The sequence below is a fragment of the Pinus tabuliformis genome, chromosome 1_2, assembly GCF_031772625.1.
Source record: "Pinus tabuliformis cultivar Carrire ecotype Pingquan chromosome 1_2, CPIR1, whole genome shotgun sequence".
Taxonomy (NCBI): domain Eukaryota; kingdom Viridiplantae; phylum Streptophyta; class Pinopsida; order Pinales; family Pinaceae; genus Pinus; species Pinus tabuliformis.
Genome location: NC_142298.1, coordinates 38,036,395 through 38,097,342, shown reverse-complemented (window position 1 = coordinate 38,097,342; position 60,948 = coordinate 38,036,395). Strand labels below are relative to the sequence as shown.

General features: G+C 38.3%; 1 pseudogene; it reads right to left on the bottom strand.

Annotated features, from left to right (window-relative positions):
- Positions 1-9,822: 9,822 nt before the first annotated feature.
- LOC149204294 (beta-1,3-galactosyltransferase 7 pseudogene) lies at positions 9,823-17,985 on the bottom strand (annotated as a pseudogene).
- Between the last annotated feature and the right edge of the window lie 42,963 nt (positions 17,986-60,948).

Sequence of the window (60,948 nt, the reverse complement as noted above, 5' to 3'; positions counted from 1 at the left end):
CCTTGCATGCAGCATCAACCAATGAACGAAGGAATTCCAGCGCCTGTGCACGAAGCAGCAATGAGCAAAGCCATCATTCCACGTCCGGAAACCTGCAAAGCACGTCCATGGCCACACAGGTAAGTGCCTAACCTTATTTCGTCAAATTGCATAGACTATACTATGAAAATTGCATGTCTGTGAATGGTGCGGATTGAACAAATTTGGTGGCCAGTCAACTGGCCACCCACAGTCAGTCGAATGGCCTCGTGGGATTCGAACGAGCTCGGTTACGCTCGAATCCGCCAAAGGGACGTGGAGTCGACACGTGGGAAGTGTCCAGTCGAGGAAAATCGGCGGATTTGCAGTGAAATCGGTAGATGGGCAGTGATGACGGCAGGTAATGGCAGAGATAGAAAAATGGCAGTCAGAGACACGCCAGAGAATGATGGCCGTGACATTGGCCAACGGATCGGCCTGGACACCTCACCCCCGCGCCATGAATTGCGTCGTAATTCAAAATCCTTCAGCCATAACACTCACATTAACCACTGCCATTTACTATTGCAACCGGTTCAGCAACGTACGCCTCCTCCTCCTCTGCAGTTCGTTAGCCCGAGCTTCTCGGCCCGTTTCAAACTCCTCCCGTGTCCCAGGCTTGCTCAGAAGCGTCGCGACATCTTCCAGAAGATGGCAAAGCTCTCTACAGGAAGCACAGCATAGCCTCCCGGAGCAGAGAAATCCAGATCTTCTACGTCGAAATTGGAGTTTCGAAGAGAGGTAGGCTCGAAAAACGCCATACCCATGCATGATATTTCGAGAGGTGGTAAATTAAACTGTTTGGAGTAGGGAAAGTTAAAAAAAGTCTGCCTGTGGGTCAAGAATGGTGGTCTACCTGTATGATACAAGGAATTTCTTTCAAATGATGCTGCGTCACATTCTCCTCCACGGTTCCTGTTAACGAATTCCTCCTGTAGAAACGATAAACCTCTGTAAGGATTGACCTGTGCATAAAAAATGTGACTTGTATGTGATTGGTGTGCTAATTAAGCTCTACACTCTATCTGTGAGAGCCTAATTTCCTTTTGACAGTCGAGTCTTGGGGCAGCAACAGTATTATAACCAGGGGATTGGTGAAAGGGAGATACAAACATCTGAGAAACCCTGTCCTGAACATCAAAGGAGTAAACCATACACAGAATTCCCTTTCTGATCAGAGCACAAGCCAAAACAGAGTATTTTTCACCATGCCAGGAGGGTTTATCAGAAAGGAACCCTCGGATTCCAAGAAGTTGCGAGAAACTCCTGAGGTGGTAGACCTATTTACCCGTGCAAATTGGATGACCTTCTGTGACAGAATTCAAGGTCACGATGATGAGATAACAGAGGAGTTCCTCAAGTCCCTGCAACCTAAATCAAAGACACTGGCCACTGTAAATTTCTGAGGATTGACCTTAAAAATCACCCCACAACTCATTAGTCGAGTCACTGATTTGCCATTGGGGATACCCTGGGATAAAGAGGAAAGGAAATTGGGCCAGAAGGCCAAAAAGCAATTCTTCCTACCAGAAGAACAGTTTTCAGAGTATAAAAATGGGGTCCGGAGAGCCAGCCTACATCCATTTTGGAGCGAGGTCAACCTTCAGATCATGAAATACATTACCTGTGAGGGGTGGTTCAGTATTGTATATGGTTATCACTTCCGGTTGTTAACTGAAGTCAGGCATAAGTTACCCACAGAACAAAAGTTAAGCATCCCCTACTTCCTCCTACAATCGTTGATTGAGTGTGGCACAAAACTGAAGGAAGGGACACCAGACCAGCTGGCCCATCATGGGCTTATCAATCTTCTAGTAGAAGATGCCCTCCATACTTATATTGTCCCTCTCTCCTGGGAGATTTTTCGCAATATGTCCAAGGATGATGATATCCGAATTCTGGCCGAAGAACCCACTTCATCCAGCAGTGAGGAAAGGGAGCATATTGAGGCAGAGAAGAAAACTAAGGGTAAGGAACCCCAGGACAGACCACCACAGAAAAAGCAAAAAGAGAAACAAGAGAAGGGCCAAGCTGCTGAGCCCAAAACTGTAGGTGGAATAAAGGCACAAACGCCAAGGGAGAAATGGTTGCAAATTAGGGCAGAAAGGACTGAAAAAGTCCAAGCAAGTGAGGGGACATCCAAGGAAACCACAACAGAATTGAAGGAGAAGACCCCCCAGCCAAGCAGGCCAAAACAGTGAAAACTGTTTCTACAGGAAGCCTGAAAACTGCTTCTACAGGAAGACAAAAAACAATCAGCATAAGACTTTCTATAGGAAGTCTGAAGACAGAGCAACAGAGGGAAAAATCACCGGAAATTTTAGCTAGGGAGGCAGCAGCTGTGCTGGCCACCCTAAGCACATCTCCCAAGTAGAAGGGAAAGCGAAAGAGGGAGCCTCCCCTATATTTTAAGGCAAGAAGGAGTGTGAGGATTAAGACTGGCAGACCCCAGCCACCGTCAAAAGAACCAATCACAATTGTAGACACCCCTACCACACAAAAGGAGAGGTCCCCCTCCAAGGCATCCATCACTTATGAATGGGGAAGCCCAAAGACATCCACCTAGAGGGAGAGAATGAAAATGTTGGACACAAAGGCCTCTCTACAGGATGCTGAGACTATTCTACAGGAAACACTGGCTAGGCTGAAGGAGACTGTAGAAATGGAAGGTGAGGCAGCTAACTCACCACAGAAGGAAGAAAAGGTGGAGAAAATTGTGGAACCTAGCCCCCAGCCCAGCTTGGGCTCCTACTATAACTTCTTGGAGGCCGGAAAGATCATTCCTCAAAAATTCACAGTGCCACTTTTCCTTGCACTAGAAGAAGAGAGAGTGAGGACCCACACTTCGATGAAAATCTCTAAGTCCAAGGGTGTGGCGGATATAGGTTCTCTGGAGGAACAACTCAAAGAGGCAAGGAGGGAATTGGCTATGGTACGACATGTGGAGAGCAGCCAGCGGGTCAAGCTACAGGAAGAAAATGAGCTTCTTAGACAGCAACTACAATTACAGGGGCAGAGGAAGGAAGACAGGCCTCATATCTTGGGAGAACAACAACAACAGGGGGAGCCCACAACAGCCAAAGATACCCCTGATGAACAGAAGAGAAAGGAAGGGATGCAGACTGAAATTGAGACACTGAATCGACAGCTACAGGAAAAAGAATTGGAGACATAGTCTCTGAAACAACAGGTACAAGAAAAGGAGGCCCAATTGGCCTACATGGCCAGCTGGGCAATGGAAGCTCTGCAGTGTAGGTAGCCTGCCAAATCCTATGCCCTATACCTCAAGGATCAGTGGTTATAGTTTCAGATCAATACCTTGGCTCAAAGGGGCATCACCCCATTCCAAAATTATCATCAATTTGTAGCTCTATGTGGCAGTAGTTCATCTGAGGATAGGAACAAATTATCAGAGTTCTACTTGCACAATTTCGCCCTTCTGAACATGAACGCATGGGATCCCAACACAGTGATAGGAGATGTCTAGCTTATGGCCATGGCCTCTTGGATGAGCCATGAGGAGAAGAGAGCAGCAGAGGTCCGTAGTATCATAGGCAGAGAGCTCAGTGAGCCTCTCATGATTAGAGCAGAGCCGGATGACCCATCAGCAGTGATAAGTGCCCACCAGCACTTGGCCAATAGTCCTCAGGATCTACCTGAATACATTGAGCAACAGGTTCAAGCCATTGCCCACTTTGAGGACATGGAGATACTATTGGGAGAAAATTACATGCATGCCTGCACAAGGCGGTGGAACACACTGCCTCACAGCCTGAAGATAAAAGAATACCACTCTCCCACCAAGATGAGGGAAGCCTTGGCAAGGGTACCTCTTTACAAACAGTCGATGCAGAACTTGTAGGCCAATTGGATTGGCTTGAAATTCAGTCCTCCTTTACTTTTGGGATTGCTAGAAGGAGTGAAGGAAGAGTAGGAAGGTAGACAATGGGAGGAAGTGGAAAGCAAGGCAGGATTCCATGACCGGGAAGAGGATATCACAACAGAGGCCTGGGACGTGAGGGAGGCGATCAAAGCCATAAAGGATGATGAGCTGGACTAGTTGCTCAGAGGATGAGCAACCCATTTAGCAGGGGGGTGATGATGAGCCCCGAATTGGGTAACTTATTGGGCTCATTTTGCCTAATTGTCCTTGTTCAATCCTCCATTTTTCATAGATTATGCATGTTTTTCTAGTATGTTTATGTTATTTGAACAAATAAGGGTGGTCACTCTACCAAGGAGGCTAATACGTGGTCATTTCAGGTTTTTTGGACAAATTTTGGAGCAAAACCAAGCAATTATGGCCCAGGTGACAGCCAAGCTTGAGGTGAGGATTCATAGGAAGGTTGTCTGTGGCATTAAATGGCCCTTCCTCGAAATCTCCACCCTCAACTCCGAGCTCAACAGGCCACCAAAATGAGTTCTAAAGGCAGCCAAGCAGCTTTGGGAAGAGTGACTGTCTACTAGCAGTTGGAACAGCCGAGTCCCTTGAATCTAGGAGGGTTGTTAGCCCCCTCGTATTGTATAAATAAGAAGGCCTCAACCTTCGTAGTTTACTTTTGGAACTGTTGGTATTTGCACTATAGTGCTGTCCTTTTTCAGCTCGTTTTTCTTAGCTACTGTTGTACAACTTTCTGTGATGACTATTTTGGAGTAATGAGAAGCAGCTTTACTTGGCATCAGATCTGAGTTCTTTATAGGAGCCTGCAGCTCTTGGGGTTGGGCCCAACCTGAGTGCTAAGGCCTCCTTTATGTATTGTTATTTGTTCTTTATGTATTTGCAAAATCATTTCTGTTAAGTAGATTACATCTTGCTGATTAACTAGGTCACTGTTAATGGTTAGAAAGACTTTTGATGCTCAGATTTAGTTGATAGGTTGTTAACAGGGAAAAGCTTCAAAAAAGGGCCATCAAACATCTCTGGTTTCACCTCTCCCTCAGTGGGATCAGGAGCTGGGATCAGGGTGACCTTGCTGCCCACAAAAACACTGATTTTGCTTTGCCATGCAATCACTAGTGTTTGATTTTCATTTGTAGAAGTTGGTTACAAGTTCAGACTTTTGCTTGCTTAGTTGCATGAGTTAATATACATGGTTTCATTACAGTTCAACTTCTGTTCATTCTCTTTACTGACAGCTAGATCAGATTAGGTCAACGTAACTAGGTCTTTGATTTTTTCAAGTTTTCGTTGGTTCAGTTGGAAAAACGACTTGCAGAGCACCTGTACCACTTCTCTACCTGCCCATACTCCATAAAACCCATCTGCTCCATCCCTCAGCTTAGCTTCTAGCCTTACGTTTACCATTTGCTCACATAACCCTAGTTTTTTTGTTCATCATTGCTTCAGTCCTCCTTGAACAAATCCAGCCATCTACCTCTGTCCTCAACTCCATCCACCAAGTCTTGGACCACCTCCAACCCTTATCCTACCTCCATACCCACTCCTTCACCTTTCTTCATCCATCCACCCTCCAAAATCCCATTTTTGAACATCCTGTAGAAAAATTACAGAACATCCTGTAGAAAATCACAGACATCCTGTAGAACCCCTGCAGACTTCCTGTAGAAGCTCACGAATGAGGTTTCTTGATAGCCAAACTCTGTGAAACTCTCTGGAAGGGTGTTAGGGACCCCTTAGGCCCTCTCTGAACCTTCCTGACCTCATCCAAGCATTTCCTCTCGCCAATCCACCTTTGCACAGTCAAAACAGTCAAATCGCATGCATGATAATTCTGGCAACTTATCCAAAAATACAAAAAGATGTTTTTTCAGATGTTACTGTAGAAGTAGCTTAGATACATGTATTTACCTTCGTAGAAGTCAATGGCATTTCTTTCAATAGCTTGCATCCTCTTTCTTGCATCGGTAAGGATAGCTGGTAAAATTAGGGTTTGCTATGGTTACGTTTCCTTTCATCTTTCCAGTTTCTTTATACAAGTAGATCAGCCTTCTTTGAGTTAGTTTTCGTCCATCAGTTAAAAGGATTATTCTCAGAGCTCATAGAAGTGGGCTTAAGCCCCTAGTGGACTTGTGCCAGCTGACCAAGTGACAGCTGCAGCAAGAGCTAGTACTTGTGCATACAGCACCGTCGCTTCCAAGTTTGTTACGAACTACCGGGTTGATAAAAGTAAAGAAGGGAGTCCTAGGAGTTGCAGCATTATTGCTGCAATACTGGAGCTCACGACATGTTTGGCTTCTTGCTTTCACGGAAAGTCCCCCTTGGTGCAATATGTCCCTCGGCATCTTCAAGAGTCTCCCTAAGACATGAGGGTCTCCTCTCGGAGGAGGAGGGCTCTTGAGGAGGAGGATCAATAGGATCCATAGGTTCATCAATATCCGACATTGTTTCATCTTCTTTTGCACCCTGTTTTTCGGTTTCAGCTTCTTTGTCCTTCCTTGGGATAGGAAGGTTATTGATCTTGTTGAGGGCTATATCTTCATCGAAGGTGACATCATGACTTATCTCAAATTCCCTTTGACCAACCACATAAATTCTATAAGCCTTAGAATTTTCACAATAGCCCACAAAGACTCCTTTCTTTCTAGATGCACCCAATTTACTTCTTTTCTCTTTCAGCACATGAAAATATACAGGACTTCCGAAAAGTCTAAAATCAGAGACATCGGGTTTCTTACCAGTGAACATTTCTTCAGGAGTCTTGGAGTCCAATGCTTGATGAGGGCATCAGTTTTGAACATACACGACGATATTTGCAGCTTCAACCCATAGGAACTTTGGACCCTTAATCATGAAGCAATGCATGAACAACTTCTACAATAGTATGATTCTTCCTTTCAACCACACCATTTTTCTCGAGGTTGTATGGCGTTGTAGTCTCCCTCTTAATACCGACTTCTCTACAATAATCATGGAATTCATTGGGTTCATACTCGGTCCCATTATTAGTCCTCAATATCTTGATCAATCAAGGATTTGAAGTGACGGATCCAGGTGAACACTTCATCCATCTTTTTCAAGAAGTAGATACAAGTCTTGCGAGAATAATCATCTGTAAAGGTGAGATAATATAAGTATCCTCCCAAAGAGTTTACAGGCATCATACCAGATATGTCAGAGTGGATCAATTGCAATATATCTGTGGTCTTGTTATTACTTGAGGGGACTGGTCCCCTTATAAGTTTTCCTTCGGCACATCTCGAACATACACCTTCATGCTCTACTTTGAACTCGAGCATACCTGTCACCATCTATCTCACATCGGGTAGGGTCTTATAATGAAGATGGGCAAACCTCCAGTGCCATAGTTCAGATTGTAGGGATGTGTCGCAAGACATTGATCCCAATGAACTTCCTCCAACTTGATACAAAGTGTCAACCCTAAACCCAAGAGTAAAAGCATCTTTAAAATTTATTTTCCAAACACGTACCTTTCCATTGATGATTGCCACCTTGAATCCCTTGTCTTCCATTGCCAAAATGGACACCAGGTTCTCGTTGAGATCAGGTACATATAGTACTTCTTGTAAATGAATAGTGTTACCTTGATTCAATTGAAGGGTAACATTCCCTACTCCCTTCATGGGATAGGTGGCATCATCTCCAAGGATGATATACAAGTTTGTCTCCTTTTCTATCTGATTAGAGAGAGCTTCCTTGTATCTGGTGAAGTGCCTTGAGGCATCACTATCAATTAGCCAATTCCCCAAGGTGTCTGGTGGAGAGGTAGTGGAGAGGGACAATATAAGATAGTATTCCTTTTGCTTATTGTTAACAACATTTGATTCTTCATACCTGGAGTTCCTTGCCTTCTTGGAGGGTCAACCATTTCCTTGATGTCCCACATTCCTTTTTCCCTTGCCATTGGACCTACCATTCCTTTGATCGTTGTTGTTGAAGTCGCCCCTAGAATGATTGTGAACATCATCATGTGATGTGTCCCTTCTATTTGGACAGTCCCTTGCATAGTGGCCAAACTTATTGCAAACAAAGAACCTGCCCTTCCTTTCTCCTTTAGATCCAGGGTTTCCATTGAAATGACCTTTAGACCCTGCATTATTTCTCCTTTTGGCATGAGTAGAGAATGCAGTGGGGTTGATTCTATTAGAAGGAATTTCTTTCTCCACCATTCTTATTTCTTCTTGAATGGATCTCAACATCAATTCTTCAAACCCTGGAATTCGATCATTGTTGAGGATGGTGGCTCTAAATACATACCACACCACTCAGGTGGGAGTCCTCCAAGGGTGGTGAGAGTAAGTTCCTTGTCAGGAATGATTTCTCTAATCGAGACTAGATCATTCTTGATCTCAATAATCCTCAAGAAATGGGATTGAATATCCTCATCCTTGCCCTTCTTAATATCCTTCAACTTATTCTAGAGAAATAGAATTTTATTAACATTACTAACCTTGAACATGGCGACCAACCTGTCGTAGATCTCCTTGGAGGTCTTCAATTCGGAGATGTAGGCCACCAGATGCTTGTCAATGGAATCCTTGATAATTTTCTTTGCTTTGACTTCAACCCTATTGTACTTGGTCTTCGCAACCGCCGATGCATTTGAAGAAGGCTCAGGGATTTTACCCTTCACATAATCCAAGACTTCTTTTTCTTCCAAGGTCAAATCAGGAGACATCTTCCATCCATGATAGTCATATTTTTCATGGAGCTTGTCTTCAGCCGGGAAGTGGGATGAGGAACCCATTGAGCCTTTTGTCCTTTTCCAACTGCCTTTGGTGATTGCTATTTAACTCTTGCTTGGGATTTTTCTTCACCTCAACTCTAATACCATGTTAATTTAAGGTAATAATGGTATGTTCTATGCTTTAGAGAAATTTTACTTCAATTTCTTTATTAGCCCAATATCAATATATAGCTTAGCAATCGCATCAACATGATACTAAAATGCAGATAGAACATACACATAAACAATGAAAGACAAGCCAAGACAAGAGGACACAAGATGTGGCACCAGCCAAGGACAAACCCTAATGTGGGGAAACCCTTGATCAAATCATCTTGTAGTCTTCAATAGTCCAACAGAGAGAGATAGTACAATTTACAAATCTGATAATTTATAACAGCAACAAAAGATCCCTAACTAGAAAGGTCAACGCTAGTCAATAGGGAAAAATTCCTCCTCAATTCAGCTCAGTCAAACCCAGTCAACTTTGGCCTCCAACAACAAGTCTAATCATCCTAATACAGTCCAAAAAAGTCAAGTCAAAATTGGTCAATGAAAGTCAACCCTACAGCCAACCCTAGTATATTCAATGCTGGTCAAAGTAGAGGTCATATTGCCTTGGTTTTTGTGCCCAGATCTGCGGCCTGCTAGGACAGAGATACCTCACCCAAACCGAAGTCAAAATAGGTCAACGCATCAAGTCAACGCAGTCAAACAACCTCCCTGCAGCTCTGTCAACGCAGTTAACATAAATCTATCCTCCTTTCCTTCGCACGTGTGAGAGAGAAGATTGTCTAGAAATGCGTACCCAATCACAAGAGGAGAGAGAGAGAGAGATGTGAGATAAGATGATGATAAAATTACTTGGGGTCTGCTTCTTTTTCTATGCAACGTTGAGGATGAATTGGGGGTTTGAGTGACTATTTTGCTTGCTGACCGACCTTGACAATTTGTCCATAATATAAATAAATTCATATCTTCATTTGTACATGTCAGAATCAGATGATATTTAGATCAATCCTACACCTCTCGGAGAGAGGAATCCAGGAAAAATATTATTTCTCATAAATAATATGACCCATGTGAAGTTTGGCCCTAGTTTCCAATTTTAACACATCAAAATGTGGCTAAAAGGTGAGGTTAGGCCATAAAATAATCTTCAACCAAATTCTGAATTTTTAACACCATAAAACCAAAACTCAACTAAAGAAATAATAAATAGAGCAACACATGCATTTCCATCCCGTGCTTTCTGGAGGAGTCCCACAACACATATTGCGGTCATCTATGTGCTCAACTTCCAATATAATAAATCAAGAGCCGAATGAAACATCTTCATTTGCGTACTTATGCAATATGGCATATATGTATCTAGCTAGATCCTTTGAAATTGCATAAATTTGGCAAATGGCATGTCTAAAGTATTTGTTTCCCTGTCCTCCAAACTTCCAGTGTTCTGACTCATGATATTTGACATCTTTTTCTGCAAGGATATGTCCAGTCTTCATACAACCTATGTATACTCTTGGTTTCACCCGATGTCGTGTAAGAGTGGTAGCTAATGCTCCTAGGTTCACATGCACATCATCATCAACCTTGACATAAAATTCAACATCCCATTTGGCCACTGTGGTGGCAAAACAATTTTTTTGCCTTTGCAGATGGTTCATGATAGCCTTCAACATGATCAATCATCAAGAAATATTTGTCTTGGGCATCTTCTGCTTCAATGGCTAGATCCAAGATTCCATTAGGTGTAGCACTACAAATGATGACTCTCCTTCTATGATGTTAGGGATAATAGAAACACTTTCCATTTAACCTTCGATTGAAGATAGCCACCAAATAAATGTTGAATGAAGGTTGCAGAATATGTGGTTCGATTAACTGTTTCCTCTCTGCTAGCTTCATCAAAAACTATCGATTGCATGGTATCAATCCCAAACCTTTAAAACAAGGTGCTCAAGCTCACACATGAAGCACTAGTCTTTCCTCCAACAGTCTTCTAAATGGAATACATGAAGTAAATAGGTTGCAAGAGGTCTTTTGTATGTTAGGCATTGAAGCACCACATTAGCGTAGCAATTTTTGAAGAGGTCGACAAAGGACTTGTACGTAAAGAATAACTCACTTGATTTCGCTAGACTTTCATTTATTCTTCGTACAACTTTTCCTGTTGAGTTTTTTAAAGATTTTGGATGATTTGTAGATTTTTACTTGGATCTTTTCAAACCATTGACATTGGGATGAGAACCTTCAAGTTGTACTTCAACCAATGACTAATTTATGTTAGGATATTCCGACACATAGGAAATAATTAATGATAACTTGGTCTAGTGTAGAGTTAGGTAAAGTGTGTTTCTTTACTATGTACTTTTGTAACTTATAATCCGACGGTCACGATATGTTCTAGACATGAAGTGATCCGACGACTCATTCTCTCCTCGGTATTACCGACACTTGATCTGTGGCTTAACACCCGATTGGTCCATGATCTCTATTTAAATAGCATGGAGGGTCATTTCTAAGGTGACCGTTCATGAGAGAAGCTTATGTAAATTTTCTTTCTTTTACATTAATAAATTGCCTGAAGTGGCCGTGTTGGCTCAAGCCGTGCACTGTTTCCCTCTTTGAGGGTTTTAACCACGTCAAGAATACTGGTGTATTGATCTGTGATCTGTTTGTGAGTGATGTCTCTTAGTGTTCTATCTAAGGAACTTACCCTGTAAATTCTTGCATGGTATCAGCTGCATCCTTTGGTGATCCAAATCCGAAGCCGATACAAATGCATCCAACTGTCGTTTCCTAGATCTACTATTTCTGACCGCTTTCAGGCCAAGTGGATTGCTCTACTGTGTTAGGAGCATCAATTCCAGTGAGGAACCCCTTTCGTTTCACGCGGAAAAGCCTCTGGTAGCCCTAGCTACGTCATTTTTAAGATTTGGAGATATATAGTCTATATTTGCAGTTTTGGTTATTTATCTCTCTGTTTATTTCGGTTTATTTATCTCTCTGTTTTTTATTATCGGATCTATACCTTTCATTTCTGCGTATGCTCTTTGCCTCGCGACTCTGTGCGATCTGGGCAAATTAGAAACAAAAAGGAAGGATTTTTCCCATGTGTATGCTCTTTTCTGCCGCTTCTTAGTGTGATCTCGAAAAATCAGAAACATTCAGGAAAATATTTAGTTTCCGGCGAAATATAACTTCAAGTCGTAAGGTTTGGTTTTTTTTGCATGTCTGTTTTGGGTTGTGTGGTTTTTTGTTTTGTAGGCCAAAAGGGCTTTTTCAAGTAAGCACAAACTCCAAAGCTTTAGTGACTAGCTAACAAAAAAAAACCTTCATTTTTTCCAAAAATTACTAACCTTTTAATCTAGCTCACTTGGTCCAAAGTTATTTTATGAGAATAGAAGTATTGGGTTCAAATCTTTTTTTTTGTTGAGTTACTTTTTCAAAAAGCACATGTAACTTATGTTTTAAAGTTACTTATGTAAAAGTGCTCTCACCCATTATAAAAAGTGAGTCACTTATAATTTTAAAGTCTCTTTATCTTTTATTTAAGTTACAATTTAGTGAGTAGCTTATAAAGTACCATTGTAAAAATGACATTCACTTATTTATAAAAGTGGGTCACATAATTTTATTTTATTTTAAAGTGAGCTAATTAGATTAAGTTTGGAAAGATGAGGGATTTTTTTTTTTAAATATAACATTATCATTCACTTCCGCACATTCCCGTACTTTGTTGGCATCTTCAACAATTTTTCTTAAAAAAGCCATAACTTCTTCATCCGTAGTCGTTTTCAAAGCCTTTTTTTTAATCAACCTAATTTTTCGAGATCTTTCCATTAGAACACTTAATTTCAGCATCTACAACTTCAGTTTCCGTTAAAATGGAAAGTCCATGCCAAGTTATTCTTGAAAATACCAACTACTTCCAATGGGTGTCCTACATGGAGGATTTACTTAAAAGTAAAGGTCTTTATAGAATAGCCTCAGGGCAAGAATCTAAACCTAAAGATGAAGATAAGGTAGTCAAATGGGAAAATAAACAAGAACAAGCACGTGGGTTGATAGGGATGTCTATTTCTTTAGACCTTAGATTCCATATCGTAGAACTTGATACCCCTGATGAAGTAATGAAGCAGCTCAATATAGTTTTTGGAATTAAAAATGAAATTAGAGCCCATCAACTCAAAAATTAGTTGCTTACATTGGACCCCAATATTTTTCTTCCAATGAAGATTTTTTGTCCAAGTTCAAGACCCTTAGACTTCTCTTGGAAGGTGTTAAGATTAAGAAGGAAGATGGTAGCCTTATCTATTCCATTCTTACTAAGTTAGGACCAGCCTACTCTGTGTTTGTTTCCACCTTCCATTCTACTAGAGAAGCCTTTATTTCTCAATGAAAATCCTACAAGTCCCCCTCTTTTGATGCCTTTTGTGATTATTTAATAAGAGAACAAGAAAAACTCTTACATCTTGGTCTTCTTAATACTGGAAACTCTTCTAAGAAAGCCTTAACAACCCAGCAACAAGCAAATTCAGAGAATCATAAAAAACAATATCCTAAAAAGAATGGTCATAAACCAAACAAGGGTCCTAAGCACTTTCAGTCTCAACAAAATGAAAAATCAATTCAACAAAATGATAAGGCAAATAAAAACAAAGGGAAGAAGACTAATAGACATTACAACTTTTGTAATCAAGATGGCCACTTAGAATCCAAATGCTTTAAGAAGATGGAAGCCTTGGAAGCAACAATGAAGAAGCATAACATCCATTTGGAGCACTCTTCAACTTCAACTTCATCTTTAGGAATAACACTTTCTGCATGTGGTTGTCAAACATCTTGGTCTGGTTATGCACTAAATGTACTTCTTCTTCTCATTCTCATGAGTGGCTCATTGATTCTAGAGCTTCTTATCACATGGAAAAAAGCAAAGCCATGTTTTCTTCTTTAAATGATTGTAACACCAAAAATATATATGTTGGTGATTATACATCTCTTAGTGTTGTAGGGACTTGAACTATTCATCTAGACAATGGTCAATTTAATGATGTACTATGTGTTCCAACCTTATCCTGTAACCTTCTATTTGTATATTAGATAACTCATTTAGGTGAAGGTAAAACCGTTGAATTTTCACCTCAAGATGTTGTAATTAAGGACCCAAGAGATCCTAGACAGATTTTAGTTACTAGAATTGTTGATGATTCTACAAAGTTGTATAAGTTTAACAACTTTGGGTCATCAACTATTCCCTCGGTATTTGTTGCTCATAATGATGAAGTGAACAAACTTTGGCATGCGTGATTTGGTCACTTAAACTATCGCTCCCTTCAAAATCTATGTAAAGAAAATATGGTGACAGGTCTTCCTATGGTATCTTGTGGAGATGGTGCATTAGGGGAGTTTTGAGGTCTAAAATGGGCCTCCTAAGAAAAATGTATGACCAAAATAAACTTTATAAGAACCAATATGATTTAAGATGATGATGTCAACCATGGGGGATGATTCACCATTTTTGGAGTAAAAAACTAAAAAGATTAAAAATTAATAAAATAATAAAACTACTTTTTCAACTTATCTCCCTGATATTTTACTCAAATTTCGAGTGGGAGCACTCATTGAATGCCAAATTTAATTCCTCATCCAAAGAGTACCCATGTTGCATGCTTTCGATGGACCGTGTTACACGAAAAATGAGAAATACATGAAAAAACGTGATTTCAATCATGTTTTTCATATATTTCTCATTTTTCATGTAGCAAGGTCCATCAAAAGTATGAAACATGGGTACTCCTTAGATGGGGAATCAAATTATGCATCCAACAAGTGTTTCCACTCGATATTTGAGTAAACATATAGGGAGATAAGTTGAAAATATGACTTCAAAAAATAGTTTTTTCTTTTTTCCTCTAAAATTTGATGATGTAATCTAATATTATTTTATTATTTCCACTATTATTTTATAATTTCCTTAGGAGGCCCATTTTAGACCTCAAAACTCCACTATTGCTCCCTTCAAAATCTATGTAAAGAAAGTATGGTGACAAGTCTTCCTATTATATCTTGCAGAGATGGTGTTTGTTCTGAATGTGTACTCGGAAAACATCATCGAGATAGTTTTGAAAAACATGCCTCTTGGCACGCCTCAACCCATTTACAGCTTGTGCATAGTGATTTATGTGGTCCACTTCAAGTTGTTTCATTCTCTGGCTACAAGTATTTCTTAACTTTTATTGATGATTTCTCCAGACGCACTTGAGTATACTTCTTAAAACTGAAGAGTGAAGTATTTAACATGTTCTTGCCTTTAAGGCCAGTTTGTTGAGAAACAATCAAATATCAAATTCTTAAGCTAAGATCCGATAATGACGGAGAATATGTTAACAACAAATTCATCAACTTTTGCACTGAGCATGGAATTCAAATACAACATATTGTTCCATATACTCCACAACAAAATGGTATAGCTGAAAGGAAAAATCACACCTTAAAGGAAATGGCTAATTGTATGCTTCAATGTAAAGGACTTAGTCTTAACTTTTGGGAAAAAGTAATTAACTGTGTAAATTACATAGTAAATCACACTCCTATGAAGGTTTTAAAGAATATCACTCTAGAAGAAGCATGGAGCTCAATTAAACCAGATGTAAGTCACTTTCTTGTTTTTGGAAGTGAAGCATGGGCCCATATTCTAGATGAGAAACATAAAGCCTTATAACCTAAGAGTGAAAAATGTATTGTTGTTGGATATTCTGAAGATGTCAAAGGATATATACTTCTTCGACCTAAATCCAAAAATGTTACCACTAGAAGAGATGTAAAGTTTGTTGAAAATATATCGGCCTACGAGCCTAGTTCAGTGGATGTGCCACCTCTCTCTATCCCTTCTACTTCTGAAAACATCTCTTCTTCAGATGATGACAACGAGGATGAAAATCCTCCCCTACCTTCTTGGGATCCTCCTTCAGCTCCTCAGCTTCCAAAATGGGTCTATGCTACTCGGGATGCAACAGGTGCTCTTGCAAGTGATCCTACAGATCAATGACGTACACGTTCTCAGTTCGATAGAGCCTTTTCTTTATTGTCTCAAGGTTCATCGAATTATGATTCTAACACCTTTGTAGAAGCTTCAGGCCATCCAGATTGGGACACAACTATGAATGAAGAATACCTTTCATTATTGGTAAATGATACATGGGATCTTGTTCCTCTTCCAAAGGGACGAAAAATTGTTAGATGCAAATGGGTTTACAGAACTAAGTTTGGACCAGATGGAAAATTTGATAAACATAAAGCTCTTCTTGTTGCTAAGGGTTTTCCACAAGTTGAAGGCATTGACTATACTGAAACCTTCTCCATTGTTGCCAAAATGAACTCTATCCGCTTTGTTCTTTCCCTTTTTGCCTCTTTCAGATGGGAAGTCCATCAGATGGATGTTAAATCTACCTTCTTGTTTGGGGACTTCCATGAAGAAATCTATATGGAACAACCTCCTAGCTTTATACAAATAGACTCCAGCCTTTTATGCCGGCTTAAGAAATTCCTTTATGGTCTCAAGCAAGCCCCTCAGGCTTGGTATGCCAAAATGGATAGCTTTCTTTTAGATACTGTCTTTTCTAGGTGTCATTCTAACAATATTGTCTACACCATGAAAGTGAGTAAGTCTCTTATAATTCTTGTTCTTTATGTTGATGATCTTATCCTTACTGGTAGTGATCCCAGCCTTATAAACCATGTGAATTCTAGCCTTAAAAATAATTTTGAAATGACAAACTTAGGACACTTACATTATTTTCTTGGTCTTGAAGTCTTGCAATCCAAGGAAGGTATTTCTCTTTCCCAGTGCAAGTATGTTTGTGATCTTCTACACCACTTTCACATGGAAGGCTGTAAGCCATCCCCTTCTCCCTTTCAGTTTGGAGCCAAACTTTCAGTCACTTGTACTTCCCCTAAAGTTGATGATACCTTATACTGTCATCTTGTAGGAAACTTTTGTATCTGACCCATACCCATCCTAACCTTTCCTTTGTTGTTGGCCTTATTGCTCTGTTTATGCAAAACCCACATGAAAGTCATTGGAAAGAAGCTAAAAGAATACTCCGTTATGTTCGAGGTACAATTCAGTTTGGGATTCATTACAGTGCAGAAGCATCTCCTCTATTGGTTGGTTTCACTGATTCTTATTGCGCTGGTGACCTTGATGATCGAAGTTTACAACAGGTTATATGTTCACTCTTGGTTTTGGACCTATTACATGGGTTTTCAAGATAGAAAGTTCTATTTATCTTTCTTCAGCAAAAGCAGAGTATCGTGGTGTCATCAAAGCTAGTAAGGAAGCACTGTGGCTTTGTTAGACCCTGTCAGAGTTTGGCTTTTAGCAGTAGCATCCGATTACACTTTGGTGTGATAATCAAAGTGCCATTCAACTATGCAAAGATCCAGTCCAACATCAGCACAAAAAACACATTGAACTACACATGCAGTTCATCAGAAATCTCATTCATGACCATGTTATTGAAGTGCAATATTGTTCAACCGATGATCAAGTTGCAAAAATCTTTACAAAGGCTCTCATAGAGGCGAAGTTTACTAAACTTCGATTTATGGTTGGAGTTTAGGAAGTTGTGACTAAGGGGGGATAGGCTCTAATGCCTCCTTCCTTCTCCTTTGTGTCATATTTGTACATGCTTCAATCCCATCCTAAGTTGTTCTTAAGGGGGGATGTTAGGATATTCCGACACATAGGAAATAGTTAAGTATAACTTGGTCTAGTGTAGAGTTAGGTAAAGTGTGTTTCTTTACTATGTACTTTTGTAACTTACAATTCGATGGTCACGATATGTTCTAGACATGAAGTGATAAGACGGTCCATTCTCTCCTCGATATTGCCGACACTTGATCTGTGGCTTAACACCTGATTTGTCCATGATCTCTATTTAAAGAGTGTGGAGGGTCATTTGTAAGGTGACCGTTCATGAGAAAAGCTTATGTAAATTTTCTCTCTTATATTAATAAATTGTCTGAAGTGGTTGCATTGGCTCAGGTCGTGGATTGTTTCCCTCTTTGAGGGTTTTAAGCATGCCAAGAATATTGGTGTACTGATCTATGATCTGTTTGTAAGCGGTGTCCCTTAGTGTTCTATCTAAGGAACTTACCCTGTAAATTCCTACAATTTAATTATAATTTCCTTATCCTACTCAAGTTGATTGAGTCTCGTCCCTCATGGCATCCAAGTATCTCGTATAGTGTCCCGTCATTTTCTACTAATGAAGGTTGTGTTGATTCCAATCACTACAAAAACCTTTGGTTTCTCACTGGCTCCATGCTACGTGGGTTGGATAAATAATAGACCAAGGCACTTAACCTCCAGCTAGCTCTGTGGTGTAATAATCAATTATGTCAAACGTTACTTTTGCTGACCGTTGGCATCGTTGTTGTGAATTGGGCCAACAACATGCCACCCTTCAAAAATTAACCACCTTGAATTTCATTGACTTCATATTTGGCCCAATTTTTCTCCAGGAAAACATATTGTTAAATTTGGACAACTAGGTCCAAACTCCATGTTCTGATGCTCAGATTAAGAGGCTAATATTTTTGTTGGATTCCTCTTTCTGAGAGGTGTAAAATCCATATAAAAATAGTCTTAATCCGATGAGCAGAACTTATATTTTGAATTTATTATTCTTAATAAATTATATGTGCAAAGGTCAGCCAGTTTTGTAATGTAGGCTCACATGCCCAACAGATGTGTCACACACCCTCATTGATGGATATATATATACAGGAACAGTTGGAGAGAATTGGATCACAAAAACAACTCACATCTTCCTCTCTCATCCTAAAAAGTACGAGCTACCTGGAGGACGAATTTCAGCCACACGTGGGAAGGACGAAGAAGATTTTTTTGCTGCTAGGGTTTCGCAGAAGTTTGACCAGCGTTGACTTTGGTCAACGCTTGGTCCAAACAAGCTGAAAACTTGTGGGAGGTTCAATTTTTGAAGGCCATACTACCTGGCACAAAAATCGAGGTCAAAGGGTTGACCGTTTTGCTGCTGCGTTGACTTTTAGCTTGCTGCCCCTGCGTTGACTTTTCAGGACAACGTTGACTTTTGTAGAACTGACTTGGGTTGACTCATCTACTGGTTGGAGGGTTGTTGTGACACATGCTGGGCTGGCTGACCAAAGGAGACTTTGCTGGTTGAAGCATCCTGTTGACCGTTGAAACAAACACATACATTTTTCTTGTTTCTGATTTGTCTTTTGTAAGATCTGCTTATATGTTCTATCTGCATTTTGCTTATCTACTTGTATGATTGCTGTGAGAAAAGTGAAATTGCTCTTAGCATAGAACATCTACAAAACTTTACATGGTATCAGAGCTGAGGTGAAGACAAACTCTATCTATAGCAATCATCATCGAAGGAAATGGATTCCTCTAAGCTTGAATTCAGGGAGAATGACAAGCTGACTGGAAGTGATGACTTCCATGCCTGGAAGATGTTATTAGATCTCAAATTAGAAGATCATGATCTCCTAGATCATGTGACAGGGAAGATTCAAGAACCTCCATCAAATGCCTCTGCTGCTGTTAAACACAAGTATAAGAAGGGAGAAATCAGAGCAAAACTGCTGATCAGGGAATCCATAAATAAGAGTCTGGTTGCCTACATATCTGAACTAGGCACATCCAAGGAGATGTATGACAAACTGATACTTATGTTCCGAGTAAACAATGTGAACCAAGTGCTATCCCTCAAGAACAAGTTGAAGAATATGAAGAAGGGCCGAGACGAGTCTATTCAAACTTTCTTTATGAAGTTGACCGAAACCAGGAACAATCTGCTAGCTATTGGGGAGACAATAGCTGATCGTGAGATGGTTCTCACCGCACTTGGAGGACTTCCATATGAATGGCAAGTATTCACAACTACCATTCTCAACAATAATACCATCCCTAACTTTGATGAGCTTCTGTCTAGATGTATGCAAGAAGAAACAAGGATGAAGGAATTTGATAATGAAAGAAATGCTGCCTATGTTGCTCATTCCCGAAAGAAGAACTCTGGTGGTTCCAAGGACAAAGGAAGGACTAAGACTCAAAAGAAGAAGGGTAAATGTTTCACCTGCCATAGGACTGGACACTATGCTAGAGAATGCCCCTTCCAGAAGAATTCTCCCGATAGTGACGACAACAACAACAACCGAAGGAATGGGAATCAAAGAAATGACAAATCCAAAGGAAAGAGGAAGGCTCACTTTGAAGGAAACCATCCACCTTCTAAAAGGACCAGAAATACCAGGTATGAGGAGTCTAATGTTGTTGATAAAAGAAATGAGTATATTCTAATATCTGCTCTCTCAACTGCATCTCCGCCCGACACTATGGATGTCTGGCTAATCGATAGTGGTGCCTCAAGACACATCACCGGATTCAAGGAAGCACTTTCTGACATGGTTGAAAGGGATACTAATCTAGAAATTACCCTTGGGGATAATGCCACTTATCCTGTGAAAGGGACCGGGACTGTGACCCTCCACTTGTCTCAAGGACAAGTCCTCCATCTACAAGATGTACTCTATGTACCCAAATTGAAGAAGAACCTTGTGTCTGTATCTGCCATGGAAGACAAAGGATTCAATGTAACTTTCTCTGATGGAAAGGTACTCATGTGGAAGAAGAGCTTCAAGGAAGCTATCTCAATTGGTTTTAGAGTTGGTACACTCTACCAGGTTGGAGGGAGTCCGTTGGGAGCTATGACTTGTGATACTATCCGTCAAACCGAACTATGGCACCGAAGATTTGGACACCTTCATTACAAGGCTCTTCCCGAAGCAAGGAAGGTGGTGACAGGGATGCCTGATTTTGGAAATAATCATAAAGGTGTATGTAAGGGCTGTGCTGAAGGAAAACATACAAGGGGACCTTTCCCCTCAAGTGTCACAAAGACATCTGAGATATTGCAACTGGTCCATTCTGATCTTTCCGGTATGTTGCCTGTAACATCCCTGGGGGGATGTTCTTACTATATGACATTTACTGATGACTTCTCTCGCAAAACCTGGATATACTTCTTGAAGAAGAAGGATGAGGCTTTCATGTGGTTCCGTACCTTCAAAGCCTTGGTGGAAAATATGACCGGAAAGAAGATCAAGATTTTGAGGACTGACAATGGCACTGAATATGAGTCAAATGAGTTCAAAGACTTTTGCAGAGAAGCTGGCATTAAGAGGGAGACTACCACTGCATATACTCCTGAGCAGAATGGTGTTGCTGAACGCAAGAATAGGACTATTGTGGAAGCTGCCCGTGCCATGCTATGTGACCAGGGTCTTCCAAAGTTTCTGTGGGGAGAAGCTGCAAATACTGCTGTGTACATTCAAAACCGATGCCCTCATTCTGCTTTGGACTCCAAAACTCCCGAAGAGGTTTTCTCTGGTAAGAAACCTGATGTCTCACATTTTAGAATTTTTGGATGTCCTGTCTATTTTCATGTGCCGAAAGAAAAGAGAAGTAAGCTGGACGCTACTGGGAAGAAAGGAATGTTTGTGGGCTACAGTGAGACTTCTAAGGCATATAGAGTCTATGTACCTGGTCAAAGGGAAGTAGAGATAAGCCATGATGTCACTTTTGACGAAGATGCTTCCCTGAAGAAAGTAGTAGATCTTCCTAGATCTGAAGAAAACCATGAAGAAAGACCTGGAAATCTGGAAGAACCCCAGGATGAGACTATGCCTGATGTTGAAGAGCCAATGGACCCTATTGATCCTTCCCCTTCTCTAGGAAAGAGGCCATCATGGCTCAGGGACACCCTCGAAGATGCTGAGGGTCATGCTGCCCCAAGGGGAACATTTCGAGAAAGCAAGAAGCCGTGTAGATACCAAGGGTATCTAGCTGCCATGAGTACTATTATACAATCTGAACCTGGATCTTTTGAAGAAGCCATCAAGCATCAAGTCTGGAAGGATGCTATGCATGAAGAATATGAGGCTATTATGAAGAATGATGTCTGGGATGTGGTCCCGAGACCGAAGGACAAATCTGTTGTCACCGCTAAATGGCTCTACAAGATTAAACATGGATCTGATGGGAGTGCTGAAAAGTTTAAGGCAAGATTTGTTGCCCGTGGTTTCTCTCAAAAGGAAGGAATTGACTATGACGATATATTTGCACCTGTGGCTCGATATACCACCATTCGATCCATCATAGCCCTTTCTGCTATGCAAGGATGGAGTCTTCATCAGATGGATGTCAAGACTGCTTTTCTGCATGGTGCAATAAAGGAAGAGGTGTATGTAGAACAACCTCTGGGATTTGAAGTTCAAGATCGAGACACTTATGTCTGCAGGTTGAAGAAAGCCCTCTATGGGTTAAAGCAAGCACCCAGAGCTTGGTATGAGAGGATGGATAGTTACTTGATGAAGTTGGGCTTCACTCGAAGCAATGTTGATCCAAACCTTTACTTTAAGGTTGAGGAAGGAAAGCCTCTCATTCTAGTGCTGTATGTGGACGACCTCTTCCTGACAGGTGATGACCCTCTCATTCATCAATGTAAGAGGGAGCTTGCTGCTGAGTTCGAGATGAAAGACCTAGGACTGATGCACTATTTCCTAGGCCTGGAGGTCTGGCAGAGACCTGGAGAGATTTTCCTTTCTCAAGGAAAGTATATTGTGAAGCTTCTGGAAAGATTTGGGATGGTGGACTGTAAGTCCGTGTCGACACCAATGGAACTCAACTTTAAGAAGTTGAGTGGCAGCGCTGCAGGGCCTATCTTGGCCAATCCTACTGAGTATCGTCAACTCATAGGAGCTTTGATGTTCTTAGTGAACACCCATCTGGACATATGTTTTGCAGTGAATACTTTGAGTCAACAGATGGTTGAGCCTCATCATTTTCACTGGGTTGGTGCCAAGAATCTTTTGAGATATCTTCGGGGCACGATAAACCATGGGTTGAGATACACTGCCGGGAGTGTGATACTCCGGGGATATACTGATGCCGATTGGGCTGGCAGTGTGGTGGATCATAAGAGCACATCTGGATGCTGTTTCAATCTTGGTTCTGCTTCGATCTCATGGATGAGCAGGAAGCAGAAGTCGGTGGCTTTGAGCACCGTGGAGGCCGAATACATTGCTGCTAGTATGGCCTGTTGTGAAGCAGTTTGGTTGAGGAAGCTCTTTAGTGAGCTGTTCCAACATGTGCTAGATACCACTGTAATACTCTGTGATAATCAGAGTGGGATTCGTATGACTGAGAATCCTGTGTTCCACGATCGATCCAAGCATATTGATATCAGGTACCACTTTATCCGGGATATGGTACAGCGAGGCGCCGTAAGGCTCGATCATATAGGAACTGATGAGCAGGTCGCGGATATTCTCACTAAGCCCCTGGGGAAGGTCAAGTTCCTAACCTTCCGTGAGAGTCTTGGTGTCGTGGAAAGACCCTATGATGTGGGTCCTGTTGGACAATGAGCTCTGGGAGCTCTGAGGGGCTTTGGGAATAGCTTCTCGGAGCTATAAGCACTCATAATGCTTCTGCCCCACCCTTGTGATTATTGAGCTGGTTCGCCACTCATTTAATCTGTGCCCCGTATGCATCCTACCCATTGAGTTCAGGGCTCATGGGAAGTACCTCTCATTTGGCCAATGAGGTGTGGAAAAGCTAGAGACTATTAGCAAAGACTGATGGACGCATCAGAGATTGCCGTACTCTCTATCTAGGATGGCATGGTCCAACCACTTGATCTGGGATCAAGATTTGTGAGGTCTGGGACCTCTGGACTGATTATGTCAGTCGGGGAATGGTGTCTTTGTGACTGACCCACTTCTGTTCTGAAATAAAGAAGCCAGCAAAGCAAGTTTCGGCGGGATGACTCACGATGTTAATTGCACTAATAGATGGAGTTCTCCCTAGTTGAGAGGGAGTGTTAAATTTGGACAACTAGGTCCAAACTCCATGTTCTGATGCTCAGATTAAGAGGCTAATATTTTTGTTGGATTCCTCTTTCTGAGAGGTGTAAAATCCATATAAAAATAGTCTTAATCCGATGAGCAGAACTTATATTTTGAATTTATTATTCTTAATAAATTATATGTGCAAAGGTCAGCCAGTTTTGTAATGTAGGCTCACATGCCCAACAGATGTGTCACACACCCTCATTGATGGATATATATATACAGGAAAAGTTGGAGAGAATTGGATCACAAAAACAACTCACATCTTCCTCTCTCATCCTAAAAAGTACGAGCTACCTGGAGGACGAATTTCAGCCACACGTGGGAAGGACGAAGAAGATTTTTCTGCTGCTAGGGTTTCTGCTGCTAGGGTTTCGCAGAAGTTTGACCAGCGTTGACTTTGGTCAACGCTTGTTCCAAACAAGTTGAAAACTTGTGGGAGGTTCGATTTTTGAAGGCCATACTACCTGGCACAAAAATCGAGGTCAAAGGGTTGACCGTTTTGCTGCTACGTTGACTTTTAGCTTGCTGCCCCTGCGTTGACTTTTCAGGACAGCGTTGACTTTTGTAGAACTGACTTGGGTTGACTCATCTACTAGTTGGAGGGTTGTTGTGACACATGCTGGGCTGGCTGACCAAAGGAGACTTTGCTGGTTGAAGCATCCCGTTGACCGCCGAAACAAACACATACATTTTTCTTGTTTCTGATTTGTCTTCTGTAAGATCTGCTTATATGTTCTATCTGCATTTTGCTTATCTACTTGTATGATTGCTGTGAGAAAAGTGAAATTGCTCTTAGCATAGAACATCTACAAAACTTTACACATATTCTGAAAACCACATTGACCCTCGCTTTAGTGAATCAATCTTGAAATTCTTGATGTGGAATGGGCCATGTGGGAAAACCTTTGATAAAATAGTCTCCAACGCGGATCTACAACAAATCTAACCATGTTGCACCTGGAACTCTTATTCAACATGGGCTCCATTCAGTCATAATTGTGAGTTGTATGCTAGGAGTGGAAATCATAATCCCTTTTCAGAGTTAACAGTTGGAGGAATAATGTGGGGAAAATATCGTTGATTGTGGCATATGGCCATGTTTTTACGTGGCCATGCCACAAAATCACCACCAAATCTGTATTTTCTGAATTAAAAACGATCTCCCAACTGTGAATGCATCAAACTCATCAAGTATCCCTATTTCTCATGATAAATGTATCTACCATCGACCATACAACACGTCTTTGCCCTCAAATCGGATGCAATGCAACCACCATTGGTTGTTGGTTGACCATCGTCATCGGAATCGTGAATCCAAATGAAGCCTTAATTGTTCACAATATTCAATATATTCCCGGGACCAAATTGGTGCACTTAGCATTTAACACAAAACGATATCGTTGGAACTCATCCAACTATAGTCAGTATACGTCATAGAATTCATCCAACGTGAACGTATAGGATTTGCATTGAAACAAACGTTAATTTGGCATGGCATGTTGATTAAATTCTTCACCATGTCTATGCATCCCACCTTCGACCTAGGGTTTCCACCTTCCTTTGCATGATCGTGGTGTCTGATCACATGTCCTTCATGCTTACCACCTTCTCCTTCTTCCTGAATCTCTAATCGAGTAGCTGCAACATATTTCAAGCTTAACGAACATGTGCTCCATAGTGCCAAGAGGACGAGAATATGATCTGACTATTGCGGCATTTACTTCTTCGTACCTCACTTGTGATCACATAGCTATTATCCTTTTCTACTCCTCCTGATCTCAACTGCCTCTGCTAATAAAGTATGGGCAAAAATATGCCCTCCCTCTTGGAAGAAATTCAAGCCTCCTTTTAGCTCTTCGACTCATAATGACACTTGGAAAATCATGGCTCAGTTTAACCCACTAGATATGTTCCAGGTGGATGTTGGTGGCCACCCACCTATCCCATTTGGACCCCCACAACTGTCTCTTTCAGTTTTCATAATTGTAGCACACTTTACTATTTTTAGTAGCTTTTTGGGTCCTGAACTTCCGGAGCCGTTTTGAGGCCCTAAACGACGTTTTTTTAGGAAAATTGGGAGCAACATGGGTTGATGGATCAATGTTTCACTTCCCAAATTTGTAGTGCTCGGATAGATCTTTCTAACGAGCTATTGTACACGTCAAACAGAGATCGTATGCCAAAGTTACGACCCCGAGAAGTTGATGTACCAATTTACCCGAAACGGGGCCCACAGTTTGGCATTTCATCTTCTAAGGTTAGGTTTTTGGATGTTTAGGGTTTTCCATTGTTTCTCAGTAATAAATAGGCCTTCGAGCCTCATTGGAACATAGTTCAGAGGCATGTAGCCACCACATCTCTTCTCAGAGATAAGCTACCATCGCCCTAGTTGGTTTATTTCCATTTATGTTTGTAAGCATATTTTAGTGTTTTACATTAATGAAATGAAATATTATTTCTACTGCATCTTTGTGTTTATGGTTATCTCTGTAATTTGCTGCGTTCCTGTTTAAATCTGGTTCAGTGGTATCAGAGCGGTCTGCTTTTGTTTTGTTTTGTTTTGTTTTGTTTTTTTTGTTTTTTTTTTTTTTGCATGTCCCCAACGAGGTCAGGATATAAGGAGTTAGGGCTTGAACTGGTCGAACCTTTGCAAGACTAGCCTCTCAAATCCTGACAGTCTCCCATGGCGGATGAAAAGAAAGATGAGGGGGCAGGAGATCCTATCAAAATCTTGTTGAAGAAGCCCTCGAGCGACAAAGGAATGCGATGATGGACCACTTTTCCTAGATCCTTCAGCGGCTACCCAGGGGCGACGCATCGGTTTCCAACAACTACTCCGGAAATGCCACACCGTTTAAGGTACAAGTTAATTTTGAAATCCCCATATTCAAGGGTTAGATAGATGCAGATGTTGTCGATAAATGGTTAAATCTGCTAGAGGGGTATTTTTCTATTCATGAATTTTCGAGTCGGGTAAAGATTGTTTTCGCTCTTCTCAAAGCATCCCCCCATGTCAAGGATTGGTGGGAAACCTACTGCAAGCAGAAGGATGAAAGTACGGGCTCACTATTTTAAGCCACACCCACTTGGAATTCATTCCAGGATGCCATCAAGGAGCAGTACTACCCTGTCAAAAGCTATGAGGACAAATACATAAAGTGGACCACACTACGACAGGGAAGGGACCAAGATGTGCCAGAGTTCACAAACATTTTTCATACCCTTCAAACACAGTTGGGTATCAAGGATTATGAGCTACATTTGGTACTCAAATACCGCGGCTGCCTACACAGGTACATCCAGGAAGAGATGGAGTTCCTAAACATCTCCTTGCTCGGCACGACGTACCGATAAGCTGTAAAAAACGAGCAGAAATTGAAACAAAAGAAGCGAGACTTTGGATCTGCAAATCTGAAGACCAAAGGACAAAGCTAAGGCGGGGTGACCCAAGACAACCCATCAAAGCCGCAAGAAAAGAATAACACCACGAAGTCGAAGAAGGACATAGGAAAGTGGTGTGAGTTCCATAAGAGCCCCACTCACAACACAAGTGAGTGTCGGACCAAGCATTTGCTAGTGGCCGAGTTGAAGGCTTCCGAATCAGATGCATGTTCTGACCCTAAGTTAGAACCCAACAAGGGGAATGGCAAAGGGAAGAAGATCATTGACACTGAGCCCAACGCCACTGTTGCCACCACCAAGATCCAAAAGAATGAGCTCGAAGATCCAGAGGAGGGGGAACATCTTTTCCAGTCACAGATGTGGGTGAAGGGTTCATCGCTGCAATTCATGGTCAACAATGGCAGCCAAAAGAACCTCATTTCAGTAGAGGTCGTGAAGCGGTTGGGCCTACTGACTACACAACACTCGCAGTCGTACAATATCGGGTGGATTCACCAAGGACAAGATCTTCGAGTTCGCCAACAGTGCCGCCTTCCCTACAACATCAAACCCTTCACAGATGAGGTATTGTGTGATGTTACACCTCTGGATGTTTGTGATGTATTATTAGGCTAGCCATACTTGTGGAGGCAACATGATATGTATGAGTCAAGGCCTCGTGCTGTTATTATTTCTTTGGGTAATTCATTATACAGGATACTGCAAGTAGCCCCACTTGCCGCCACCTCTTTGATCACTGCTAAGAAAGGCAGCAAGCTCATCTCCCAAACTAGGAAATTCATTTTCTATCTAGTTCACTCCCAAAGTAAGGGGAAGATCGTTGTCACTTCCATGACCCCCGCGAAGGGTTCCTCCACGCAGCAACAACAACAACAGATGGATACGATCATGAAAATATATAGGAACATCTTCTCCTCACCCACAGGGGTACCAAACAAGTTTTAGGTGGGCAACAAAGTCTGGTTGCATCTGCAGAAAGAACACCTTACAAGAGCCCATCAGAATCTCCGACCACTCTGACATGGTCCTTACAACAATACCAAGGATGCGGGGAATAACACTTTGGAGCACAAAATTCCTCCATTCCTTCGCCTGCACCAATTTTTCAATGTGTATCGCCCTCGACCAGGCTTCCCAGCATTACTGGACACATCCGAGATTGCAGAACAGCTCACCAGGGGCCAAGTTCAGCAGATGGAGGAGCTCAACGCAATGGGGACCATTGCTTCCTAAGGGGGGAGGAATGATCCAGGTGGATGTTGGTGGCCACTCACCTATCCCATTTGGACTCCCATAACTGTCTCTTTCAGTTTTTCATTTTCCGTAATTGTAGCACAATTTACTATTTTTAGCAACTTTTCGGGTCCTGAACTTCCAGAACTGTTTTGAGGCCCTAAACAACGTTTTTTGGGAAATCTGGGAGCAACATGGGTCCTTGGACGACCCATGTTTCTCTTCCCAAAGTTGTAGTGCTCAGATAGATATTTCTAACGAGCTATTGTACGGGTCAAACGGAGATCGTATGCCAAAGTTACGACCTTGGGAAGTTGATGTACCAATTTACCCGAAACGAGGCCCATAGTTTGGAATTTCATCTTCTAGGGATAGGTTTTTGGATGTTTATGGTTTTCCATTGTTTCTAAACAATAAATAGGCCTTCGAGTATCATTGTGACACAGTTCAGAGGCATGTAGCCACCACATCTCTTCTCAGAGATAAGCTATCATCGCCCTCGCTGGTTTATTTCCATTTATGTTTGTAAGCATATTTCAGTATTTTACATTAATGAAATGAAGTATTATTTCCGTTGCATCTCTGTGTTTATGGTTATCTTTGTAATTTGTTGCATTCTTGTTTAAATCCGGATCAAGATAAGCGTTGAAAATATGTTCCACTGTTGTCTTGGACTGTCGTAACCACCGAAACCTACAAAATGTGGACCCAAGAAGAGTGCAACAAAATCAAATCTTTCTTGAGCCACTGTAATTTCCACAAATATAAATATCATTGCATGTTCCAGAACATGGAATCCTAAAAAAATATCGTGTTTGGACTAAAAGCCATACTAGAATTTGCCAGAATTTACTAGCTGATGATAGTCATGGTGCACTGCCTTGTCATCAGCTTCACCTGTAATTTGGAGATATTTTATTGCAGATTCATACAATTCAACTTTTATTTTCTTGGTTTAGTCAACAGAAACAAATAACAAACCTTTTACTTTTTTTCCCGAGGATATTTTTTTGATCGGGTAACTTATTTTTTGAGGTTTTAAATCATGCATGAAAACTCAATTCTGTAGAAACGTTAAGCATTTCTTACCAAACCATTTGAATGGATCCCTCTTTAACTACATTTCATCATGCTTTGTTTCCTGAATGGTCTTTGCTGGACTGAATTTTTCGGTTTTGGTAGGGTCTTGTGCAACTTTCCTCCAATATTGCTAACGAAATTTCGGATAAAGCTTCCAACATTTGTCAATCAAATGACCACTTTGATGACAATGTGTGCAACAATGTTGTGACTTCGTTTTGCCATTAACTTCCTTATGATTTGGATATTGGCACTTTTGTTGATTTTCCTTCAAAACTTTCTTGTATGAAGACATTCTCCTCCAACACTTCGAAACTTTATGATTATATAGGCCACAAAATTAACATGGAATCGTATGCCAAAATTTACAAATGACATTACCATGCTTTTTATAATAATTTTTTTGTTGTTGTTGTATAATCAGGCCTATACCTTGGATGGTCACTTTTATCGCAACACTAATGAGGTGAACCTGATGAGACAAAAGTTCCTTTCGAAACATCATTTGCTTCAATAGGTTTGGAAGTCTCTTCAACCTCTTCTTTGCCATATCCAATTCCAGCATATCGAGGGTGATCTTCAACCATAATGGGTTCTACTATATCTTGGGCATGGCTTCCCAAGCCTTTCCCTTCCTAAGCCATTTTCAATAAAAGTTTCAACCCAATTCCTCGAGTGTGCTTCTCGAAGGAACTAAAATAAACATCTTCCTGAGAGAAAACTAAATGTGTACAAGTGTTGCTTACCTCGTTTACCTTAGCATTTTGACACTTTGCTAGGGCCTCTTCTAAAGCTTGTAATTGCAACTCCATTGCTTGAAGTCTATCTTGAAGCTCTTGCTTCTCATCTTCCAATGCTTTCAACTATTTCCACAACTTATTGCTTTCTCTATCATCAACATACAACTCCTCTACCATTTTCTTCATGGTTAAGAATTATTTAAACATATTTGAATCTTGAAAAAGATTTGCAAAGAAAGGATAAAAAAAAGACTTATTTTCCGAAATCGACATTTCAAAACTTAAGAAATTACCTTCTTAAGCAGTTTCCTTCTCCTTGCTTGAATTAAACTTGACAAATGTACCCACTAAGCTAGACAATGAATTGTTTTGATACCATGTGATCTGAAAACTTGAGAGGACTTAAAAACTTATAACAAAGACCTTTTAATTGACCATATGGGATCGTAAGATTAAGTTACAATTTATTCATAAACATGTTTGTTTCATCATAAACTTACTTAAAATGCATGTAAAAGAACTTGATCAAACCATGAATAAACAAAACATGAAACATCAAGGTTGATAATGGAGTTCACCCCCTCCACTAGGCTATATCTCCGGATTCACCTCCAATAGTCGAATCTCTTTCATTGTCTTTCTAAAATGAGGAAGATGTACACTGATTTTTTACAAAAGGGTGGCCAAACCTAGAGTTGTCTTCTACACAAAGGAGTTCAAGACTTGTACATAACAAACACTTCCTTTGAAAGACGTCTTGAGCTCTCCAAGCTCTCAAAGAAATGAAGCTCTCAAAAACTCTCTCAATCTCTCTCCTCCTAAACTCTCATACCACACAAATTACATAGGAGGTTTTTATATAACTTTCCAGATCCCAAGAAAAAGGAGAAAATATGTCCTTAGATCCATACTCCAAGGAGGAAATAACTCTCTAAATCCCTTAAAAGATGCTCCATGAGATTCTTAAGGAGTAAATATCTCATATCCACCTATCAATGACCTTATCAAAAACTCAAGGGATGAGAGAAGATCCCTTAAGACTCTCAAATTCATCATGAATTTAGAAATTGACTTTGAGGAAATCCTCTGATAATTTCATTTTCTGTTTTACAATTAAAAATTTAAATATGAACACATCTTCATTCAAATTTGAAACACCACAACGTATGCTTCAATGAGTTTGTTTTAGACATGGTTCTCCTTGGAAAAAGTGTCAAGATCCTCCTGTATCAGTATCTAATAGCTTCAACAAGATGTGTGTTCTGATGGCCTATAAGAAGACCATCTGTGAGCAAGAAGTAATGAACTCATTATTTGGACAAGTTTGGGTGCACTTTAGCATACCAAAGAGCATCATTTTAGATAGGGACACAAGATTTTTCAGTGCATTTTTTTATCCAGGAGGATCCAGGATGGCTTAACATTTAAAGTCCCTAAAGTTTTACAAAAATAGCATCATGTCAAAGAGCTCAACAAGAATATATCAACGCAATTTGAATCATGTCGAACAAAGTTTGTATGAGGAAGATACGTCAGTTTGAATTTTTTGACCACTAGTAAAAAGTCAAACCTACCATGACACATGGAAACCTCTAAGGGTGCCACATGGCAGGCCGTACAGATGACACCTGGCATAGTTTGGAGTTGACACATAGAAAGCTATCAATAGTTGAATTGGAAAATGATGTGGAAATGTGTTGTTGACTAGACACCGACTAGGTGGTTGATAGGGCGAGAGGTGGACCAATCTAGTGGTTCCATGTGGCCCAACCGGAGGGTGCCACATGGCACCCCAAACACCAAAATTTTATGGTTGTTTAACAGATCAACACTGACTAGAGTTAAACCCATAACCATCGATGGGCCACGGGTGTTCGTTGAAAGGATGAATGGGAATATTGTATTTAAGGTCTTGTTATAACTTATTTCTAAAAAGGGGGAGGTTACGACTTGACCCCGCGACCTCTGTATCACAACCTTTGTATATCTGCCAAGTGCTCTGCATATCAAACAATGAGCATGTGTTTTAATATGGCTTTGGCATAAATGGCGAGTGATTATAATATATATGTGCCATATGGTTGGACAAAACAACATTGGTATAACAATACGTGGATGGATATGGTTATAACCCACATGTGCCCCACATGAATAATAAAAAAAACTTTAACATATATTTACCATATGTAACATATGGTATCACATTCTTGTCGTTGATTCAAAAACATACCATATATATATGGTATGGTTTATATATATATGGTATAGTTCATATATATATATATATATATGATTCATTTGTTAAAACAAACATGTTATTTATATATACATTGTTACAACAGTGGGCCGCAACCTCTCGGGCTCGACCCCGGGGCTACAGATCCCTAACACTATATATGTAAAATTCTTATGCCATTGCACCACAAGTGTGGGTTGTATGCTAAGGCCAAACTCTTGTTATTTGAAATGCTATTATGTATTGTGTAATACATCATAGTTAGCCCTTTTGGAGTGTAGCAAAGGGAGTGATAGGTTTGTAAGGGTTATGGTGTTGAAAGAAGGCTAAGCTCCTTTCAATTTGTAGCTTGACTATCACTAATCTTGTGATAAATCATAGGATTTATGCCCTTTTGGAGAATTTTAAAAGGAGAGTTTTTGCAAGGAGTTCTTAGAGGCTTCTTGCAAAGCTGCAGAGTAAAGAGAAAGCTATATAGATTGGTTAATTGATGTAATTGGAATTATTTTTCATCATAATCGAAGAGGCCAATCCATTGGAAGCAGACCTAGAGATGTAGCCCACACTGGGTGAACTCCATTACCAATATCATTTGTGTTCTTTTATGTTATCTGTAGTCATTTATTTATGTTACTATATCTTTTTTTTTTTTTCAGGCTTGGTTTTTGACATTCTATTTGAGCCCAATAAATTATATGCTCATGATCGAAGATCTTGATCAAGTTTTCTATCAAAGCATGTTGAGCTAGTTTGATTTGGTTTTTGAGTGTGAATGATTACCAAGTTCTTTAATGTTATCTGTAGTCATTTATTTATGTTACTATATTTTTAATAGTTTTTTTTTTTTTTTTTTTTTTTTTTTTTTTTTTTTTTTTTTTTTTTTTTTTTAAATTTAAGCTTGGTTTTTGACATTCTATTTGAGCCCAATAAATTATATGCTCATGATCGAAGATCTTGATCAAGTTTTCTATCAAAGCATGTTGAGCTAGTTTGATTCGGTTTTTGAGTGTGAATGATCACCAAGTCTAAGCTTAAGAAAGGAGAAGGTGAACTTGAAGTTTATAATCCTAAAGTTGGTTCAAGGAGCTTCACCAAAAGAGGAGAGACGACTTCACTAAGACGAGAGAATCCTTTTAAATCCGAGATGAATTTTCTCGAGGTATTCACTACATTGTAGTCAAAGGTGGAAGAGCTCTATAAAGAAAAGAACTTCGGAAAGGAGAAGGCACCAATCAAGTAAATAATGAGGGTGATCAACCCCCTCTTCCTTCATTTTATCCTCCTCCTTCAAGAACTTTGTCTCCTCCTCATTAGTCACCTTCTTCTCCATCTTTGCCACCATCTACTCATAAGAATATTGCTTCAAAGAAGCCATTGTTGAAGTTGGATGTTGAGTTCATCGAGCTTAATGCAAAATGATTGGATAATTGGATTTGACAAATAGTTTATTGTTGTATTCAACAAATTGTTGAAGATGAGATAAAGATTTAGTTGGCCTCTCTTCATCTTGAAGGTAAAATGTTGGTTTGGTGGGAAAGTAAACTTTGAGAAGGTAGCAAAAATAATGGTAAGCTCCTTTCTTCATGGTTAGAATTCACTAATGCATTAAAGAAGCAATTTTATCCATTAGCTTATACTCAGAAAGAAATTATGGAATGGCAAAATTTGAGACAAGGAAAAGGACAAAGCATGCAAAGTTTTACTGAAGAATTTAGGAAGAAAGCATTAGCTTTGAATATTCCATTAGATTCTTCAAATATGATTTTGAAATATGTTAGTGCATTACATAGTTATCTTTACCACACTCTTCTTTTATTTAATCCCACTAATTTGGATGAAGTATGTGTCCAAGCTACTCATCTTGAGTCCAGGGGAAAGAGTGTGCAGAATGATTTTGCGAAGAAGAAACCATCCAAGTTTGTTGAAGGAAAATCTAAAGGAAAGAGGAAAAGTAAGAAGGTTGCGACAATGAAGAAAGAAGAGGCAAAGCCAACATGTTCTCATTGTAAGAAGGAAGGGCATGACGATGCTCACTATTGGAAGTTGCATCCTGAACAAAGGCCTAAGAGGTTTGGAGGTAAAGGAAAGAAAAAGACTATTGTGACAATGCAACAAGATTTGGGATCTGATTCAGGGGATGAAACTCAAGTCACAATTGTTGGAGTACAAGGTAAAACATTTTCTCATGCTAGTTCTAGTTCTTCTATTCTATCTCCTAGTGTTGAAAGAAAAAGAAGTGAGTTTTTTCATGTAAGGGTGATTATTAAGCATATGAAAGTAGATACTCTTTTTTATACTAGTTCCCAAGTTAATTTGATATCTGAGGAAATTGTCAAGAAGTTGGGATTAGAAATGACACCTCACAAGAAACCTTATCCTCTTGGTTGGGTTTGTGATAATGTGAAGTTGCAAGTGATGAAGCAGTGTAAACTTAAGATTTTCTATCACTTTAAAATTTATTGACGAGGTTGAGTTAGATGTGGTTCCTCTTGATATTTGCAAAATTGTTTTGGGAAGCCCTTATTTGTATGACAGGAAAGTCGTATTCTTTAGAAAGGAGAACAAATATCACCTCACCAAAGATGGGGTTGAGTATATTGTAAGAGCGCACAACATGAAGACTAATTTATCACTTGTTAGTGTAGGGAAAATGAAGTGACTCATTAATGATAACAAGAATTTTGTACTTTTGGTTGTGAAAGCAAGTGACATTGAAAAATCTGATGCTTTTAAAGGTTTTGATCCATCTCTTAAGGATGAATTGGTTAAACTTATTTCTAAATATGATGAGTTTTTTTTTTTTTTTTTCACGAACTTTACAGATTACCTCCATATAACACGAAATTCAGCTACAAGAATATGCCCCTCTTCCTAATATTGGAATGTATAGGATGTTCGTGATTGAAAGTGAAGAGATTAAGATGCAAGTTCAAGAGTTGCTCGAGAAGGGAGTCATCAAACCTAGTTCCTCTATATGTGGATCGCCTATTGTGATGGTACCAAAGAAGGATTTTACATGGAGAATGTGTTGGAAATATTGAGAGGGGGGTGAATCAATATTTCTTAGCAATTAGCACTTTTTAGTCTTTTTTTTTTTAGAGTGTTATTTAATCTTCAATTATTATTATTGTTCTTCTTCATATAATCATAAATAATAACAATCAAAAGTAGATAATACCATACAACAATGTAGAAAGATAAAACAATGGAAACAAATATTTTTAGGTGGAAAATCATCTCTGGGTCAAAAAACATTGAACGCTTCTTAGTAATTGTCTTCTTCTCTCCTTTAAAAGAAAATTATTACATCAAGATTTCAGCTACAACTAAGGGAGGCATCAACCCCCTAATTCACAGGCTACAACTTGTAGGACATTCATACACCCAATAAAGCTGTTGCAATCGGAAAAATGCCCCAATGCCCAGTAATTTAGGCCACACCCTGACAAGTGCCCCAACACTCTGTTTACCAGCTATTGTCGAAAGGATGCATCGTCGCCTCGTAGTTTATTAATCCCAACTGAAAGGATGCCCCAATGCTTTATGATTTATCAACAACAACTAAAAGGACACCCTAATGCCCTATGCAGGCTACGACTTTCCCTATCACAACCATGCCGCCCTAAAGTGTTCTCAGGACACAACCTGAAGGTGAATCCAATCACCCTGAAGAGTTGACAAACCACATTTCACAATTTTGCAGAATGGATCCCCTCTGTGACCTGAATCAATACAAGAAAGATGAATAGAAGGCACTGTTGTACTGTATATCTTGTTAAATCTTGGTAGGCACTGACCACACTGCATAATTTTGTCCAAATTGATCACTGCACAATTATTCTCACTAGATATCAAACCTTGACTGTCAACACTACCAGATCAACTGATAAATGCACAATCTAATCACTGCTCATCACTGTAAATCACTATCACTCCTCAATTGCATATCATTGTCATTGTTCAACTGCATATCACTGTCACTGCACTACACTCCTCATGAATGAATAAGCATTCAAATGCTCATGAGGCAGTCAAGCAAATCACTGTACCAAACTTCTTATACTGCTGCAAGTGTCGAGCACTTCTGCTTGATGATTACTCAAAGTGAGATACCTTAGGTCATCCCTATGACTTGTGTGTAAGGCTCTCAAAGGGCTACCAACATAATGCAGTAAGGGATACTAGCATATGTCTTGCAATAGTTCAAATATAGTTATGAAAAACCAAACCCTTAATGCAAACCAATGAATCTCTTGTTGCTACTATTGTTCATCTAAGTCATATACTTCTAAAACTATTTTCATCAAACTCACTCGACAGTCCCTGTCTCACTGTTTAATCATGCATAGGATCATTTTCATTATCTTTCCAATTCAAGTAGATGTTGTACAAAAGAGTCATGTCAATGTCCTTCACAAGATCACTATAGTAAACTTTCACTAATTCAAATCACTACACTATCTAATCACAGTTGTACCACAAATTTATTATCATTGTCACGTCAACGTTGCTACTGCAATAAATCACTAACCACAATTGATGTTATTCTCATTGTTTAAGGATGCTTCACAAACACACTGTGATATATAATATATTAGTCATTGTTACATATCATGTCAAGCCAAATCAATACCATCAATATTGTCAAGTCATGTCTTTGTTAAGGTCATCAAGGTTGTTGTTATGTGAGGTAGATCACTTCTCTTACTGATAGACTTATACTAAAGACCCTTCACCAACTACCTGTAGGATAATGTCCAAGGGAACATTGTTTGCTTCAATAACGAGAGCCTTATTTACTACAATTCAAGGTTTTGTGCTTCTCACTATATATAGATAAAAAATCTTGATTGTTTCTACTTGTGTACTAATGATGGCTTACATACATAGGGTTGCTATTTTTTTTTCAAGTTGTTGTTAGTATCAAATGTCAAGTCAAAACATTACAAACAATATTTATGTTGTTTACATCAATATAATTCATATCAAGGATCACTAATATTCTATAGTTAATGCTCTTATGCAAGCTCACACTAAGTATCTCAATAAAACTAGAAGTCAATCTTGGATTAGTGCATTTGATCCAACCAAGGTGTTGAACATGAAATCAATGATTGGCTTAGTGCATTCAATCCTTAAAGTTGTTCACTGATACAAAATAATATTGTGGTGAGAATCACTATCATATATTGACAGGAGGACCTCTTAGCTAGTCTTCTTATGCTCAAATTCAAGTGAAAAGTATTGTTGTAGCCAACATGTTAAGATTTTCAATAACCCTTCAACATTAAATGTATCAAGGCCTAAAAACTTAGATCATATTCTTATCATTGTTGCAATCACTCCACAAATTAATTCAAAAAGTCAACTTACAAGGATATCTCACACATGGACATACTTCTTGATAACCAGTCTGCACATGAACTTACACCCTTTACTGTTGCAAAGATGACTGAGTGTTATTTTTCACTGAGGTCGAGAATGATTGCAACACAAGAAAATACACTGGTGTATATATATTCTTCGCTGCTCGTTATAAGGCCTCAAATTTGCAGTTAATATACTTGTTCCTCAATCTCTAGTACACATGTTCGAGCCCTAAACACTTTCCTTAAGACTTTGATGCAAATGGTTATGCACAGTAAAGCATAAGTCATGTAGTTCATTGTTAATGGATGTCAAGTTCTTTGGAGGTTTGTAATAAAATTATGTGTGTGAAATTGAAAAGGAATCTCAACCAAATCACAAGGAAAAAGGAATAGAACAGACCCTAAGGATAAACTAACCCTAGACTCAAGGTAAACCAACACCAACAAGTCCCTACGCAAAATACAATAAAGTTCTAAAACTATACTCAAAGAATTACACAAAAAAATCCCATTGCAACAAACAAATAAATACAAATTGAAACCCTTACCTTGACACCTAGATCTCCTGTACTTTTTTCGTTGTTCTATTTAGAAAAGAGAGGCCAAAATTTTAGAGACAAAATAGAGATAAGTCGTTGAGAATTTGATATAGTTTAAGAGTGACTAGGTCTCCCTTTTATAGATTGGTCTTTAGTTTAGGAAGGGTTTCATAAGGCTAGACGTTGGAGGACTTTCAAACTCATGTATTAAATCTACTTACCTTGAAGCCTAAGCAAGAAGGTCATTAGGACTTTAGGTGAGAAGATCAGTCTTATAACAAATGAGGGACACTTCTTGGGGGTGGAAAATAATTGTGAGTCCATTCCTTAGGATGAATTCTCCATGAAAAATCATAACTAACCCTTATTCTTGATATTTAATGACCCACAACCATTGAAATTATGCCAAGTCACCACCCCTTGGGGTTTTATCCCAGAAACCAGGGTCTTTGACTCCAAATGTGAATCTCTCTCAAACCAAGAGGCCTCTTGGGGTGTACCACATAATACTGGAAACATCTCGATGAGGAGAATCAAATGACATGTTTCTCGAAGAAAAAAGCAATGATTAACACTTCAAAAGCCCTCGACAAATTCGGGGTATGTCATTAGTGAAGGGAACCCAAACCCTAGGATCTGAACTTTTAGCCATCCAACAGTTGAGTTGATAGCTTGATGTAATCCAGATAATTATAAGAAGCATTCGTTAATTGTTTGACATCAACGATTGGTGTTTCAATCAAAGTCAAACCCAGTCAAACCCTATGGTTGACATCAATGACAATGCCATCCAACAGAATTTTCATTGACTTTTGTATGTTAATAAGATCACAGTAAAGAATTGCTACCCTATTCCTTGTATCGATGATTTGTTAGATCAATTGAAATAAGCAATTTACTTTACTAAGATAGATTTTCCAAGTGGTTATCATCAGATTCAGATTGCAGAAGGTGATGTTTGGAAAATTGTTTTCAAAACAAAGCAGGGTTTATTTGAATGGTTAGTGTTGCCTTTTGGGCTTTGCATTGCCTCGACAAATTTTATGCGTGCAATGAATGATTTTTTTTGGCCATTCATTGATGACTTTATTATTTTCCATCTAAATGATATTCCGATGTTTAGTAGAACTTGGGATGAGCATGTCAAGTATGTCAGAAAAGTATTTGATACTTTAAAAAAGGAGAAGTTGTATGTGAAATTGTCGAAGTGTGAATTTGGCAAGACATCATTAGTATACTTGGGTTATGTCGTAGGGGGTGGTGAATTGAAAATAGATCCCTCTAAGGTTGAAGCGATTGTGAATTGGCCCAAGCCTACAACAACAATGGAAGTTAGAAGCTTTTTAGGAGAAATCCGATATTGAAGGAGATCTATTGCTAAGTTTTCATTTATTATATCTCATTTACATGTGTTGAATAGCGTGAAACAAGTCTTTAAGTGGAGAGGCAAGTAGCAGAAAGCCTTTGATACATTGAAAGAAAAGATCAACACCACACTAGTATTAGCATTGTCAAATTTGCAGCAACCATTTGAGATAGAGATCGATGCAAGTGGATATGCCATGGGAAAAGTTTTGATGCAATAGCGTAACTCAATATGTTATCATTTTGAGACATTTTCTAAAGTTGTTGTTAATTAACCTAGATATGATAAAGAGTTGTATGCTTTAGTGCAAAGTGTTAAGAAATGGAAGCATTACTTAATGGGAAATGAAACGTTAATATATACATATCATCAACCATTATAGTATTTGTAGTCACAAACGAAGTTACAATAATCAAGACATTTTAGGTGTATGGGCTTTCTACAACAGTTTCATTTGGTCATCAAGTATCAGAAGGGTGTAAGTAACAAGATGGTTGATATGCTATCTAGATCTCTAATTAATGCATTTATTGCCTTGTATAATGATTATTTATCTCTTGAAAGTTATGCTGATCAATATGTTAGGGATGCAAATTTAAAGGATGTGTACGAGAAGTTAACTTATGGTTCACATGAAGAGAATTACCATTTCCAAGGCAAATTACTCTATCATGTTAATAAATTATGCATTCTAGAAGATTAAAGAATGCATGTGATTAGAGAAGCCCGTAATTCTCATATTTCAAGGCATTTTGGTGTAGGAAATATTATAGCTCATTTGCAGAGATTTTTTTATTGGCCTCGAATGAGAGAAATATTATCCAAATATGTTAAAGGGTGTGTATTGTGTGCCACTAGTAAATCCTAGTAATAGGAAATTGGGGTTGTATACACCTCTTCTAGTTCCTTCTCATCCGTGGGAAAGTATCTCTATGGATTTTGTAGGAGGTTTGCCTATATCCAAAAGAGGTTATGATTACTTGTTTGTAGTCGTGGATATGTTCAACAAGATGTGTATTTTGATGCCTTGCAAGAAGCAGGTGACAACTGAATAGACTGTGCAACTATTTTTTCTGCATGTTTGGGTTCACTTTGGATTGTTAATTTTTCATAGGGCTACATTGTTCTTTGCTTTGATAATTGAATTTATTCATCAATACATTAACTTCACCCCATATCATCATATCATTACTCATATCTACACCATTATTCATCAACACATGAAATTATATAAAAAGAACAACATCATCATCATCAATGCAATGGAACATAAAGGAACAATAGAAGAAAAGCATGCACACATAGAGACACCATGGAAAAACCCACTATGGGGAAACCCTTGCAAATATTCTTCTTCTTTGATTGTCATCAAATGATTTAGAAAATGATAGTACAATGATCCATAACTTTATATATGCAACAAAACAACTATGATATCCATGAAGCAAATCTAATAATGCTTATAAACAAAACCCTGATTTTGATGACTGTAATGTGCTGTCACTGACTGTAGTCAACTGCTAGATGCTACTAAACACTACTGTCACTGAGAGAAATATTTAGAACAATTAAATCTCATCTTTAAGTCCTGGATATAGAGAGGAGGAGTTGTGCGAGTGTCTATAGCAGTCCTAGATGCTCTCTACAGAACTGGAAGATTGCGTCCAGAACAGATTTGTATGCTCCCAGGTGAACTGGATGAGGGTGTCCGGGTTCAAACATACCTATATCAGCCTCAAACCTTGGACGATCTCATAAGGCTTATGTGTGATCGTCTATGGAAACCTGAACTCTCTTAGGAACATATTGTGTGTGCGTCTAGGGATCAAACTGAGCAGCGGAAACCCTAGCCTCTCAGACGCTCCCATAAGAAATTTGTGCCAACGCCTAGGGATTTATGTATGCTATCTTGACCACAATGTGATGGTGTGAGGGATTAAAATGCCCAGTTCTGTGCTAGTGTCCAGGAATCAGAAAACTCTAAATCAGTGCAAGCTTCATCCCTGAGATTTCAGACCCTTGTGCAAACTTTCCTCTGACATACCTGTGTGAACCCAGAAAATAAGAGAAGAAAATATGGCTTGATCAATGTGTCCAAATGAGGTTGAGGTCTATTATATTTATAGGCTTTCATGAGGGTCCACTTGGGGTCGAGGCCGACCTGTCCAATTTAACATGTGCTTAGGCCGACCTAACCCAATATACATGAGTGAATAAATAAATTCAAAAATCAACTTTCGCTTGTCCAAATAAGGTAATCATTAGGTTGATTTTGGTCCTTTCAAAAAGAGGAATCTAATGAAATCATCATATCGGTCATATGAGTTGTCCAAGGTGGAATTTGACCGCAATTGCAAAAATTAACACTCCCTCTCAACTAGGGAGAATTCCACCTATCAATATCTCTCCATTGATCAATATGACATTCTTGTTTCTTCAAGTGTCATCATGTATCATTCTTGATCATCTATGTCATGTAGTTATCATGCCATTACCACCTCAAGTATCTCATCGTCACAAATCATCAATGTATGTCTCAATCTATCCCTTTCTTATTACTGCTTATCTCTTGATTGTTCCTGCTCGTACGCTGAACATTCTTGAATCTAGAGGAAGAATAATTTGTTATCGGAGGGGAGCTTAAGATACCACCCTCCATCGAACAGGTTGTTACCTAGAATCTCTGCAAGCAAGCTACTACTCAGAATATTATCATCAATCGTCATCGGGGAGCATATCATCAAGGAGCACCTCTCAACCTGGAACCACATCAGGGAGCACATATCGACCCAAAATCTCATGGGGTAGCTATACATCTACAACCCCATATTGATAAATATGATATATAAGCACACATGGGAGAACATATCGACCCTGGGATCTCATGAGGGAGCTCAATCTCAACCTGGAATTTCATAGGGTTATCTCAACCCATCCTATTGCCTACTGATATTCCCATTGATGAACCTAAATAGTCATGTGGTAGAACAATTGCATCATAATTGACTTGGTTTTCACACCCCAAGTACACTCTCAACTCGTTGGCCAAACGAGGAGCAATATTCCCAACAAGCCCATCTTATGGGTATGATGCCAGCTGGGGTATACTCTGCAAAGACCAAACATGGGAGCAATATTATCCGATCCTATGAAGATAAGGGAGAAACATATTCAACCCTATGGGTAACAGATAGGGGTCATACCCTATTTTCTAGAGTTCCCTCAACCCCGGGAGCCCTTCTACCTCAATTCCTTACCCTGGGAGCTCAGACAAGGAGGAAGAGTTGGCTTAGTGTCCTCAATCAACGTTGCTCTCTTCATATTCAAATCTAGTATCAAATTTCCTCAATAACAATTGTTTCCTGTTCATACAGGGCATCAAATCAAATATCATGTCAGAACATAAATAATCATATAAATCACAAAAGGATACCATAATCATCCTCCCTCTCAAGGAGGTGCCAACCGCAAGACTGAGCTTATTTCGAACAACTGAATTGTCTCAATATATGAGAGTATCTCGGTCCCAAATATAAAGATGGGATTCCCTACTAATCGGATCTCACTCTATGTCATCACAATGTATCCATGTCATCTCTAGATCATGCTCAGACAACTCTCTAAGGAGCTTCTTCATCTTGCCTCATAGTTAGCCATGCTAGCAACATCGTACTCTTCCTCAATCATACTATGGACCTCTCATCCAAGATATCATGGAAGATCTCATACAAAAGCAACATCAAAATGTGCTTAACAATAATCTCTATCAACAAAAATACATCCATGCAATCACATATCATAGGAGAAATATCTCAGCCTAAAAAATAGAATGTCTTATGCAGATATTTCAAAGGATGCTCAGTGACAAATCTATGTGAATGAAGTGGCTCACTCATGAATTTATTCAAGTTCTATGCACATCATATATATATATACAGATGGATGTTCAAAATATAACATCAATGCTTCAATCACCAGTCGGATGCCATGTCAAGTTCAACAATATCTTTGAACTTCAAATTCGAGTATCCAAGGATTTTCATTTTCATTATTCAAAAACATTTTCCAATAGCTTTGCAATATAGAATTTCTTTTCCAAATTCCAGAAATTGTTTCATCATGCCATGATACATCATTTCGAGCTTAGAAGCTATTTCCCTATGATCTATATCATCAGAGGCTCATCACCTGTCAAGAGTAGACCATCAGGGTATAAAACTAAAGCCACAATCAAAATCAAAGCCATAAATTGGGACTCATCATCCTGACTTCATTAAACAACTGTCAAATATAGACATATCTGGATCGGGGAGCTTACTTCATGCAATGCTCTTAAGCATAATGCCTTGCTAAGCCAACCTAATCAACCTTTCATAAATCAATGTTGTATAAACAAGGTTAGCTCATCAAAGTTTACAACCATTATCAAAGTCATCACTATCACAATATCAATTCTTTTAACCAGGAGACGGTTGGAGCTCATATCACATCTTGACTTCATTTATTATCATGCCAACAAGATGTAGCCAGTCATGCAATATCAATCCAAACTTCATCAGGTCATTTTCATAATCATAACATAAGTCATTTCTGTTGCTAGGTACAAATGCATACACCAAGGATGAGTCATGCAGGTTTCAATTTCATTCTGAATCACAAGTATCATTACCTCAACCATTGTGCTAGGAACAAGGAGGCCAATTTCTAAATACCCGCATAATTCATTGTGCCCACATAGCATTGACATCAGGGAAAATCAAGATAGATCAAATCATTAGATAGTAGGCCAAGTCCAAATTTACTATTGTAGAGAGATCTATAGTCAAAGCATATCTCAATGATTAATTCAAAGTTATTGTCAAGCATCATGACAAAACACTATTCATATATATATCAATCAACCAAATCATGCCAACCTCTTGTAGCACAAACATAGTGACATATCTAAATGTATGTCCTGGTCACTTGCAAACAGAAGTTCAGTTTGCATGTTCATGTTATCTAAAACATTCAAGCTTTTCTTGCTTGCAGATCTTGCTGTTATCTGCAACACATCTATGGTATTGACATCTTTCAGGTGAACATCTTGATTTCAAGCAAGATACTTCATTTTTATGTGATCAACAATTTAACCCAACAACTTCAGAAATCAGATTACAGTGGTAGAATATGTCAAAGACATCTTGATTTAGAGTTTAGATAGCTTCAGAAAGCTTTAGATGATGGTCAACTGTAGTCAAACCCCTGGATGCTCCCTTCAAGTTAGCATGGGAGCGTCTTTAGCTGCCTGGACGCTACCTGGGCCTTAGCATGTGTGCATCCAGGGACGAGATTTCCCAGTTCAGTGCCTGCGTCTGGAGCAGAAACCCTAATTTTTGTACAAGCTTCAGATCTGAGACTTTGCTACAGATCAATAATGTCAGATGCACATAAATCATACTTCAACAGTACAAAATGCAAATAGTAATAAGAGTAAGAATATTGAGAAGAGATTCTCCCTCTGACTGGGAATCTATGTCATCAACCTGTCTCTACTAGAGTCAAGCAACAACAGATATGTTAGATCATATATATATATATATATATCATGGCTATCAACATCATGACATCAATCTTTCATCAAATGTTAGACTAAAAGTAGCAGATAGATGCAACATCATATCTCAAAGATTATGAACACAATAACACTTTCTACCGAGTCACTCCATCAAGTTAGGAAATTTATTTTAACCATATGTCATCAAGACAAGACCACAGGTAGTAAGATATCTAGAATATCAATCTCATAGTTATACCTTTAACATCAAAGCTACCATGCTTATCATGAGATCAAGTTAGGTCATTCAATAAAGCTTTACCAAAACAACAAGAGTATCAATTTCTCTTTCCATATGCTTGCATCATGCTTATCACAAGCATTATCAGCATACTCATGTATAGGAGTCAATGAGCTATCCTTCTATATGAAATCCATCATGAAAAGTATCGAGAGTATCATTTACTAAAGTCAAGGTGCTAGCTTTCTTTATAGGATCAAGATGTCCAACGGATGGATGTTAGCCAATCATCAAGTGTATCGATATATGAACATTAGATAACCTCATAGAATTCAATAAGATCAAAATTCTCAACACGAGATGCATCATTTTATCTTAGGAAACATAGATCCAAGTTGCTTTCATATGCATGTATGAGCCATCAAAGTAAGAAACATTCTCATCATACCTTAGGGCTTACCTAGCCATTAATGTTATTTCTGAAATACAAAATACCATGCATACCTTGGTATTCAAATACCCGTGCACCTTTTCATTAGACATAGGTTCCGTGTGTATAATTTCGACATATTTTCATATAGTGCCTCTTTACCTTTTCTAGTTCTAGCCATCCTTCCCGCATCTCAAATGATCCTCAAGAGGGATCCACTTATCACATCTCATCAAGGAGGTTAGAAACATCCATATACTCAAATACATATGTAGGAAGTATAAGTAATAAACATAATCATCAGATCCATAGGTCTAAACAAAAGTAAGAGGCATCATAAGTTAAGAAATGCTTATCTTCAATGAGAGGTGATCCTCTTCCTCTTGAACCAATATTAAAGAGCCATCAATGTCCATGGTCCATATACCAATGTTGCCTCCAATTATCCAACTAGGTATGCTAGGGATTATCCCATCTAAGGATTCAACAAATCTTTGTCAAGTGCTTGAGCATCTTCACATTGACCAACTAGTTTCCATATCTCATTTCCATAAAACCAGGGTTTTCTCTCCAACCCTAACCTCATAGAATCCATCAAACCATAATAATCAAGTTGCCTAGGGTTTTCTTCAAACCCTAGAATTCTTTTAGGTCTCCACCATCTACTTCTTGTTTCCATCAAATGTGTCATCATCGGGGTGATCTCCATGAATTTTCTTCATCCCTCCTCTGATACCATGCTAATTTTTCATATGGCTACATTGTTTTTTGATTTGATAATTTCATTTCTTCAGTGATACATTAAGTTCACTCGATATCATAATTATATTATTAAGATCTACACCATTATTCATCAACATATGCAATTATATAGAAAGAAAAAAATCATCATCATCATTGCAGCGGAACATAAAGGAACAATAGAAGAAAAACATGCACACATAGGGACACGAGGATTGGTTCAAGACCAGGGAAAAATCCACTATGGGGAAAACCCTTGCAAATATTCTTCTTCTTTGATCGTCATCAAATGATTAAGCAAAAGAGAGTACAATGATCCGTAACTTTATCTACACAAAAAAACAACTATGATATCCATGAAACATATCTAATCATGCTTATAATAAAAATTATGATTCTGATGACTGTAATGTGCTGTCACTGACGATAGTCAACTATTGGATACTATTGAACACTGCTGTCATTGTGCGAAATCTTTGGAATACTAAAATCTCATCTTTGAGTCTTGGACGCAGGGAGGAGGAGATATGTGAGCATCTACAATAGTCCTCGACGCTCTTTACAGAACTGGAAGACTACGTCCGGAACATATATGGACGCTTGTCAGTGAACTGGATAAGGGCATTTGGGGTCAAACATACCCAAATTAGCCTCAAACCCTGGACACTCTCATAAGGCTTCTATGAAAGTGTCTATGGCAGTCTGGATGCTCTCAAGGCCATACCATGTTTACATCCAGGGACCAAACTAAGCAGCAGAAACCCTAGCCTCCGGGATGCTCCCATAAACACTCTGTGCCAATGTCACGGGATTTTTGGATGTTGTCTTGACCACTGTGTGCCAACATCCAGGGAATAAAATGCCTAGTTATGTGTCATCATCTAGGAATCAGAAAACCCTAGATTAGTGTGAGCTTCACCCCTGAGATTTCAGACCCTTGCGCAAAATTTCCTTTGACAGACTTGTGCGAACCAAGACAATAAGAGAAGTTAAGAGAAGATGGCTTGATCAATGTGTCCAAATGAGCTTGAGGTCTCTTCTATTTATAAGCTTTCATGAGGGTCCACTTGGGGTTGAGACCAACCTGTCCAATTTAACATGTGCTTAGGGCTGACCTAACCCAATATACATGAGTGAATAAATAAATTCAAAAAATCAAATTTCTCTTGTCTAAATAAGGTGTCATTTAGGTCAATTTTGGTCCTTTCAGAAAGAGGAATCTAATGCAATCATCATCTCGGTGATCTGAGATGTCCAAGGTGGAATTTGACCATAGTTGAAAAAATTAACATGGATTGGCGACTTCTATGATATTAGATCAATATTCCTGCTTTCTAGGAGAGTTTTGGTTAAGCTTGCAAAGAATGATGAAAACCAAGTTGAAAAAAAAGTACTAATTTTCATTCGCAAAATGATGGAAAGGCAATGGTTATCAGCAGGACCATGGTACATTTTCTCTGAGGATACTATAACAAGCATCTTAATATTTGGGATAAATATCTAAATTATGTGCAACATGCATACAACCAAGCATTGCATTCATCTACACAAAGATCTCCATTTGAAGTTTGTTTTGGGTACCTGCCGAAGTCTCCATTGGATTTGGTTTTTGGGAAGGATGTTGATTATGATGAACAAAGAGATGAAGATAAGGCCTGAAAATTCATACAGAAGATCCAGATGGTGCATCAAGCAATGCAGGAATAATTGGAGAAGATCCAAGCCCAATATAAGGCTAGGCATGATAAAAATAGGATGGATCATCATTTCCAAGTTGGTGATCAAGTTTGGTTACACATCAACAAGGATAGGTTAACAGGGGAATGAAAGAATATCAAGCCAATTCAGTATGGCCCATTTACTATTTTGGAGAAGATTGACACCAATGCTTTCTGGTTAGATCTACCACCATATATGTAGATTTTTCAGTTGTGAATGTGGAGAATTTAAAACTAGATGAGCAACCAATGATCTTAGGTCAGGATGAGAGTGTTCACGTTCCATCCATATATGATTTTTATCCTAATTATTTGGATAAGTTGTAGGAAGATGTTATTTTAGATAGGAAGATGAGAATTTCACATCGAGGAAATGTGGAATATCTTCCGGTCGGTCTTAAGGGAATGAATCTAAGTAAGGCATAGTGGATCGAGAAAGGGAAAGTGAGAGAGAAATACTATCACCTATTTATTGAGTAGTTTACCTTTTGGTAATCCAAAAGCTTCTTAGTGGGGAGGATTGATCCAAGAAGATATAGGATGGCCTGAAATTCAAAGTCCCCAAAGTTTGATGGAAATATCACCACGTCGAAGAGCTTGATGAGATGATTCCAATGCAATTTGAATCTTATCGAACAAAGTTTGTATGAGAAATATATGGTAGTTTGAATATTTTGAGCACTAGTAAAAAGTCAAACCTGCCATGACACATGGCAACCTCTCAAGGTGCCACGCAGAAGGCCATACAGAGGCCACTTGGCATAGGTTGGAGTTGACACTTGGAAAGCTAATAATGGTTGAATTGGCAGATGATGTCGAACGTGCTATGGACTAGATGCTAACTAGGTTGCTTACATGGAAAATTTTAAAGATGGAAATTTATCTTAAAGGTTAGAAGAATTGGCGAATCTTACTAGTCCCTAATATGCAAATTGAAAAATGTTTGGGGATATTTTTTGTAAAATTACTTAGATCTACCATAATTTTATAATATTCTATATGAAAATTTGGTGATTTTTTAGGTGAAATAATTTTATGCTATAAAATTTGGGCAAATAAATTTTAGAAAAACTGGAAATTGGCAAACCTTTTTTTGGAAAAACATGGAATATTATCCCACTTGTGAATATTAGCCCCTAAAATTTTCTCTAGTGGCTTACAGAGCAAGACACCAACACCAACAGGATTTGAAACCATAACCACTAGCACACTAGCCTAGCACTCCACCAATGGGCCATGGGTGTTCATTGAAAAGATGGACATGGATATTGTATTTAAGGTCTTGTTATAACTTAGTTCCAAAAAGGGGGAGGTCACAGACTTGACCCTGCGACCTATGTATAACCACCTTCGTATATCCGCTAAGTGCTATGCCAATCAAACAATGAGCATGTGTCTTAATATGTCGTTGGTATAAATTATATGTGATTATAATATGTATGTTCCATATAGTTGGACAAAGCCACATTCATGTAACAATACGTGGATGGATATGGTTATAACCCACGTATACCCCATATGAATAATAAAACAAACTTTAACATATATTTATCATATATAACATATGGTATCACATTTTCATCATCAATTCAACAACATACCACACACACACACACACACACATATATAGATATATATATGGTTATAAAAATATTTTAATGTATGGTTTGTTTGTTGAAGCAAACATGTTATTTATATATTGTTACAACAGTGGGCCAGAACCTTCGTGGGCTCAACCCTGGGGTGGCAGACCCTTAACACTGTATATGTAAAAATCTTATGCCATTACACCACAAGTGTAGGTTGTATACTAAGGTCAAACTCTTGTTATTTAAAGGCCTATTAGGTATTGTGTAATACATAGTAGTTAGTCCTTTCCGAGTGTAGCAAAGGGAGAGATAGGTTTGCAAGGGTGATGGTGTTGAAAGAAGGCCAAGCTCCTTTGAATTTTTAGCGTGATTATCATTAATATTGTGATAAATAATAAATTTTGTGCTTTTTTGGAGAATTTTAAAAGGATATTGTTAGAAAGGAGTTCTTAGAGGATTTTTGTAAAGCTACAAAGTAAAGAGAAAGTTTTAGATATTGGGGAATAATGTAATCGGAGTTATTTTGCATCATAATGGAAGAGTCCACTCCATTGGAATTAGACCCAGAGACATAGCCCACACTGGGTGAACTTTGTTATCAATCTCGTTTGTGTTCTTTTATGTTATATGTAGTTGCTTATTTATATTATTGTATTTTTAATAGCTTTATGTCAAGCTTGGTATTTCGTATTCTATTTAAGACCAATAAATCATAGGCTCACAATCAAATATCTTGATCAATTTTGGACTACATTATGGGAGAAGATGGGCATGAAGTTGAAGTGATTTACAACATTCGATTCACAGACAGATGTGTAGACATAAGTAGTCAACATGAATTTGGTTCAATTTTTGAGTGATTATAATCAAACGCATCCAAAGACCTAGGATCAAAATTCGGTATGTATGCAACACTCTTATAATAGTGCAGTCCACACTTCTACTAGTAAGTCCCCATTTGAAACTTGTTTTGGATATTTTCCACCTTTACCTATGGATATTGCATATGGGAAATATAGAGGAGTAAGGAAGGATCTTACAGGGGATGCCTTGAGGGCTGATTTTTTTTTGAGAAGATCAAGTAGACCCATATACATGTATAAGAGACATTGCAGCAGTCACAAGAAAAATATAAGGCCATGCATGATCAACATATAACAAAGAAGTCATTCAAGGTGGGAGACAAAGTATGGTTACACTTGAACAAGGAGAGGCTACAATGTCCTGTTAAGAAAATCAAGGCTCTAAGTTATGGTCTCTTTGAGATATTAGAAAAGGTGGGAGATAACCCCTATAGAATCAATCTACCCCGATACATGTGTATTTACTTAGTTATGAATGTAGAGGATCTGAAACTTTATAAGCCTTCCATGTTAAATCAGGAAGAGGAACAAGTCCTACCTTCTGTAGAGGATTTGGCAAGAGATGCTTATTTAGAGTTGACATAAGATACAACTTTGCAGAAGAGGTCCAAAACTATGAGACAGGGCCAGCATGACGTTTGGCATACTAGGTTGAATGGACAACTTCTAGGCAAATCTAATGGTACACTTGAGAGAAGGTGGAGGAAAATTTTCTTCACCTCATTTAGTAGAATCTTTTGGGGATCAAAGGCCTCCCAAAATGAGGGGGTGTGATCTGGATTGGATCATTATATTGATGGTCATCCATATTGAAGCTTTCAAAGTGGAAAAAGTTGAGGAATCATCTCATAGGACCATTTTTACCAGCAGTACCTAGTTTTCCTATTCTACACACATAGACCTTTCCAGTGGCACAATAATAGCCTCAATCAGAGTTTGTATGCAAAATTTATGTGATTTGGAAGTTGACCTTCTTGTTTTCACCACCATAATTCAAGAGAAATCCACGTTAACCCCCATAACTCAGGGAAAATGGGTTAGCCACATAATTATGATGAAGAAGACTCTATAAGAGTCCATATTTTAACTCAGGTTAAGAGTTGATGGAATCAAACCTAATAACTAGTAGTCTATTGGGTTGTGTTATAACCAGACCACTCGGAGGAAAAGGGGTTACAAATAACAATCCCATTTTGTATGACAAAGAGCCTCTTATTGTTATATAATAAAACACATTTTAATTTATTATATTGTGTTATCCAATGTCGTTGTGAAATGTTACACCGTTGATTAAATATATGGATGATTAAATATTATAATGAAGATATGTGAAATTTGATAATGTAACAAATTAATCTTAGAAACATCATAAATAAATTCACTAATCAAATTTTAATTTATATAAATACTGTTATAAGATATATGTCGATTTTTCGATGAATAACAAATTAAAAAAATTATAATAATTCCACTGTCACAGGTCGATGTTTCCAAAAAAGAGAAAATATCATACAAAAGACCGATGCGTCCATAACATAAAAACACACCGGAGCGTTATGTTATATAAAAGTACCATTCCAACATTTTTTTGCATGACCAATGCCTTTTCGGAAAATGACAACACCAGGGTGTTTATTTCTTCAAGCACCGATATTGTTTGCAATTAATGCCCCAGTGCATTGTAATTCTTAACACACTAGTGCTTTCATAGAACTAACACCCCAGTCCTACAAAATATTATTTACAACCCTAATGCATTATTAAAATTAACAACACCAGTCCTTTTATATCCCTAATGCCTGTGCTTATACAAATAATATGCATCGACGCTGTGAGTTTAAATAAAAGCACCAGGACTGTAATTATTTTTTGCGTGACCTAGTGTTGTTCCTTAAAAGAACATCATGGGGTGTTTTTTGATACATAAGCACCAGGGCGGTATACATTTCAGGCGCCGATGCTCTTTGCATTCAACACCTTGGTGCTTTTAGTCATGTATGCATCCTGATGCATTTATATAAGTAACGCACTGGTGCTAATTTGTTCCATGAAGCACATGGAAAAAAAAACATCTGTTAAAACCTTTAGCTGCCCAGATTTTTTTTAGTTGTGATGAAGTTCCATTATAATCTCTGCTAAAACATTTGTTATCATAAAAAAATGCTTTAGTGGATGTTTTTTTGACAATTTTTGCCAATTTTTTAACACTAAAAACCTTCATTATAATCTCCTCTAGAAGGAATTTTCCTTGTAGTGTTGTCACCTTAGCAATGTAGCTCCTACTCTTTAGTGTAATTTCATTGCGTGGGAAGCTTCCCAGTATCACCAAAAGGATATTCTAAGTCAATTGGCTCAAGGTGAAATTTATGAAAGGCTAAGTAAGGTACTTATTAAATGGACAAAGACACAATTCTCTATGTATAGGAACAATGTACCATAAACAAAACTTAAAAAAAAATACTTCATACCTAGGGTTTCAAGGTGTAGTTTAACAAAAGAGTATCTAGGCATGCAAGCATGAACAAAAGGTTTTATTAATGATGAAATAAACAAAAAGGAGATGGAAAATTTTCAAAAAAAGCCCCAAGTTAAAGCCTAAATTAAGATTAGGGTTTTGTAGGGCATAAATTTCTTAGTGTTGATAACAATTGCCCAAATTCCACCCCGCAAAGAGCTATATTTTGAGTTTAAAGGATCAATCGAGGTGATATTATACTACTAAAGTGTCAACGCCCTTTAAGAGGCCATATTTGAATTAGGCCCTATGCCCTAGCCCTAACAACTTTCCTAAAGGGCTTAGGGAGATAAAAAGGAAGAAAAGATAAAAGAATTTATGAATTTTGACAACCACAAGGATTCCTAGTTCCTTTTCCTACTTGGGTGATGGAGTCTTTAGGGATAAACTTGAGAGATATCAAATCTATACATGGAGTAAGGGGGGAAACCCTAGTTTTCACTTGCAAACCCTAGTTACCTTTCTCTGAGGAGAGAAATTAAGTACAATAAAGCTCTTTAGGAGATCTTCTATGGCATTCAAGGAAAATAAAATTTAACATGAAATGATCAACCAATATTTCCCCATAAATTTACGTATTTAGATATGATACAATAGAAAAACCCCAATATATATTCATTACACGAAAAAAATTAAAAATATGCAATAACACTTATAATTTTTCCAAGAAATACCCTTCTTTCAATCCTAAAAATACATCTCCAATACATGAACTAATATCCAATAGTAATAGTTCCAAAAAGGTCACATCTCCACAAGTAGCGAGAACCAAAAGGGCTAAGTCAAGATCTCTAAAGGAGGCTGAAATCCACAAGTGATGATGAAAATAAAGAATAGAGTGATCCTCCCTTTATATGAGGTTTATCAAATCCATTAATCCAACCAAAATCCCTATAACAAGTTTGATTTTGAGTAGACATGAAGTAAGTGGGTTACAAGCCAACCCAATAGCTTGATAAATTAAATTATGCCTCTAATTTCCCAAATGTTTGAGCAACAAGGCCTCTCTAAGCATGACATCATGCCCTTTAGAGATAACAAGGCTCCAAAGTGTAAAAAAAAGGCGAGATGCATCTCCAACCATCATGATCAACCATAAATTGAGGAAGGATCCTCAAATCAAGCCTCAAAACATCTTCATGCATCCAAAATACAACTCTGGGTCCCCTATGTCATCTCCATGGGAGCCATCTAGACAACTTGGTGCATTCTCTCCTAGTGTTGGGGCTCCATGAGGTAGTACAATTCCTCTCTAATCATCATGGGGGATGATCATCCTCATATGGACTTTGGACCAAGGATTCCCATCAAACAATTTTAAGGCTAGCTTAAGGGCATGCTCGGTTCACTGGATACATCATCAAGAATATCCAAGAAAAGTAAGCTCAATATTCTTGCATTTGAGGGTGCTCTATGGTTTCAATCAATTGACACGATCATCAAAATTCCTAATGACATGTTGTGTAAGGGAAACGTTGCATCCACAATATCATCATGCTCTCCAAAAGTGTAGTATGACTTGGGAATCATATGGAGTAGGAATGTAATAGGTGTTCCTTCAAGGCCTTTGTTGCTCTGTGTAGAACCAATTATAAAAACCATCTCAAACTCAATTGAAAGCAACTACTTATTAGAGATAATGACCATGTATGCATCATAGTGGACCATAAGTAATTGTTATGGGCATAATCACACTTCAAATCGGGATCACATTTAAATATCTAACTAGACCAAGTCCCATAAAATTGTTCCCTACCTTGTTAGAGGTAGATAGGCAATAAATCCTATTAGGTTATTTTGACCCCTAAGGGCAAGGGACATTTCCAAGGTCAACCCTTCAATTCATAAGTTTTAGTGAAAATAAATGACAATAAATATTTTGAATGCATTAATTATGTTGTGACCATCTTTTGCATTTTAACTTTTCTTTTTATTTTATTGTGAAAATCTTATGCCTTTATCTCTCTTTTAGCTACATCAACCTTCAAAGAAAAAATTTCCATCCCTACTCTAGGATGTGGATGTATGAGTGCCAAATCCCAATGAACCAATGACTGCTAAATCGAAGGATGGATGTGGTATGAAGGGAATGATGAAAGATGTTAAGAATGGAATTTTTATGGACACACTACTTTAATCCAAGTTTCCCAAATAGTTCCCCTCCTAAAACCATAAGGCCCTAGAGGAGGTCCCTCTAGAATATGGCTAAAGACTAAACCCCGTAGTAAGGTTAGGGAACAATATTATAGTCAAAATTGGTCAATCATCCAAATCACCCCTTTATCCATGCTAGAATGCCCAAAACATTCAGTAAAATCACTTGATTGCAAAGTGGTTAAAATACCTTCCAAGTGGTATCCCACCATCATTCAAGAGGAATTGTTGATGGTTAGAGGTGTATGGCCCGTGTAAATTGCTAAGGGATGTGGAAATATCATTATCACTAAGCAGTATGTAGGATTGTTGGCTGAATTTCCAAGATAGGAGGTTTTTTTTTTCTCCTATAAGGGTACCCACTTTTATTTGGTAATAGGGCTCTTTCCTTTTTGCATAAACCTTAAGTCACCCAAACATTTTTGGGCACTAAAACCTCTTTATATAGGAAGATATTCATGTCCTAAAAAAAATTAAAGGGAATTTTGAAATTACTTGCATAATTTTTTGAATAGGACTACCCTTCAAATCTTGAAAAAAGGGAGTGGAAGAACCAAACCCCCTCTACTACCTTATTTGCAAAGGATCTAAATATTTTGCCTTCCTTAGACTAATCTCCCAAATAATATTTACGCTTTTTTTGTAATTTTCATATTGATGAAATAATTTGGAATTAATGTACCTAACTTTAAGCCACACTACTCTTCTCTTCAATCTCCCTAGTTCTTCTTTCCTTTGCAATTAAGAGTGACATGATTCTTCAAAAGCCTTTCACTCATACAACTTCTTCAAGCTGATATGACCCACATCCATTTTCGTAAACACACCATCAATTTGTTCCTCAACTTCATATAGATGGGTTTGAGCCTTAATAAAGAAATATTTAGACCAAGACTTAGAAGCCTTTTTTATAACAACTATATTTTCATCAAAAGCGCACATATAAGAGGAGGAAGCAAAAGAAGACAAGGGATCCCATGGACTAGAAACCATGGCTCTATAGTCATTTTCCTCCAACCAAGGTGGATTAGATTTAAAGGGGGAAGCAGTAACATCACCAACAAGAAGCATGTAGAAGAGGATAGGCATGTGGATATAAACGCCCCCAAAATCCCCCTTGGACTTCGAATTGCAACCACCATTGAAAATCACACCATAAATAAGAAAGTGATCCCACCTTTTAGAGACATCATCCCCATTTTATCGACCACTCCTCCAAGTAGGAATTAATTTCATTGGTTCTATATCCACTAGATTGTGCTTTTCCAACAAAGTAGCAAATAAACTGCTTTAGGGATCTGTCGCTGGCCACAACCCCCCCATACTTTTTTCTGACAAAATAATGGGGACCCTTCATTTTGGATTTTGGAAAACTCCCTTCTTTGACATTTAGGTGACTCGTGATTCTTCTTGGCTTTGGATTTTTTTTTTAGGATTTGGTCATATGTTGGTTGTTGCAATTGTTTCCTTGTTGCTTGATGGTTACCTTTTGCGTCATGAAAACATGCTCTCGATGGTCACGATAAGGTGATGCGACACTTCCAATTGCCACATCACCTCACATTTTACATTTAGTTTTGCTTCACATTTCCTCCACATGGCTTGATACTCTTGTGTTTAAAAAAAACACTTAAAAAGCAAGTCATTACTAAAAACATATAAAAAATTAAAAATAATTGCGTTGAATGTAAAAATAAATATATTATTTTTATGTATAAATAATGTAACATATGAATTAGAATTAATTTAACACACATAATTAATGTTGTAAATATATTATAAGAATTACAATGTAAATTTTTAATACAACTAATAGATGAATATAAAACAATATTATAATTAAAATTTATTGTAAATAATATAATATAGTATACATAGAAAGGAAAAAAGTTATACACACTTTATTATTACATAATAACTCATGTAAATATTAAATATTGTGATATTTATAACATTATAAATATTCATTATAGGTTAATGTGTTAAAACTACAACACAAATATTAATATATAGTGAATATTATAGTATGTTCATTGTAATTTATAATGTATGTGCATTAAAATATTTGATGACACTTAAAATCAAGTCATTACTATGCAAAGAGAACAAGTTATGATATGACACAACATGGCATGACAACTTGTTATCAATTTTTTATGGGAGTCTAGGATATATAAGAAAGAAAGAAGAAAATTATTTTCACGTCCATGAGGCTAAAGATAGCTTATGAGACAGATTGCTTCTTCATCTGGTTGATGTATTTAGCCATTTTCCTATGAAGCCTCACAATAAACGCTCCCAACTTCTTGACAAACCTCTTGCTAAATATATTATCCCAAGAGATACTTGCTAGAATATCTGCATAAATTTCCCTGTTGTTTTTGAAGGCCTCACATTCTAAAATGAAATGCTTTTCTGTTTCCACTTTTCTATTAGAACAAAAATACATACTCTTTCCTCCCCCACTTCTTTTGGCCTTTTCTAGCACCTTGTTTCACAACGAAGTTGATGAGAATTAATTCTTAACTGAGCAATAAGAATTTTGGCTCTCCAAGAAATATGGGCCTCTATGTACGCTTTTTGTTGATGATTATGAGTGGGATTAAACACTTCAATATAGTATTTTTATTTCTCCCTAGCTCCTTATCCCAAGTACGCTTGTAGAACTTATCCATAACAAAATATTTTATCTCTTTACTCTTTATGGGATAGGTGTTCAAGAAAATACCCCATTTACTAAACCGTTTGTTATTTTACTGCATCCAAGTCTTCTTTCTTTTGCACAATATGCCATTAAAGACAACCTTAGGCCATCTTCCCTCTTCCATTTGCTCATTTTTTTTTAAATACCTTATGACTCGCACCATAGAAATTGCTTCAATAGGATCAGCCCCTATTTCACATAACAAGATAGCATAAGGAACTGCACTTTTAATTTTGAATTTGTTTGTAATCAAACGCTTCTGAATTTTCTCAATTTGTTTCCACTACATGTCAGATGTACTGCTGATCCACAGTTCACAACCATAAAGAATCACTAGAAGTCCAAAAAGAGTTTGAGTGAATTTCCAGTCCCATAACTCTGCCTCTCTACACCTATTTTGAAAAGCATAAAATGATTTCCAACCCCCCAAAGTTCTTTTCTTTCTACAACCATCCCAACTTAGTTTTTTGCTGAAGTCAATTCTAAGGTATTTGTAATCCACAACTTCTTCAAAAATGCTACCTTCAAAGTAGAACTTATGCTAGTTATGTTTTCTTTTTTTAGAGAAAACCACTACTTTAGTTTTGCTAATATTGACTTGCATCCCCACCCTTCTACAAAAATGCTCAAGGAATAATAAGTCCTCTTGCAAACCAAAAGCAGATTTAGCAATCAAAATAAAGTCATCTGCATACAAAAGAAGCCTTATAACAAACTTTCGCAAATGGATACCATCACCGCCTTGCGAATTTAACAACTCCTCAAGCTTGTCGATATATAAACCAAAAAGGGTAGGAGGCAATGGGCAACCTTGCTTGACCCTGATATTGCTTCTAAAACTTTCAGAAATGCCTATTGAAGTTCTAATTTTGAATTTCACCTCTTCATATAGCCCATAGACAACTATGATCAAATGTTTAGGAACCCCAAGTTCCTCCATTATGTGCCAAATCTTATCCCTAGGAACCGTGTCAAACACTTTTCTAAATTAACAAAGCAACAAAATACTTCTTCCTTTTTCTCACATAATTTTTCAATGATGTGCTTTAAAGTTATACAATGATCAACTGTGGAATGTTTAGGTCTAAAACTTGCTTTCCCTTTAGCACACTTATCTCTTTCTTCTGCCCACTTGTTGATTTTATTTTCTAGAATGATTCCAACTAACTTTGCAAACAAGGGGTTTATCATTATGGTCATATAATTGGAGGGATTATTGACGTCACTGCTCTTGAAAAGAGGTACTGCCAAACTAGTTGTCCAATCTGTGGGGAACCCCTGTTGTATGATGTTGTTGAAATTTTTTGTAATGTGAGGTGAAAGAATCTTTGAGCCCCTCTTTAGATACTCTGCTTGGAGTTCAACTATGTCTTTTGCTTTTCCAACACCTAACTTCTTGATACCCATCTCTACCTCTTGCACCGTGAAGAGTTCAGTATCCATGTTGACCAAGGGGGAGGGTCAACCTTGGGATCCTACTCATATAGCTGTCTTGCATAGTAAAACCATTTAGAAGCTATAATACTATTTTCAGTTTGCATCTTTCTCGGTTGGAGCTCCTTCCAAAATAATTTGGGATTGTTTTTCCCAAGGAAGATTAGTTCTTCCCTCCTTGAAACCATGAAATGAGCCTTTTTCTTTCTTAATATATGCTTGTAAGATTTTAGCTTTATGTTATCCTTGTTTGAATCTTTCCACATTCTCCTTGCCTTTTTGCATTCCTCATCAAACCAAGCATTATCTGGAAAGCAACTTGTTTCATAATTCTTAATTTTTTCTCTTTTGCACTTTGCAAGTGTGCTTTGAATTAAATGTGTTAATTCGTGACTATGAAGGCCGTGAATGGGGATTTTCTCCTTCTTGAATAGCCTCTTGCATCATTTTGAAGGTATTACAATTTTCTGGAGTCAAAAGAATTCTTCCCTTTGGGAGATTTTGTTGAACACACTGAGTTTTTGACTCTAATTGCTTCTTTCCAGTCCAAGAGAAACTTAAATAAATTGGCTTGTGATATGATTTTAAGTCCCAAAGCTGATCTCCAATAAAAAATTCCTCCATTTTCTCACACAAACCATGTGAGAAAATTACATAATCTACTACACTTGCTCCATTGTAAGTATTGCAAGTGAAATTACCAGACTTTTCCCATCTAGTCAAGCCATTACAAATGACTAAATCGAAGGCCCCACATAGAGTAAGCAATTGTTCACCAAAGAGATTGCAGCTCTTGTCCTCTGAAATTCCTTCCCACTAATGATTACTCTCTTGTGTAAGCCAAATAGGGTTGCAGTTTTCTTTACAATAAAGAATGCTAGCTTGCTCACTTGTAGTCCTAGCATTGAAATCACACACTATAGAGACTTCACCTAGCTGAGAATATGTAGCAATATACGCTTTTAAAGCTGCAAAGGGATTTTTTTTGGCCAAACCCTATACTTTTGTAGATTTTTGAAACTTGCGTCACAAAGTAGCATGTTGCAATTTCCATTTTCTGATATTTACGCCGTAAGGCGTTCCCCTTTGAAATCAACTCCCCTCTTACCTTACCTGTATTACTATGATCCGTCTGATTTGATGTTAGACGATTAAAATGTTTGTGACCATTAGATTAAAGTTCTCATTATAACTAAAACTATACCTATCGTACCTCCTTGAAACCATATAAATAACTACTTCATAGATTTTCTGAAACACTGTTCTACGATCTTTTCATTCCGCACTGAACTAGACATCCTTCCAGACTTGATCCTGTTAGCGCTTGAAATTTCACCTCAGGCTGAGAAAGGCAAACCTCAAGGCAACATCAAACCACTTCGCCTCGTAGCTAGCCCTACGGGGCGGGAGAGGGCTCTCTCC